Source organism: Pseudoliparis swirei, chromosome 8 (genome assembly GCF_029220125.1).
Source record: "Pseudoliparis swirei isolate HS2019 ecotype Mariana Trench chromosome 8, NWPU_hadal_v1, whole genome shotgun sequence".
Classification (NCBI taxonomy): domain Eukaryota; kingdom Metazoa; phylum Chordata; class Actinopteri; order Perciformes; family Liparidae; genus Pseudoliparis; species Pseudoliparis swirei.
In genome coordinates, this window is record NC_079395.1 from 15,212,967 (window position 1) to 15,285,055 (window position 72,089).

Sequence of the window (72,089 nt, forward strand, 5' to 3'; positions counted from 1 at the left end):
CACACAAGGCACAGACATCTCTGTCATCTTCCTTCGTGACGAAGGAGCTTCAAACCTGTAATTTAAGAAATACTCTGCGGCAGGAATGCAATAAATCTGGTGACAGCCAAGAGAGCAGAGAGGGAAAGAAGAGCAGGAGAAGTGTCAGGCGCGAGTCCGTTTCCTCCTCTGCTGTGTTTGGGCGTGGGTGTCGCCGTTAACTGATACAGGCTCCAGCTGGGTGGTCCGGGGCCTGCACATACACCAATTTTGTGTACAAATAAACTTAACCCCCACGCCATTGTGGTCACCCCTCCCACGGCCCCCCGCCCCTCCATCTTTGGTCTTCACAGCTGCAGTGTACACGCATACGCCCATTCAAACGCGGACCAGTCTCCACCCTCTCAAAGCGGCTAAATTGAGTAATCGAGTCCTGCCGGGTAATAACGAGTGTGGCCAATCCGTCATAAAGATCTCCCTCCGGCTGACGGTCGAGAGGTTAAACATGTTCTCAAAGAGATGAAACCTATTAGGAAAATGCCAAACAGATGAACGCAATAATTTGTCATTTTGGGCTACACAACATTTTTTTTAGCGAATAGAAATGAACAAATAAAAGAAGAGACTTGCCGACTTATGGGGGTTAAACTCTTAATTTATTTGGACACAATGTAGAAAAAGCCTGAGAAGAGAAGTTAGAACTGTCACGCCGCCTCCAGGCTTCTGGCGGTCAGTCGGCTGATGGATTAGTTGTCCGCTATGTTTTGCTGCTCTCCGATTGGTTAATGAGACGAGGACGCCGCTCCATCCCCGTATGAGTTAGATCTCCATCAGCTGGTCCGTTCCAACGATGACCTCGTTAGTCCTCTCCGCTGAAGGAGAGAGAGAGAGAAATGTATAACACAGATAGATAGAGCTTCATAAATCACCACGAAAAAAAGACGGACATTAAATAAAGAGTGTTAAGTGACAGCTAGTAAAGGGAACGAGCATGTTGTCTTTATCTTCGCCGACAGAATATTAAATTATTCATGGTTGCTACAACTCTGTGTTTTATATTTATTTTCATTGATGCTCTGATTTCCCCACTGTGGGACGAATAAAGGAATATCATATCATAACTCAATGCCTGTAATATTACTTTTTTTTTAATGCCAGTTAGAATTACATTTAAGTCCAACTTTAAAATAACAACTGAAAAAATGCACAATTCACTTTGGGTGAGCGACAATTTTGCCCAAATGTTTATCGTAACAAAACACTTCCCCACGTCATCACTGCCGAGCAGGGCGACAGAAATCAGAGAGGGATTTGGTCAATTATAAATTTTAAAAATGTTTCATTACAGGATGCAGAAAACCTTTATCACAGATGTACAGGCACTGATGTGTACCCCAATGGGATGAAGACATTTCCGCATATTTATTTTGATACCTTCCTGAAATGAATGGAAACCAAAGTCTGCCTGGCGTACGTATGCCGTGTGTAGACGACCGCTGGCCCTCAGATGTTTTGGTCTTACTCTTAATCAACAAGAGTTATTTGTTGATGAGTTTGCCAGCATTTTCTCTCAAATCCCTCTCAACCCAGAGCCAGTTGAGAAGAGGCGAGCAGCCGCTGCTCCTCCCTCCACCTCCGAGCTCCGGATCCAAAGCAAACGGTGGCACAGACTAATGTTCCGTCCACACAGACGGTTTTAGTGTGAAGGAATCCGCCGCTCTGCAGTGAGGAGGGGAGGACAAATGGAGCATGGGAAGGGAGGAAGGGTCCCTCTCCTTGGGTCTGTTCACTCCTCAGTCGCTCGTTCTGTGTCGTCAACACCCATTCGACCCAAATGTAAATATGTCAGGTAAATAGTCCAAAGTGTCCAGAACGCACCGTCACAGGAGAACACCGTGTCCTCCTCCAGAGACAAAGGGAGGAAGAGGAGAGGCAGTGCACGGTGGTAATGTAGGCACGTGTGTTATTTATCAAAGCACCCACAGGAAAGGTGTGTATCTTCTACAATATCAACACCTGACGGACCTTCACCTCTGTGTGTGTGTGTGTGTGTGTGTGCGTGAGGCTAACTAGCAGGGTGGTCCTTGGCTGCCAACAGCTCCAGCAGGAGAGTGGGTGTGTAATGTCTTTGGCAGCCTGCGGTCAGCAGGCTAGATTAGTAGCTAGAGACACGCCTGTGCTTTCATACAATACGAAAGCAAACAGGTTTATCATTAGAGCGTGGCATTATATGGATGAAACTAATCTCATCTAAGCCCGATCCATAAAGCGATAGATGTTTGGGGATTCTACCGAAAAACTGTAGAGGATTACAGTGGCCTGTATATAAACCGTTGAGTATTCGTGTATTCAACATTAAACTGACCATAAAGGGTGGGGCATGATCCAAGACTAAGATAAAGGTTGAGTTTAGACGTGATCTTATTTCCTTCGTACTCTGCTCAGGGTGAAAGAGATTTTGATATTCACCACGTGGGTCCTTGCATGTGCCAGAAAGTTAATGTGCCAAATGTCTATAATTATGAACAACTCGGTGTTTCAAGAACCTCTGTGGGTTTTATCCCCTCTGCGGGCCTTGGAGACGGGGCCGTTCGTCTCTCGCTCATTCTGAGCTCCTATTTTGGTTTCCTGTATTCAACTGGAGAATAACAAACTGCTGTACATACTGTAAAGCCCTCTGAGGGAAAACTTGAGGTTTTGGACTATATAAATAAATGTGACTATATACAGAAGATCCCTTTAACCCTCCTGTTACATTTCGGGTCAATTTGACCCCATTCAATGTTTAACGTCGGTGTTCTTTGGGGTCAATTTGACCCCAGGCTGTTTTTCACTGTGTCAAACATATAAGAAATATCAACTTTTTTATATATTTAAAGGGCTATTTAGGTAGTCAACAAACAAACATAAAGTACCTCACACTTAAACTTGGGAAACAATATTAATTCTAATAATTTTCTGGAGGTTTTAATTGCTGGGGTCAAATTGACCCTGAGGGTAAAATATGTTAGTAAATGTGAAGGTAACAGGAGGGTTAAACACAAACAAAAAATCTATTGAAGAGACAACAATGCATTTTAGGAAAAATAATATCGAAAGAGAGAAACGCGACAATAGCAATGTGAGACTGTCCATCGGAGACACGGAGGCTGGAGACCACGCAGTGAATGCAAAACAATGACACAACCAGGGGTCCGAGTTACCCGTGTTCAAGAACATGAAGTCAGCAGCTCACGGCTGCCGGTGGGAAAACAAGTCGGGGAGAAAAGATCTGTTTTGATGCTTCAAAAAGTCTCCACATTTTTTCTTCTTTTTTAGGCGAGTTTAGCTCATATTCACACTGTTGTTACTTAGAGCACCCTGTTGTTCACTCAATTAGGCTGCTTAGTCTGGGACCAGCTCGCCCTCTATGTGTGTGTGTGTGTGCCTGGAGGCTGCCGTTGAATTCCGGGTGGTCCTGTTCTGGCCCTGCTCTCTAACCTCTCCATCAATGTGACACACACACACACACATTTCCACACACGCACACACACGGTTGTTGAGCTAGACATCGCGTGTTGACTATTGCTGTGAGAAAAAATCTGAATGTGATGAGACGGACATTATTTTGCGTGTGTTTATGAGTGACCCTCACCCTCCGGTTCGATCCGCTGTCCGCTTCCCACCAGGCAGTATTTGAGGTCCGCTCCTCGGCCGATGACCGCATGACTGCAGATCACGCAGTCCTGGATGTTACACCTGGAAACCACACATTAGTTTAACGTTTAAAAAAAAGAAAGAACGAAATGTACACTTTTATTTATGAGGAAATTCTCCTTGACATGACCAATAAACGACTGTGAATTGGTGCAGGCAGACGACCAGCTACCTGGATCCTATTGACCCAGAGCAGCGTCTGGCAGTCTGTCAGAGGTAAACTGTTGTACAACCGAAGCTACCGTCAGCTATTTAATGGAGTTTGGAATTGAAGTTTCCTCTGGTAAACGGAAACGCAGTGAGTATGTGTGGGCTGCTCTGCTCTGATCAAGGATGACAGGAGTAATACAGTTTGCTCTCTTGGTTTGGATGTTGAACACCATAGTTTATGTTTTGAATATGTCCGTTCCACTTGGTCGACGCCTTTGGATGTCGTGCGAAATATCAGAAGGATGGTAAGAAGACAACATAACTCATCGGTGCTCATAACTCCCTTCTGCATGTGTGCTGTGAGGTCACAAGAGGATGTTGCTTTATTTTATAAGGCACACCTAAAAAAACTACTAAAAACAATACAGTCAAAGACAAAAGACGTGCTATAATGCCATCCTTATGAATTGTTTCATGTTTGTTTAAACTTTATGGTCCAAAGTAAAACAATATCTTAACAGATTAATCAATAATGAATGAAACATTCCCAGCCACTCAACACCATCTCAAACCCTCGAATTACTGCATACGGGCCTGTGGCGATGAGCTGGAGGCTCATTTCTGGTCACGTCGAGTCGTTTTTGAGTCATATTTTTCTCGGACAGGTCCGATGGTGTTGTACCAGGACTCTCCGAGTCGGCTGCGTGCTCTCTGGGCTGCAGGAGACCCAAACACGTTGGTGGTTCACGTTCTGTTTCTTCCACGTGCCTCATGTCCACAAACAGGCACACAGTCAAAAACATTCATACTGGTGGCTGCCCAGTGCGGCCACAGCGCTCCACTGTTGGCTGTTAAGTCCCCCCCCCCCACATCAGTGGAGCGAGAGCCATCCTGGAGGTGACAGGAGGAACATTCAGTCAGGGATCCTCACACCTGCTCCTAAGACTCAAACGCATGAAATGAGCACGAGTATCAAAGAACAAAATCAGCCCATGCTGTGTGCACATGTCTCTGTGTGTGTGTGTGTCAAGACATCGTTGGCTCTGTGCTACAGTCCCACCTGAGCCGGCGGCGCCAACGCACCGTGCTCACATTCAGCCAAACCATCACCATCAAACTCTTGGAGGGGAGACACAGACAGTCCTGTGTGTCCCGTGTCAGCTCACCGTGGAGGGCGTGTTGGTGGAAGTGCGTGGGTTAGAGAATGTGTGCCTCAGTGGCTCGGGGAGCCCGGTGGAGAACACATGTTGGTCTTGCCCAGGCGGTGACGCACACACACTTGGCCCTCTGCACCTCACACACAGACAGGTTTGTGTTGGCCTATTCTATTCAGGTGGTTAGGCCTGGAAGGAGAGGGAGAAAGGAGTGTGTGGATGTGTGTGTGTGTGTGTGTGCGAGTGACTACCTAGGAGATGGTGGTGCTGGTGGTAGCTGGTGATGGGAGATTACAAGATTCAGAGTTTTGTAACATTAGAGAGAGAGGGAGTGAGAGAGACCACCAAAGAAGCTTCAGAGCTGAAACACCACTAATTACTAACACCGGGGCTCCTCCTTGCCATGACCCCCCCCCCCCCATCCTCCTTCTCACTCACACACACACAAACACACGCCAACCCCCCTGTAAAGTTGACCCCTCACTATCCCCCTTCCCAAACATGCAGCGCTTTGTCAACAAGTTCTGGTCAGCTCCAAACAAAGAGAGCAGAAATGCGAGGGGTTTCTGCGACATGACCGGGGTCTGCTAATCCCCTCACACTGGCTCTTTCTTTCTTTCTCCTTCCTTCTAATGTCCTTAAAAAAATAAAAAAAATAAGAAAAAAGAAAAAGAAAAGAAAGAATCGCAGTTTCTTTCTTGCGCGCTAGCTTGCTTTCCCCTCGCTTCTTTCTTCCCTTCCCTCTCGTTCTTTCATGCCTTTGTGTGTGCACCTACATGGGCATGATGAGGGTCCCCAAGCTGGCTGGCTGGGGTCCCATGAATGGCTTAAGAAGAGACGGAGAGGGACAGAAAGAAAGAGAGAGCAAGAGAGATGGCGTGGAGGCCTCGATTGAGAGAAAAGAGAGGGAGGAGTAAGACATTGAGATATTAAAAAAAGGGGCTCGTGAATGAGTGCATTAAAATCCAGACCTGAGGTTAAGAGGAGTCTCTTTCCACTAGTTTCTGAGAGGATGAGCGGATCAATCTGCTAATGTTACAGCGGCTCCTGTGATCTCTGGAGGCAACAAAGCGGAACACTTTGACCACTTTAACGACTGAATCGTGTTGTGTAATAAAGTGACCGATCGTGATTCACCACTATGCTGACTGGGGCGAATTAGAATTGTGACTATGTCTTCAGCAAATGCTTGATGCCCTTTAGATCTCTTCAACCCGGTGTTGACCTCTTGCTGTGCAACCAAACTTCATTCAATGTTAAGAACGGAGTCCAGCTGACAGAAAGGTGCAGCCATGAACACATGCTGCCGGTAAAACCATATCGTCAACCTTAACCCTCCTGTTACCTTTAGGGTCAATTTGACCCCATTCAATGTTTAACGTCGGTGTTCTTTGGGGTCAATTTGACCCCAGGCTGTTTTTCACTGTGTCAAACATATAAGAAATATCAACTTTTTTATATATTTAAAGGGCTATTTAGGTAGTCAACAAACAAACATAAAGTACCTCACACTTAAACTTGGGAAACAATATTAATTCTAATAATTTTCTGGAGGTTTTAATTGCTGGGGTCAAATGGACCCTGAGGGTAAAATATGTGAGTAAATGTGAAGGTAACAGGAGGGTTAAAGCTAAAGAATACAGGACAAAGGGGGAAACTCAACTGTATGTTAAGGGTCTAACCTAATAAATAACATAACAGATTATCAAAATAGAAATAGACTTTTGGCATTAGATTCCCCGGTATTGATGAAACTGACCAATGAACAATCATTTCAATTCTTCTTACTTCCTGAGGCAATCGTCAAACAGCTCAGACTTCTGCGGTACACCTCGTCAAACCCCCACAATGTTCCACAAATTCCATAACCAGTGGGAACTTTGGTATAAGGCAAGTAAATTAGCGGTTAAATGAAATATATGAATGCCGTGTGTTTCAGTTCAACGGCTTCGTGTTTGTTTGGAAGCGGCCTCCGGCTGGTTGCACACCAATAGATGCATTGTTAACTCAACGCTCCCCGATTGACCCCGGGGGGCACGGAAAACAAAACCCGTGACACGTCAACGGATACACACACATCCACAAGCATCTGCCCAACACACACCCACGCCTGCACATCGCAGCACCTCGAAATCCCAACGGAAAGGTGCTCAGTGGATGAAGACGTGTGGAAGCCAAACAGATAAAAGGAAACGGTGACGTACTTTTAGGGATTGTGCAGGGACATTTCCTCCGTGGCGTTATCAGATCACTCATCTCATTTTGCTAAATTCCACGGCTTTGCCCTCTTTGTCACACAGTAACCCAACACCTCCCAAAAGCAGACGTGACAATTCAAACTTAAAGTCATAAACATGCCTTGAAGGTGGAATTATTTTCCCGGCTAAATTAACGTGTTTGCGAAGGCACTTCAGAGTACAAGTTATCAACGCGTGTGTGTGTGTGTGGACACAGATGTGTGTGTTCTCACCCCTCCTCGATGGTAACCCCGTGCATGATGATGGAGTTGGTGACTTTGACCTTCTCTTTCACGGTGGTGGAGTTCCCGATGGTGGACCTCTTGATGGAAGTCTTGTCTGCTATCTGGCACAGCGCTCCGATGATGCTGTCGGATCCCATCTGCTCGCCGAGCACAAACGGGAACATCACTCCGACATCGATACCTTCACGGGCCTCTCAAGAGCAGTTAGTGAGCGGTGTTATAGGGCAATTAGTAAAACTGCTAATTGAGAGGGGATTGTAAGACAACAGAAAAATGAATACAATGTGACTTTTGAATGGGACTTCCACTTCATCACACTAACCTGACATCTCTCAGAAATGACAGCAGATGGGTGGACGGCTGGCTCCTCAAATAACATTGGGGCCTAGTTGGGAGGAGACGGAAGAGAGGGAGACATGAGATTTAAATAATACAAAGATGACGCGCTAACTTTAATGATCCATCTGGAGGAATTGGGTCACAGCGCCAAGTACACAGCATTCAAACAAGCAGGCAATTCTGCATTAGAAGTGGCTAAATTAAGCAGAATTACAAAAATGAAAACATCTACAAGGATGAGAGGAATAAGAGATTCGGAGGAGACGATACTATTGATCAGCGCAGTTATTTTCTCAATTAATCAAAGGTTGATGTCTGAAAAATGCTTTTACATGTTTTTCCCCAAAGGTTTTTTGACCAAAAACTTCAAGATAATCAATTTATTGTTAAAAAAATAATGAAAAACAGCTAACTGTAGCATCAAAATAGTTAATCGACAAATTGTTGCCGTCATAATATTCCAATTAAAGCCATGTATACATGTACATATCAAGGCAAATAAAGCTGATTTTAACACGCATGTAGTTTGTCCGGAACATGCACAACTTCAAGTGCGTTGAACAACGTTGTCCGACTCACCAGCCGGTTGGCTTCTATGTAGGCAGCCAGCGTGTTGACGCGGTAGCAGAAGCCCTGGTCGATGATGTGGACGTAGCAGCGGAGCTTTCCCCCGTGGTACGCCTCGCTCATGTCACCGCGGTGGTCGTTCCAACAGGAGCGCTCCTGGGCCAGCTGGAGGAGAGGCTCGTCTCGTGAGGAGATGAGGAGCTCTGGGCAACAAAAGGAGGCAAGTGGAGCAGCAGTTAGGGCTTCAAGTGATCACACACACACACACTGTTAGCTCGCTCTGGATGAGGCAGAGTTGTCCTATTCATAACGGTCGATGAGTTCGATGTCTTTAATTATTTAGAGCAAAAGCCAAACATACACTACTTTTCAAAAGTTTGGGGTCACGAAGAAATGTCCTTATTTGTCAAAGTAAAGCACTATTTTATCCAATGAAGATAACATTAAATTAATCAGAAATACACTCTATACATTGTTAATGTGGTAAATGACTATTCTAGGTGGAAATGTCTGGTTTTTAATGAAATATCTACATAGGTGTGTGGAGGCCTGTCTCCAGTGTTCTTATGGTACATTGTGTTATCGCCTTAGAAGACTAACGGAGGGTTAGAAAACCCTTGAAAACTCTTTTTAAGTTAGCACAGCTGAAAACAGTTATGCTGGTTAGAGAAGCAATAAAACTGGCCTTCCTTTGAGCTTGACGTTTGAAGAACAAAATTAATATTTCAAATACAAATCATTATTTCTAACCTTGTCAATGTCTTGACTATATTTTCTATTCATTTTGAAAATCACTTGATAAATAAAAGTGTGAGTTTTCATGTTAAACACGTAATTGTCTGGATGGGTGACCCCAAACTTTTGAACGGTAGTGTAGATATTCTCCATGGCTCATGAATGAGACCCAGAGTAGGTGACATTATCGTGGCTGTTAACTGGTGCTTTCCCTCTGATTGTTAAGATGCGTCTGTGCAAACACTGACCGTGGTTGCTGGAGCCGTCTATAGTTTTCTGGTTCTGATCCTCTGCGTCGTCTTTGATTTTGGGACTGTTGGTTGTTTTTGAAAACTGCTTCCGCACCAAATACGGCACCAGCTCACCCCGGATCGAAGAGATGGACCTACAATACAAGAAGACATAAAGGACATTTAAACATCATGTTGAGCGTCCTAGAGAGTCATCAGTGTCACACACATCATAACATGAGTGCATGAGCTCAGGTCAATGTGCCATCATTAAATAACGGCTTCCTCGTCATCAACTGGGGAAGAAAACGTCACTTCTAGGAACTGTGAGTGAAACTAAGTGCATCCTTCTGGTGCTATGCCTCTAAACATAGAAAAGACACTGAGAAGGTTTACACATCACCGGACCAATATCTGATGATTTGTGCGTATTCACATCCTCTTGCTGCCTTTTGATTGTGTCAGATTAATCTAGATTATCTTTAAAGAGTGAGTGTGTAATCATAAAGGATGTTTAGTAATCGCAAACAGGAAGTCGAATGAAGGCTTTTTTTCTTCTTCCTGTAATTAAGTAGATTTCTAGTAAATTCAATAGACGCTAATTAAATAATATTGTTTTTGTTACTTAATGTACACCTAATAAAAAGCAGGTCATGAAAATTAGAGCCTCAGTTTCAAATGATGACTTCAAGTCTCCCTCTGTGTAAACCAGGAGGAAACTTCCCCATCTTAATTTCCTTTTCCTCCTCTCTGCACGGTGACGGTGCTACGCTCAGTCTTCCTCTCTACCCCCCCCCCCCACCCCTTCACTCGCCCGCTCTGACTTTCTTTTAAAAAGGGAGATTAGAATTTCCATCTGAATGACAGGAGAAAAACAACAGTTACTCTGTCCATTCCTCTCCTTGAGCGAGAGACAGCATGGAGGAGAGGAGAGCGAGAGAGAGAGAGACTGTCCAAGAAAAGAGATGAAGAAATAAACGAGTCATGGAACAAGAGAGCTGATATGTGGTGGCTATGGCGACCACCTCTCACCTTAACCACAGATATTCAGCAGGGGTGAAGAGTGTGAAATGTGTGTCTGAAATTATTCAAATATGAAAACTGAGCAATGACCGATTTCCACAATCCAACCTTCAGCAAAGCGCCCACTATTCAAATGAGACCGTTTCCAAAAACATATTCAGCACACACATGTTGGCAAGGCCTCATCACCCCCCCGCTTTGAGAAGATTGGCGCCACGCTGCATCTTAGCGCGCAACCGGGTCTGGGACGCGTCTGGACCGAGTCCCGTCGGTATCAAACACTCTTTTTTTTGTGCCACCGCAGATCTCCTCTTCAAGTGTGCACAGTTTGCCAAGAACGTGATAATATGAATGTCCGGGGGGAGAGGAGAGGGCAGGTTTGTTTTTTAATAATCCACCACCTATCGGGTTGTCGCACAATATTTTGCGAAACAAAAATGCATCAATAAAGACAGTAGGCGTTGCAAAATAACAGTAATAGAGTCTCTTTTCAAAGTTGCTGCATTGGTGTGCTTGAACGGAGCGATTCCAAACTTACCAGGAACCCCGACTTACCACCGTTGTGACATTACCAATACCTCAAGTCCAAAACAATTGAATACAAACTCATATAATTTAGCTCTTTTGATTTCTCCTCCTCATCTATCCATGCTCATATTGCCGGTGGAGACACACAGGGCTCCCTGTGACACTGCGTTGCCTCAGAGGCTAAAGGCCTAACAGCCTGCCTCAGTGGCACATAGTAAAACAAATTAACACCTCGCTAGAATACCCTGCTAACGGGTCCCTTCAAAGCCCGGCACACCGTGTAACCACGTTTAACACTCACAACTCATTTAAGCAGCGATGTGTGTTCCTACCAGGACTGCTCACACTGCACATACACACGGGTCACTTTCTAAGTATTTTTAAAACTATGGTTGGAGAGGAAATGATCTGGTTATTTTCATTCCTATATTCAGTCAGAAGCAAGTGAGGAACTCACTTGTTGTCGGCGAGAAAGTCCACCACGGCTTTCTTCAGACAGTAGAGGTGAGCGTCCTCAAGGCCCGTTTTGATGTGCATCCTGGGATGTCTGCAGGTGAAGGAGTCGAGAGAGGGCAATTACATACAATTTGACTTTTTAGAAATTCATCAGGTTACGTTGCTTGCAAAAACTCACAAAATAAAGTCGTAAGAGAGAAGCACGGCCCCAAAAAGCAAAAACATTTCACAACTGAACACGGGCTGCACACAACTCCATGGCAATTGGTGGAGTAGATGATCATTAAAAATAGATAATTAAAACCACAAATGTTTCATTTCAATATGGACGTGGTCATGAACTCAATCGTGAGCTCACATTGGGACACAATTGAGGATGAAATGCCAATGTCAGTTATTTATTACGTTTCATCTTTAGTATGTTTATTATTTTCTAATGAATGGGGTTTTAAGATAAGATGCATTCAGGTGTACACTACCGTTCAAAAGTTTGGGGTCACTTAGAAATGACTTTATTTTTCAAAGAAAAGCACTGTTTTTTCAATAAAGATAACATTAATCAAAAATACACACTATACATTGTTAATGTGGTAAATGACTATTCTAGGTGGAAGTGTCTGGTTTCTAATGAAATATCTCCATCGGTGTATAGAGGCCCATTTCCATCAACTATCACTCCAGTGTTCTAATGGTACATTGTGTTTGCTAATCGCCTTAGAAGACTAATGTCTGATTAGAAAACCCGTGCAATTATGTTAGCACAGCTGAAAACAGTTATGCTGGTGATATAAGCTATACAACTGGCCTTCCTTTGAGCTTGAAGTTTGTAGAACAAAATTAATACTTCAAATATTAATCATTATTTCTAACCTTGTCAATGTCTTGACTATATTTTATATTCATTTGATAAATAAAAGTGTGATTTTTCATGGAAGACACAAAATTGTCTGGGTGATCCCAAACGTTTGAACGGTAGTGTATGTTCGGCCGGGCCTTTATCATGTTTGCGTATGTAAAGTGTTGATGAGGACGGTTGGAGCAGTTGGTGAACGCGGCCCACACGCACGAGTCTCCACCAGCAGATGCATTTATGGAGTCCCACCGTACTGTATGCACCAATGTCATGACAGCCATTATAACCACGTCTGCTCCTTTGAGGACCCTTTGCTTTGACTCCTTCCGTCACCTGCTGTTTTTATGTTTTATGTTTGCTTCTCATTTACCAAAAAGCCCTTTGAGTCCCCCCCCGCTTTGCACAAAGGACAGGAACATTTGACGTAAACCAGACACGGCAAAGGCCAACATAAAAGTCAGAGGACAGTGACATCTGTCTATTGTCCGCCGTCAGCTACCGTGGACGTCGGCCCACAGAGCTGCTGCCGTGAGACAGGTTTATGTTGACCAGGGGCCACACACACACACACACACACACACACACACACACACACATCGTCAGCCAATCATGCATTCACTCATACACACATGTATTTATTTACACACGGACACACGGTTTGACCATGTGACATTTACGAAGCGAGAGCCAAAGAAAACCATGTCATCCTCCGGGTTTCAATAAACAAATCCATGCTCGCCCCTTCCTCCCCGTTGACTACTTATCCTCCTCTTCCTCTGCCCTTTCAATCACTACATAGTAAAAACTGCGGGGTGCATTGTTCCTAAAAGGATCGGAGCAGTGCTTTTACATGTTTTAGTCCATTTGCTGCAAATCACATATATACCTTCCATTACTCCCAAGCACTTTTCAAAGCATGCTGCAGTGATTTAGATTATTAAAGTTGTAAAGGCAGATTGATTTGAAAAGTCTGTGGCTCGTTACCACACAACAATAACGGAGCGTTGACAAAACTCAAAGCAGACGACGGTTCACTGTTTATGTGTTCAGATCTACGCTTCAAGACTGAAATCAATTGAAACTAAATCCGAGATGCTATGTTATGTTACAGGCGATCTGGGTGGTCGCCAAAACCAACAATTCTAAAAATAACAATATTTTCTTATTTGGGGTTTATTACGATGATGGTGGGGAGAATCTGAAGTGTTTTCATTCTACTTTTGCTTTAATTCATCAACCATCTGTACATACATGTTGGTTCTACTAATATTCCTCTTATTGCTGGTATCTGTATCCTTCTCTTGATTTAGCCAGAGCCACCAGCACTAGTCTGCCAAACCATCACCAATACCAGTCGTGCCAGTATGGGATCGGCTGAAAACACCTGTGTGGGTGTTCAGAGACTTTATAAACTCATATTTACATTTGCATACAAATGTCTAATTATGAATAAATGTCAAATAAAATGTCTGCCGTGATACAGGTTAGGATAATGAAAATAGCATGGGGATAAATGAAAAGTGAATGATGCAACCTCGCTCCCTCTCCTGCGCTCGTTTCCTTCCCCTCTTGCAACAAAAACTCTGATCTACAATTTCCACCGTAGTCCTTTCAACTCTCCCTCTCTTAACCAGGCTCGCAGTATTACGACAGTGACTCGGGAGGATTGCCCCGTCACACATATTTCATAACCAAATGATGAAAGCCATGAATCAAACTCTGTGACAGCCTGTTTGGCAATTTGATTAAAAAGCATAAAAGCACGTGTACCTGCACAGACACGCTCTGTGGGTGTTAGTCAAATGTACTTATCAATGCAACATCTCCCAGGTGCGTGACTGCGTGTGTGTATCGTGGGCTTAAAATGGAATTCAGAGGAACACCCAGCATGTGAAATCACCGTTTGGCACCCGTGAGTGCAAGTCAAGAGCAAGAAGCAGGGAGCGCGAGAGTAGGAACAGGTGCCTTTAAGAGTGGAGGGCGGCATGGTGAACAACAGGTATCGGGGATGTGCAGCACTGCAGGCTTTTCTTTTTATCGCAAAACATGTTGAACGGCAGAGAGTCGTTATCAAGTGTTAGTTCTGACCACTGCCATTCAGTATATTCACACAGCCACTGGATGAAGTCTTCTGGACATCAGCAGGAGCACCATTGTTTGATTTGACGCGATGCCACAGCCTGCTCATAGGATTTAAAAACACTCCATTATAGCACAGTGAAAATTGCTGCGTCACGTGCATGAGGACGATGAGGGAGCATCAATGTATAGCTGCTGCAGCCGAAGTAGGAAACAGTTTCTAACTCAGAGATGATTAGACATGACCTCAGTCACTCAAATGACCTTATTACAACAGATGTGCCTTAACCCTCCTGTTACCTTAGGGTCAATTTGACCCCATTCAATGTTTAATGTCGGTGTTCTTTGGGGTCAATTTGACCCCAGGCTGTTTTTCACTGTGTCAAACATATAAGAAATATCAACTTTTTTATATATTTAAAGGGCTATTTAGGTAGTCAACAAACAAACATAAAGTACCTCACACTTAAACTTGGGAAACAATATTAAGTCTAATAATTTTCTGGATGTTTTAATTGCTGGGGTCAAATTGACCCCGAGGGTAAAATATGTTAGTAAATGTGAAGGTAACAGGAGGGTTAAACACGCGAGTGTCATTCAAGGACGGAAAAACAGCAACGCTGGCCCGACTACGCAAATGTATGGACAATATGATAATTCAATCTAACCTTTGTTTGATATTCAATTCTTATTCCACTGAAAAAATTTATTAATCACCAGGAAAAAAAACAGGAAATAAATCTTTTTTTTTTGTATTAGTCTAAACCAACAGAAATGGAACACAACTTAAAGTCCGTCACTTGTTCTAATACATCAATATTTAACGATGAACTTACCCAAGTTATGAAATGAAAGATTGTTTCTCTTTAACCCCAAAATAAAGACTCTCCTCGTCTTCAATCTCAAGGGTCTGTAAGTAATTGCAAGTTGTGTTTTTAAAGCAGGAAAGTATTCACACCGACTATTCGGGAACTGATCACAACACCGAGCACCGGCCACATACCACTTCATTAGTTTACGTGCTTTGCAGAATCCAACAAACATCTTGTATTTCCCAGAGAAGGGTAAACATCTTGCTTTTACAGCAACATCATGTGATCTCTGGTTGCTGTGAGTGCTGTAGACCCCGGTGTCAAGTGGAGGAGGTATTTAGTGTCTCTGCAGGCAAGGATGACTCAACACTAGGATTAAAGTACCAATAATGTCCTCGGTGGGAGAGAGGAGTCACATCTCTCTCGCGCTCAAAACACATGCAGCATGATGTCTCATTTAGTTAAACCGATGACGACGACGCAGCAGAATGACTGTTAATTCTCTCATTAGTCAGGCTTTCACTGCAGCGCCAGCGGGACGTATTCAAGGAACGATTACCTCAAACTAAATGGGTGCGATTCCCCGAATACAACACATGTCTTAAAGATGCTTCCTCAATTGAGCTGGCTTACGTATCTGAACCGGTGTTTTAAGCCCAAAGCGCACATGGACCTGCAGGAGTGGTGCAGTTACTCTTGATGACTGACCAGCACATTTGGTTTATGAGATCCTATTTAGTGTATGAAATGCCACAAAGTCAGGGCTTGAAATTGCAATTTTATTGAACAAGCAATGAGAAACTAAAGATATTGAATCCCATTTGAGACGACGTTAGCATGCGTCGGCCTCTCTCGATTAATAGATGGCAAACACTCGATCGATTCATGAATGTTGACGGAAGGCTCAAGGAAAATGAAAATGAAAACCAGACTAACACATGTGTAAGCGTTTGGATTTTAGATTTTAGGCCTGCCAAATGATTCAGAGGTTCTGACGTTTGACAACCAATAAATAAATACAAAGTACAGTAAAAAAAATTAAAATACATATATATATAGCAAGTAAATAAATATCCATGAAACAAATAAAGTTGATGCACAACAGAACTCACATGAGTGTATACTTAAAGATAATAATGACGAACTTTCCCTTCATGGCTTCCAGTCTGTATTGACATTGGAAGCTTTTAGTACCAGGTACATTAACGTGAAGGGATGCATAATCATAATGTATGCTGTAAAACAGTTTGTTCCAAAAAATGTGTTATTGCATTATTGTAACCATGCCCTTCTGTTGAACTGCAATGGAAGTTATTACAGTTCTGGAAGGTACAGCATGTGGGCTTAGAGCTAATTGGGTGGGTTTGAGCCCGTCTGTCTGGTGCCGTCATTGCAAACAGATGCACACAAACTCCACGTCCAATATCTTAAAAAGGTCAATGTACTTAAAAGATGCTTCTTAAAAATCTGACGTAGCCTTTTCTAGCTTCCCCCGCTTGGTTGCTCTTCAAATTATTTAAACTTCATAACGAAACACATCACAAGCAACCACGTTAGCGTGACGGTAAAGACGTATTGGTAAAGTATGGAAGTGTTTTATACTGACTGTAATTTAATGATATTACCCAAACATGAAAGTTAATGGTTTTGCTTGAATCTCTTTTATGATTCCAACTATTTTGATTTGGAATCGGACAATTATGGTGCAGTCAACCGTTCCTCCAGGCCTGCATCCAGGAGACCTGACAGGTGGAGCTGTAATGCACGAGTTGAAGCTCTGCTGGAGTCCGTTCACACCGCTTAAGCGATTTTCAGGTCAAACTATCTCACATGTGCAGAAGGGTTTGAGCCAACACTCCTCGACCATGTGGAAACCGTAAAGAAGGAGAGGAGAGAGGAAGAAATGCACAGGCCTGAGGACAAACAAGGATGAAAGAATGGATACACAAGGGAATGATGCACAGAATAAGGGAGGGGTGGTTGAACGGATGACGTGAAGAGGGAAAAAGATGTTTGTCTGTACTCGAAGAAAAACAAAGCAAGATCTGATGTTTTTTCCCATGTGAACATTGTATTGGTGGCCACTGTGAACGCGTGTCAGCACAAACATCTAAAACTACCACAGCCTGTTTATAGGATTATTAAATGTATTTAAAACTTGACTTTTGAATGAGGATGAAAGAGTGAAGGGAAGCACAGCACGGATATCAGAAACAAGGAACTGGAACTGGAAGAAAACAATGTCATTGCAGATGTAACGCTGCGTACAAGAGGACCAAGTCGGGATCAAACTGGTGACACAGCTGTTCTACCTATGAGAGATAGTGTGCATTGTGTACAATACAAATGATAAAAGAAAGTCACCTGTGGTGCGTGTATGACGTGTCGTGACGAAATGACCTTGGACTGGATGGTACTGATGTGCAAAACAGTCAGCTCTTGTAAAACTACCCAGTGGTGTTATAAAAATCCACAAATCTGGAATTTATTCTGCCATGTATTACGTTCTGCAATGAACACCGTGTGGAGAGGCTCGTCGTGTTTGGGTGTGTGACGTGTGTATGTTGATCAGAGGATATTTCAAAGTTCTCAATCCTTCAGAAGAAGCCATAAATGTTTAGCTGTGTGCTCGTGTTTCCATAACACAGATGACAAGTGTGTTTTCTCTCCATCAACGTCCACCTCGAGGTCGCACGACGTGTTTCTGTGCGATTCATATAAAGTTTTTTTTTATGTGTGAAAAATATATCTGTGTGTGTGCGTGAAGATTTCTCTGTGCAAGGAAGCATGCGAGCAGCTGCTCCGGCGCCCCTCTTATTGGACACAATTTACAGTGGCTTTGGCTCCATGAAGTATTTACGAGCTCCCAAAACACCCGCTCTCACACAGACATGCATTTTAGGACTCAGAAACGAAAACCTACCTAAAGTACTCTTCCTGTAACAAAAATCCCACACACCCGCCACAGAGCCTACAGCCTGAAACACACTGACTGATTAGGAACCAGAACATCTGCTCTCTCTAAACCTAAATACGGAACAGATTTACCCCAAACACACTGATCGTTTAAGGTTCAGCTCGCCTAATAAGCAAAACTATTTTCTTACCAGCGATATTTAGCAATGACTAGAACACAAAGTTGCAATAGAGATATCCACAGGCTTTGTTGTGAACAGTTTTCACTCATTTCGACTGGAGAAACTGTGGATTATGCAAAGTATTTTCTACATGTGATTTGTCATTGCTGTGCTCTATTGTAGTTGGTTTCTTAAAGATGAATACCTCAAAACCTGGACAGTTAAACCAAACCGATGTGCATGAGACGTGTTACTTACTTCCTCATGATAGACTTCCTAATTGATAACCCATCCTCCAGATCCGCCTCATTGGCCATGAACAGCAGCCTCTTCCCCGACTGATCCACTCCCACAAAGTCTCTCTGTTCAGCTGGGAAGAAATACACAATATTTCACGTTAAATATGAAATACTTAAATATTTGGTGAGTAGGCAATTGCATATCAACTACGAGCATTAAGCGCTTCGCTGAAATTAAATCTTTTAACCCTCCTGTTACCTTTAGGGTCAATTTGACCCCATTCAATGTTTAATGTCGGTGTTCTTTGGGGTCAATTTGACCCCAGGCTGTTTTTCTCTGTGTCAAACATATAAGAAATATCAACTTTTTTATATATTTAAAGGGCTATTTAGGTAGTCAACAAACAAACATAAAGTACCTGACACTTAAACTTGGGAAACAATATTAATTCTAATAATTTTCTGGAGGTTTTAATTGCTGGGGTCAAATTGACCCCGAGGGTAAAATATGTTAGTAAATGTTAAGGTAACAGGAGGGTTGAAGTGACTATCAAGACCAATCCCACGTCGCATCAGAATCCTGTGTACAGTCGCAGTGTCATCCCCCTGAGATGACTTGTTCTTGTTACCTGTCTTCTTATTGCCCTTCTGGCCTGGGACTGTCTCTGTGAATTCATGGCTTTTGCTCATCAGCATGGCCAGCGTTGCATTGTGGGCTCTGAACAGATCAACCACCTCGTGAAGCGCCACATCTGTGATCAGGTCACAGCTCACCACCAGGACGTCCGTCTGGAGAGGGAGGTGGGGAAGACAAAGAGCGGGACGTGAGACTGACATCCAGACAAGTCTGTTTACTGACAAAATGACCAGAATATACCGGGACGTCTCCGGCTTTCAAATAGACGTTTCTGGCTCGTCCTCTATTTCGGAAACAAAATCGTCCCACCTGTTGTGAATTTGCAGACATTTCCAATGTCTCCCCGTAAAAAACACAGAAATGTATAAGATATAGTTTGAAGGGCGAGTCATGTTTACAAAGTGAGGTTTCCTCACTCACGAAGGTCGCCCCAGCGCGCAAGTAGACTACACATAAATATATGTGGCGACAACGCTCCACATAAACACCTCAGGACATGACAGCCTGATCTGTGTTATTTTCAATATTTCCAACAGAAATTGGCTCACCGAGCAGCGTTTCGAGACGCAGGAGAATGAAGCAATAACTGCTTTCGGTCAACAGTGAGCTCCTTCCTGTCAGCACTGCTCGTCTGTTAGCATTGCTTTAAGAATGCATCTGGTCCTCATCATTGGATTAAAGTATTTTGTTTTAAAGTGTGCTCCTTGATACAAAAAGATTTAATACGACATGTTGCCTATTGTGATATGTCCAGTGACATCACAGCGATGAATGCAAACAGATAATTTGAAATAAAAACTCGTGACATTAAATGATCAATGAAGTTCTCAACAGCAGAAGACCGTCCGACATGATAGTTGGCTTTGAGACCGCGGGGACGATGTAAAGAAACGCTTTAGCAGCTGCTAAACAAGACAACAGACTACTTTGATAGAACATGAAGTATATTAAAGTACATTAGTGGTAGAACCAGGCGGTATGACCTGAAACCTTTGGCGATATTTTTGCACTACTTTCCGTTCATTGGGTTGAACAGAGCTGGACAGATGACGTACCTGAGGCGGTTACTTTCCAGCCTGTGAGCGATCATATCTCTGAAAGAATTAGTGGGGTCGAATAAATCAATGCCCCGTTTGAATTTGCAAATGTCCAAAAGTGTTTGAATTAGTTAGTTTTCTGTTCCCCTGACAGATTGAGAGAGAAAGAATAAAATGTAAGATGTTCAACCTCCAGAAATGACTTCCATCGTGAACTAAAACTCAAACAATGCAATCACGGTCTGAAACTGTACATCAATAACCAGCTTGGTAATTCCATAGACATATCACTTACTGCCACCAACGACAGGGAGCACAAAACACACATCAATCCCATAACTGGCCTCCGTGGACGTTACGTGTGTGTGTGTGTGTGTGTGTTTACATGTGGGTGCGCCCACATTTGTGTGTCTGTGTGCGGTATCCATCTGTCGGTCCTGCGATGAAGGCTGTCAGCATAAGAACTAATCCCACCATTAGCACCAGCCGCCGTAATGACAGAGACATCTTTACTGTGTCTGTGACAGAGGGAAGACGGGAAACAAGCGTGAGAGATGGGGGGGGGGGGGGGTTAAATAAGAAAGATAAACTCATGAGCAAAAAGAAAATCAACGACCCTCGTCAGAAATGAAGAAAGAGTAAGAGGGGAACATCGGACATATAATCAGGCAAAGATGGATGGAGGAAAGAGTGAAGAGAAAAGAGATGAGAGGCGGCACTGCAGTCAAAACGTAATGTACTGCATTCACTGTGTAATGTACATCTTAAAACTATTCAGAAAACACAACCAACATCTAAAGAGAATGAGGAAACCAATCAAACGACAGCGGTACGCTCGTTTCCCCTTCTGCTACTTTAACTTCTTAAGAGCGCTTTGACACTTCAGCCCGCTTCAACTTTGCTTCTACCATCCGATTTGAAACACTTGAAAATCATGGAGCGTTCCGGAAACTCCAAAAGATGTTCAAAGAGCCGAGTTGAGCTCTCGGTGTGTGCGGAGAGGAGTGGCATCAGTGGGGTCAGGGGTCGTGGAGTTGACCGCGAGGTAACTCCCAGCATAACCTGGTGACAGGAAGCTGCCACGGCAAAGCTGGAGGGGTCTGCAGGAGATCTACTGACACTGAAACTCAGGAGACCTTTCAACTCCCCTCTCCCTCTAACACACACACACACACACACAAATGCACCATCGGCATACACAGGCACGTACACACACTCAGGCGACAGCAGAGTGGAGTCAGCTGGGGAGACAGAGACACTTTGGCCTTTCAACAGCCAGGATCTCTGGACAGGTCAGGACCACACACACTGATGCACAAACACACACACGCACACACACGAGGATACACACATGTCCCAGCGGTCCAACACTAAGGCTTACACAATCTCAACCTACTTTAAGAAAACATGGAAACATTTTGTTTTTTGAGCTTGCCTGACGAAGGCCTTTTTTTTTATTACCATCATTAAATATTATGTCCACTAAGGATGTTTAAGTTTGGAAGACCTTCCTGATAATACATTTTAAAATGTTTTTAAGAATTATTAGGAAATGTTTGCCGGCTTAACAAAAAAAGTTAATAACACCAAGAGCTGCAGCTTTATACAGATGTCTTCTCTTGTTTTGGGTTGGCTGATGTGAGAGAGTTCACTCTCCCCGTGTATAAACTGGCAAACTGCTCCGTATTTAATTAAAAATAATCAAATGAAATGAACTGCTCATGTATTTTGATTGTTAATAAAACTGTTTCTGATTCTGATTCTGATTTTAAGGGAGTCTGAAAATGTTTGTCGAACTCTCCGATGGTGTCGCGTGCGGAGGCGTCTCTGCTGTATTTACTCGTGGATGCGTCACGAGAACAGAACGCTATGTTCCAAGATGGCTGCCATAAAAGTCGCACAACCGTCTAATTTTTTTCGGCCCACAGCAAATATTAAAGCAGTGAATTTCCACCGCCACCACCCACTTTGTGTAGAGCAGGCCGCTTTTAACATGAACCGTGCCCAAGTTTAACACAACTTCATGTGGACTAGAGTATGTCAAGTTTAAACTCATGGGTGTCACGCGAAGGAGGAAAAGGGTGGATGTTGTTTGGAGGTGGAGAGCGAAGTATGTTTGCAGTGTCCACCTCAAATGAAAAGCCTCAGCTCAATCTCTCACTCGGATCTCTCTCCTCACCTTTTGTTTTGCATCTTACACGCTGACGAACACATGTAGACCGAAGGTGAACCTTTGAATCTGCAGCACCGGCCTGCGTACGCTCGGGTGATGGAGTCTGAATGATAACACGTAAAAGTTAAAGAGGCTTTAAGCAGACAAAGCAAAAAAAATACTCCTTTCACCGGTGGGCTTATTGCGCAAGAACCAAGTAATAATCGGGCACATCCCTCAACCTTTGTGGAACTTAGCAGTTTGAAGAGTGAACAAAATAAAATATGCTGCTTGTAATCTCTCTTTTCAATAATCAAGAGGAATGACCTCCTCTGCTCACCGATTCCTTTAAGCATTTAGTTTGAGAGGTTACACCAAATCCCCTCATGGGAGGGTGTTTGTGTATAGAGATGAGTGAGTGTGTGCTTGTGTGTGTGTGTGTCTTTACTGTACTCATGCATCAGTTTGAGTGATCTGTGCTGGGATTTGGCAAGCCATGGGTACAGTTCCTCACTCAGCACCCTCCAGTGTGCGAGTGTGTGTAACTCAATGCCTCTAATCGAGCCGACTGCTCAAAGGATTAGGGTCTCGACTGTTCTCAATGGGAGCATGCTGGAGCTGGTCTTGTTAAAGTGTGTGTGTGTGTGTGTGTGTATACACACGATGTATGCATCTATCAAAAAACTCTTGCGCAAAGGTAATAAAAAGTCTCTGTACAGACCTATTCAAATGCCACAGGAGACATTAAACTCACTTGTCACAACAAATTCAGCATTTTAAGGATTTGATATATCCGTTTTCCAAAAGCAAAGCCGCCTGATTTCATTGAGAACGATGTGGCAGAACACTTACATCGTCAAGGCTACGCTTCGTGTGCCACGCTGGAAATAGAGAAGGTATCAGGAAACACATTTCAGAGGTTGGGAATTCTTGGGAATTTTATTAGACTTTATTTATTTTCATTTTTAGGATGGCACTGCAGAGCTTTCAACTTAACATTTAAAGATAACGTGTTTCCCCATATGCTATCGTCTGCTTTCTTTAAAAAAAAATTCAGACAGACATGGACCATGATTGAGATAGTTTACCTTCATGGTCTACTGCACACTGCAGTGCATGCACGAAGCAAGAGACTGAAAATATTAAGGGATATTAAGGGAAATAAAAAATGCCATATTGAATAGACCATGTCAAGCTCATTCCTAATGAGATTATCAAAATAGATATTTTTTAAAGCATCCCAAAGGTTATCTTTCATGAGCATTGGGCAGGTCGAATTCATGTTTCATTCTACATAGCATCGCAGTTGTGGATAGTTTGTATCTCTCTTTTTACTGTTGTGTCTCACACAAAACTATTGTCGGGGGTATTTGTAAACGGTTTCACAATCGTAGTGGATGAAAGATGAGTGTGATTCTTGGGTAGATCAATGTTTCCCTCCACCTTTCAAAGCAGTAATTATAATATAACGTACAGCCTTCTCTAAACTCAACGTTGCTTCGCCGACACTAAGGAATCATTGATGGCCCAACATTAAACAAACATGTCTCCATGGTCTCGGGGTGTCAGTCGAAGAGGGACGACATTTACCCGACCATACCCAAACACAAATGTTGCACAGATGTGCCTGACTACAGGATGAGAATAAATGGTGCGCTGGGTGAGCTGGCAGCACACCTTAACCTCATCTGCTTGGAGAGGATTGGATGAAGGGAAGGATTCTCAGGCAGGATACAGAAGGGGGTCTGGAAATTGGGGTTGGTGGGGGGGGGGGTCATGGCTGCCACGTCGGCATGTGTAAATGCATGTGCCTGTGCATGTTTATGTGTATTTAAAAAAAGGTGAAATGAGGCACTTCAGGAGCCTTGACCACTCGGGGGAGGGAAAGGCACGATTGAGTGCTCACCCAGCAGTACACACAACGCCCACCTTCACCTCCCCCCTCCCAATTACTTTCTAAATTCTTTGAAGAGGGTGGACATTACAGAAGAAAACTGGTTACCATAACAATGGTATTGTTGAGTTTATAATCAGGTGTTGGCTCTCCCCTTCCAACACATAATAGAGCAGTCGTCACTTGTTCATTATTAACAACTTAACCTGTTATCTATCTCAAATTTAGATAGTAATGAGTAAACATTCAATAATTAACAATGCTGGAACACTTCAATCTTTTGGAGATTATTACCTTCGCATTGAAAATGCGGAAGGTAATGTTTTGATCGCCGTGTATTTGTGTGCGTGCGCGCGTGTTATTCGCATAAGTCAAAAAGTATTAAACCGAATCGCATGAAATTTGATGGGATGATTGGTTATTATCCGGGGACCATTTGATTAGATTTTTGGGATCGATCGGGTCAAAGGTCAATGTCAAGGTCATGTAAAGGTCAAAATCTTATTTTTACCATATAGCGCGGTCAATTTATATCCAATTGGCATGCAACTAATGCCAAAATGTTCATAATTCAATGCCCAATCTTGTGATATGCGAAGGTATGCGCTCTACCGAGTGCCCGTTCTGGTTTTCAGTGATTCACAAGTCTGTTTTTTGTTATTAAACACAAGGTCAGAGGGAATTCATCAAGATGAGTGAGGGAAACTTAAAGTGTGTCTCCTTTATTCTGGACATACGTTAATCAAGAAAAAATAGAAGAAAAACATTTAAATCTAAGAGGTGGAGGTGCGTGTGTGTAAATGTATTGTTTTTGAATAAAAACACGTCTCAGAGATGCTACACGGGCATGCTCTGCTATAAAGCAGTTTATGGTCTACACACACACACCTTGATCTTCTGCTGGATGTGTCGGAGGGCGTCTGCGGTGCCCATGTCTCCGTCTTCCTGGATGGAAACCACATCCAGTTTCATCTTCACGTCCTTAATTTTTTGGTCTGCGCTCATCATCTTATGGACCTCTTTGGTGGTGATCACGATCACTTCTGGAAACAGAGTTCACAGAAAATACGTCTGAGACCGAAGGCGATCGCTGCAACGATGTCACGAGAACTCTGCAGTGCTCCGTGATTTGATTTTCAGTCAAGTGCTTCTTTCTTGTTCATAAGCTTTGCATCATTGCTTCTAACATTATATTTTTCCTCACTGCAATGCATAACATCGTCGGGAAGCAAGAAAACACATCACATTGCCAACTAAAGTCTTATTTAAAACAAAAACAAATCTTCACGATAGTTATGTGACATTTCTTAAAAACTTCCCGTAACCTCTATTTTCAAGGGGATAAAAATAATTGGATAAATAATGCATCTCAATGAATGCGAGAGGCCATCTGGAGCTACAGTATGAGGTGATCGTACATGTTATTTCTTGCCCTTACAGAACTGATCATGTTTACCTTAAAATCAGCACAAAGATACAAACAAGAGGTTCCACGTAATATGTCTATCTGCCTATAATATATCCTAAACTTTAACTCGGGCTAAGACCACTGCTCCCTGTATTTATAAAGTTGGTGATAACATTAACAGACCACTTTATGAATTTGGAACATTGCAGAGTCTGTCTGCTTTAATTTGCTTTGTCTGCAGAAAATGTTTTCTACCGGGCATTTGTTCCCTCTAGCTGTGTCAGCCTAGTAAAAACCAAATTGCAGGGCTTTGGCTAGCTGGCTGTACACAGTAAACTGCTGACCACACAGGATGATTATGTATAGAAAGCTAGTTTAATTTAGGGCAGTGAGGACCTACAGGCGTTTATAACAAATAGCCCTGTTTACTGGCAAGAACAGCAGACGGCAACACGTCCCTTTATAAGCCCAGAGCTTCTGGACCCAGTGCATGCTGCAGCACTAGAGGAACACACCGGGACTGTAAATCGAGACAGGAAATGCACACCTGACACTGGCTGATGATGTGATGACAAGCGGGTGAAATTATGACTGGAAAAAGCAGCACAGTTGTAAACGTGTTTAATGCAGTGGAAGGAGCAAAGTCGCTGGGGGCCAAGAGGACTCACATTTTTTGTCGGTACCAAACAGAAAAGCCACCGTTGACCATAAATGGAATAAAGAACTACACATTTGGTTTTGCATTTTAAACGTCACAGCTTCAAAGAAGGTATACGGCGTTCTTTATCTTGCAGGCTCTTTTTCATTTGTTTATTTAGTCACGGTCCAAACGTTGTAGGATCTCTCTCATAAGGACATCCAGCACAATAGATTAGTTATAGTCTGTGGCTCTACAGTTTGTAGTTCATTGGCTGCTTTGACTTTAATAGCTACAATGAATGCCAAATGCATTGTTCATGTATCTTTCAATCATAGTTTGAATTAATTTCTTGGTAATTAAAATGAAATATTTAAATGTGTATAATCTTCTCAGTCAAATCGGTCTGTGTTATATCACAGGGAAATGATTAAGTGGAATAATATACGGTTCTTTCAGTATTTCAGATTTTTTTAAAGGGTTTTAAACCAGTAATTTTACCAAACCAATACTTGAGTTTAGAACAGAACAAAAGTAGAACGCCATTAAAATCAACGTGGCAGGATGATAAGAACAGCGGCCATTTGTATAGAGAAAATGCCATATAATAAACAACTTAATAGTAAGGTCATGCCGGTAAATATCAGACTGAGGCTTTATAACGTTTTTACGGAAGTCTGATATTTCCCGGCATGACCTCACTCTGCGTTCGTAAGTAGTTATGACACCGAAAGCTAGCATAGTTTAGTTTCTATTTTCTCGGTGTGAATTCTTGTAACATTTCTGAAATTAATTAATAAATTCAACATACTTTCTAAATTGTTTTAATAGCATAACACAAAGAAGATGCCTGCACATCTCTCCCTCTCTCTATTCTCTAAACATGACTAACTTCAGTAAACAGCTGGACGAAGTTTTGAAATTATGGATTTCGTGAGTTTTTTGTTCGTCAATTTTTTAAAACACATTTGTGGGGAATTGATGACAGAGAATAAGTTTTATTCTTAAATACTGATTAATGAAGAAGAAATGTGGGTCCAGCAGAAAGGGCACTTTTCTCATCCGGGGAAAAAGGGCAGGTGCTTGAGCACCACGAGGGCTCTATCTGTGCACGTGCCTGGTGGCAGGACTGGCTTCATGTCGGCTTCCTTACATTTCAGATGGAAACCCACCAAGAATGCCAATGCTCTCCTGTAACTCTTTCTGACCCACACAGCCTGAATGGAGGGCCGACGGCTCACATGAGGCCAAAGCATCCGATCAACTTTATGTGGCGCTCCGACGACACAATGAATCTTTGACCTTGTAAATAATGTGAAGGATAAAATACAAATGCTGCTCACAATCCATGATGGAGACAAAAAGTAAGACAGAGCAAAACACTTAAAACTATTGACAGAGGGCAGCTCAATAAAGATGTGCGCACACACACACACACACACACACACACCATCATTTCTAATTGAGTATTTTTTGCAGTTTTTATTTGAAGTATTTTGAGCGTTCACCTTCAAAGCCCACCCTCTCCAGCAGGTTCAGCGGGTACCACATGAGGGGCTTGTTGCCGACGGGCAGCATTGGTTTTGGGATGTTGTATGTCAGATCCGGCATGCGAGAACCCCCACCGGCCGCCATCAACACCGCCTGGAGCTCCATGATGTTCACTGGGGAAAGCTAAAAGTGAGAGAAGCAGATAGGTTAGCAGCGTCTCATGCATACAAACTGAGAATCTACCACAACTCAGATCAATATGTGTCAATGTGTATTCATATAGAGGCTTGGATGTTCCTCAGTGGCCTTGTGAAACTTTTGATGAGGCAGCTCTGAGGCTCAGTATCTTTCCAAAGCCAACCACTTACTCCTCCTATTGGTAATTAATTGAATACATAATTGTTGGTGACTTAGCACTAACGCTTATATACTAATGCACACTGAAGATTTCTCTAAATTCACATGGACAATGAAAAAAAACTAAATGCATATCTAAAAGTATGCAATTGCTTTTTATTTCTCCAAGTGTAGTTTTGATCGCCGTGTATTTATATATTTATTTATTTGTATGCGTGTTCCTCGCATAACTCAAAAAGTATTAAACCGAATCGCATGAAATTTGGTGGGATGATTGGTTATTATCCGGGGACCATTTGATTAGATTTTGGGATCGATCGGGTCAAAGGTCAAGGTCATGAAAAGGTACCAAAAAAGTGTCTGCGGCGAAGGTATGCGCTCTACCGAGTGCCCGTTCTAGTTTCAACATGCATTCATCGTACCACATATCTATTCAGCACCATCACAAACTGTTTACTGAGAGTTGCGCAAGTGTAGCTACTTCTCGCAATACATGTCACATAAATCACGAGTGACAGTCATTTCGCATTTATTTTCACCCTTACGTCAACAACAACAACTGCTCGTTTCATAGTCACGGCACACTTCCGACTGACTGCAGAGAAAGGGGCATCAACACAGCGGTGTCATGCTCGCGCTCAGGGGATGAACTTCGAGTCTAAATGCTGTTACCTGTCAGTGTTGCCTGATGATCTGCAGCCGCTTGAAGCGCCAGCAGCGGGTCAGACTCGCGTGTCGGTTGCTCGCTGTCACTGTTGTTAGCACTCGGCTAACGAGGAGCACCGAGCGACCACCGGTGCCGCCGCAGCACCGACAGCTCACGAGCAGCGGGACTCGTCCGGTGAACAGCAAACACCCGCTCGGGTGAGCGTCGGCGGCAGAAGTTTAATTCAACTACTTGACACAGCTCACGTAGAGGAAAACAAAAAACAACGCGCTAGCGTCTAGCATCGAATGATGACACCTGGTGTGCTTCCCGTGAAATGCGTCCGTGTAGGAAACTACTTCCTCGGTCAAGTGGTTCCTACAGATAAATGATCTATTTTCTTTTTATATGCCATACTGCATATTCTAAAATAGTGAAAATGTGTCTTTGACTTGAAAATGATGGTGGAAGAAGGAGCATCTCAAAATACAGTTTAAAAGTAGCATTAGTATGTAGTAGTGAAGAACATTGACTGAAAGTAAAACAGTACTCATTAGGTGTCATATTATTGGATCATTTTGAATGTAGTCTCAATCGGAAAAGTAGTCATTATAATACATATATATATTACTTTTCTATTACTATTTTTCTATCTATCTATCTACACACTGGACTAGGAATTACAACTAAAGTAAATATATTATACATTTACACTTTAATATATATAGTGAACACTTTCATATATATATATGAATGTAGTCTCAATCGGAAAAGTAGTCATTATAATACATATATATATGTATTATAATGACTACTAATAGAAAAGTAATAAAGTAATAGAAAAGTAATAACAAAATTAATAAAAAGTAAAGAAATTATAAAAAGTAAAAAAACGGTAAAAAAGTAATAAAAAAGTAGAAAGTAATGAACAAGTAAAAAAGTAATAACAAGTAATAGAAAAATAATAAAAGTAATACAAGTACAAAAGTAATAACAAATTAAAAAGTAATGAAAGTAATAAAGTAATAAATAAGTACAAATTATAAAAAAGTAATAAAACAGTACAACAGTAATAAATATGTAAAAAGTAATAAAGTAATCAAAAAGTGTAAAAGTAATCAAAAGTAAAAAAGTAATAAAAAGTAATGAAAAGTAAAAAAGGAATACAAAAGTTTTAAAAAGTAATAGACGTACGAAAGTAAAAAAGTAATGAAATGTAAAATAGTAATAAAAAGGTAAACAAGTAATAAAAGTATAAAAGTAATGAAAAGTACAAAAGTAATAAAGAAGTACAAAAGTAATAAAAAGTATAATAAAATATAAAAAAGTAATGAAAAAGTACAAAAGTAATAAACCTGTGGTAAATTTTTCTCTGCATTTGACCCATCCTTATTGAGGAGCAGTGGGCTGCAGTGAAGACCAGAGAGCAACTGGGGGTCAGTGTCTTGCTCAAGGACACTTCAACATGCAACTAATGGGGAGAACGGGGATCGAACCGGGTACCTTGTGGTTACGGGACTCTCCCCACTGAGCTACAGCCGACTATTGTGTGCACAACATTTAGTGGTGAGAAGTATGCTGAAGCCGTTGTAAAGCTACAAGAGGAATGAGATCACAGGTTTGCAGACAACAAGACACACAGAGACACTTTGCACATGTTTGCTGACCTTCTCCTTCGATATGCGAAATGCTCCTCTGGGCTTCAAACGGAGCTTATGTTCTGAAGAACCCATTCAACCGTTAATTTTCTGAAGGACCGTTAATTTTCGGAAGACTCCGTTTAACCGTTTATGTTCTGAAGAACCCGTTCAATCGTTTAAGTTATGAAGAACCCGTTCAATCGTTTATGTTCTGAAGAACCGCTCATGTTCTGAATTGTTATTAATAAAGATTTAGAAGATTGGATCGCTTTTTTTTGTAATACTTGATGCGGCCCGGCCTCACCCAGACTCTATCTACAGCGGCCCCAAGTAAATTGAGTTTAAGACCCCTGATATAGTACAACTAATTCGATGGATACACACACACACACACACACACACACACACACACACACACACACACACAAAGTGGTGTGAGCCGATTAGCAGCCAGAAGCCACCCAGCTCCTCCAGACTTCAAGCTTGAAAACTCCCAATTCACAGAGCTGAGACGTAACAGCAAATTGAGCCCGGGGAATGTGGCTTTGGTTTTGTTTGCTCTGGCCAGGAGATGAGCTTGACTGCTCGCTGCTGCTTGCGCAAAAACCAGAAGAGCGAGAGAAAGGAGGGAAGAAGGAGACAAAAAAACAAGAGAGAAGGAGACAAACAAGCATGTCAGTCTGTTGTTGCCTGAATGCCAGGACAATGGAATTCATGGAATAGTGGAAGGAGGAAGCCTGGAGGGTTGAACTGTTGGAGGAAGAAGAGAGAGAAAGGGGAAAAGAGTTAGAAAGACAGGTTCCTGGAAAGGGGGGTCTTTAAGTAATGAGGAGAAAAGAGTCAGAGGTGAGGAGCGCTGAGGAGAAGGAAAACAGCTGGGAGAGGAGTGATGGAAGGAGAGAGAAAAGAAAGAAGGGGAAAGAAGCAGACAAGGAGATAAAAAACTGTACAGAGAGAGACGGAGAGGGGCTTTATATCACAAACAGTGGAACGGCTTCATGCTCACACTCCCCTCACACGTTGGCCTTTGTTGTGTGTCCAGCTGATGATGTTACCCTGAAAGAGTTAAGTCATACATTGATTAGAGACATGCTGAGCTTGAGTTCTTTCAGGAGGGAAGGCATGCGTACAGCTCGATATGGGGGTGCAGTAAAGTCAGCCGCCATTAGCATAAAGATAATGATACTTCCTCTTTTCAGCAGCAAGTCATAGGCTGCTGTGTGTGTATACAACATGCAGTAAGAACATATTACGGCAACAATACATTCAAACAATCCATTTAAATTTCTTAAGTTTAGACTTTAAAAAAGAATGGTCAGAAAAAGCAGCAGAGGTCAAGATGTCCTGGATCAAGCTCATAAAACATTGCATCGTCTATTTTCCACAATGTGACCAATAGCGTGTGTTCCATTAGACCCTCCTTTCAAAACACACACCTTCAGTTTGTAATTCAGGCTTTCTCTTAAGAAGCCAACACTCGGATAACTTCTTTATTTCCTCAGATTTGAAGCTCTTTTATGGCAATAGAAGACATATCCAAATGTTTTTTGTAGGCTATTAAATTGAGATGTATGTGTTAAATCAGTAGATTCACAATTACATGTTCTGCTTGTTGTTTTCACAATCTGTGATTTGTTTGGGTTAGTTTAATTGATATTTTTTTTAATTAATCTTGATTGACTTATTTATTCTTATACCTTATTATTATACCTTATGATGCTGAGATAACATAATCTCCCAGTGGAACTTTAAAATGTTACCTTTTAGTCACTTTGTCATAATCAAATACAAAAAAATGTATCTGACAAATACTGGAATTTTAAATGAACTTTCTATTAAATTTCAATGCAACATGTATTACTTTCCAATATGCTCAATCTACAAAAGGTCCTCTATGTTTCCCTGTGTTCTCCTCTTTACCCACCCAGTTTACAAGGTGTTGTCAGTGTGCAGGTGGATCCCCCTCTCTTCATAAAAAGGGGGATCTGGCAAAAAAAAGCGAAGCTCCAATAAAAGTCAACCTAAAAACCACTAACACTCTGAAAGATTACTGCTTGTCTGGTTTACCACAGAGCGCTGATGTGTGCGAGACATTCCACATAACTTAACTGGACAACTGGGCCGCACTTTACCGGTGTAAAAGAAAGACGAGGCCACGCCAGCAAATGCTGCCACGGTATCACCCTTTAAAGTCCTATCCTGCCCACGCCATGTTCATGAAAGAAAATAATTGATTGTTATCAAGGGTCCCCCCCCCCCCCTGTTTTCTGTGGGAAATTAGAAAAAAAAAGAAAAGAAGAAGCTGAGAATGAGGGTGAGAGCCTTCACAGGCAATTGAAAATCCACTGATCCCTTGTGTTTTGCATATCGTCAAAGGCCGGCTAATTTCTCAAATAAAGACATCCGTCTCAGCAGTGAGTGGGGGGGGCGAATGAAAAAGACACAAACACAGAATGCCACAGCTCTGAGATGGAAACAGATGGAGATAGGCATGAGAGCAGAGTCAGAGACAACTCGTCACACAGTGACTTGAAATGGAGCCCTAAGATTTCCTCCACCCTCCTTGGCCCCGGTGCTGCATCTTGTAAATCATTCTCAATTCACTGAAACAAGCCAGTTGGATTAGCTTGGTTTAGATCATAAACATTTGCAGCGCAGACCACCCAGGAAGAGAGCACAGCCAAAGCAAGAGTGTGTGTGTGTGTGTGTGTGTGTGGAAAGCCTCCCTTCGAGTTTAGAGGTGGGCACTGCTGCACACACACACTCAAATGTGGTCTCACTCATTCGCACTGCACACACACACACACACGCACACGCACACATACACACACACACTTGTACTGTGGTTTGTGTTTGCGCCACTTCCAGGACCAGTGCACTGTGGGGCCCTCACCGCTGCCGTGGAAACCAAAACAGGTCCGTTCACCCAACGTCAGAGATTACCACACACCAGATAAAGATGTCTCACTGCACCGCTGCTTCACAATGCTGCAGATATTTCTTTTGTTCTGGTACACGTACACGCTTTTAATTACAGTCAATGTATTTTCCTTCATTGGCTTTTTGTTTTAGTGTTTTTTTCATCAAAATCCGTCACTTCTCGAAACCAGCTACACAAAGAAGCATCTTTTCCAAGGGCTTTCACAAATAAATGCTTTTCCATTTTGTTCTAAAAGTTCAACCGTCTGCGTCACCAGACATTGAAATTCATTATTTTTCAGCCGAACACAGAGTAATTCTTCTCTTGATTCTCCCCTCGTGCTCCTAGGGATCTGAGAGCCAAGCTGGTGTCAGAACCAGGAAATATCTGGGTTGGGTTTTGAAGAGTCAGAGAGGGAAAAGCTGGGCAACTCCCTGCCGCAAGGCGCTGGCACTTTTCTCTGTGAGCTGCTTGTCTGTGTGTGTTGTCTTCTCATTTATTCTCCGCTCTGCTTACTGGCTTTAGTTGCCTGTTTCCTCTGTTTCCTCAAGCATTCATCTTTATGTTACCGTTTTTTATTCTCAAGAAAGAGTTGGGGTCACCTTGTGTTTTCGAGGACAGCACATTTGTATATTCCAATATTCCAATATATTTTTTAATGAGTCAGTAATGGCTTTTGTGCAACAGAGTCACGCTTGTGGTGTTGAAAAAAGTATATTTGAGAACCCATTTCTTGCTAAATGGTTTGTGATCCTATAATCAGGCGTGTCCTTCTCTATAGTCAATGTCTGGTTGTATATGTGGGTATTTAATGCAGATTTAAGTGATGTTGCTTTAACGATATATTTCCCAATGTGAAAGGTTTGCGAAGGGAAAGACAAATATATGGAATAAGGAACTATGTATATGATATAAAATGGAAGAAGAAAAGAAAAGAAAAGATATAAGTAAGAGAAAGAGAAAGGAATCCCATCGTGGTTTGACCACACATTTCCAACTGCAACTACCCTGTCTTCAGTGTGTGTGGGTCTGTGTGTGTGTGTGTGTGTGTGTGTACACGCTTGCCCTGTGTGGTTGAGGGACCTCCCAGTCAGTGGACAGTCCGTAAGACAGAACGTGACCACAGACAGACACATGCAGACTGTCATGGGTAGTCCGGGTTGTCGCAGCGAGAGAGGACCCAAATGCCGACATTACTGCACAACTACAGACCAGAACAGAGGTGATTGGACAACGACAGAAGGAAACAATCAGGACCAGGGCAGACAATCACAGGGGATGGAACACGACTGGAACTGGAACTCCGGGGACTGGAACGGAATTCAAAACTAAACACAAACTCCAGATCATGACACAGACACAGACAGACCAAGAGACGGGCTTTGTATACGTCGATAGTTCAACATCGTGAATGTTACACTACACATGTCTTTGCTTTGGGAAATTAATTCTCCAGGCGAATACAAAAAATTAAAAAAATTAAATAAAGCACATCCTGGATATGAAATTACGGGCAGTAATGACCTGGGACATTATCAAGCATGCTATCCTTCACAATCTGAAGTGACACGTGCCGTTCATATTATTCTGTGGTCATGAAAGTTTTTCTTTAGTGGATTTATCAGATAAATATACCAAACACAGGAAGTGGCAGTCGTGTGTTTAGTTTAGATCAAATGATAAATAAACAAAACAACAATTCACTTGATCAAAAGGAAGTTTTTTGCAAAACCATCGTAAACTTGAATAAGAAATGAGGCCATTGTCGTAAAGCTTAAGCATTTGAAAATTATAGAAAACTCCAAATGCATGATTGTTTGGAAATTCTCTCTCCTTTTCAAATAGTGTATGGGTAAGCGATGACTCAGCATTAACTTCCCAAACACCCCCAACATATTTGGCCATGTTTGATCTCTTTCTATCTGGTGGCCTACGTGTAGTTACATTTTCCTATGTATATTTATATTTGTACACACACACACACACACACACATACATCCACGCATGCACATACACTTGTGGAAAAAAACAACTTCTTTTCAACCGAAATAAATGTTTATGGCATTCCAAACATTTTGTGTGTGAGACAGTATGTGTGGTCCTGTCTGCACCTAGCACGAGGTTTGAGGTTCAGGTGTGTGTCCGCTGCCGTGTGAGCTGCGCTGTGCGTGTGCATGTCAGTGATGTGTCTGTGTGTGAGTGAGAGACAGAAAGAGGGGAACACCCAGGATTCCATAGTGTTTTGAAAAATGAAGGAGGAGATAGAGAAATGATTTTAAATAAGTTGTTTGGGAACACTGTGCAGATACAGATGCTGAGGCCGGGTTACCCAGGAGGTCGTTTGGTGGAGTGATAGAACTTTTAAAGATGGCACCAAAAGATAAGAGAAACACAAATGTATAGACAGGTGACTACAACAAAGAAATACATATTTTCTCTTATTATATGCTCTCAAAAATCTGAACTCAGTGGTTGAAGAGCTCCTCTTCCCTGTATGTGACAAACGGTACAAAAAATGTAAGTAGTGCCATGTTTTAAAAAGGACTAATTGTAGTCATATAGACAAGAATATTAAAGGAACACTGACATTTAATTGACTGATGATGGACATGGTTTAGCCATTAATTACTCTCACAAGTTTTCTCACGTGTAATATTTGCTCTTTGGGGAAGTGTGAAAAAATTACCTAAAGGCTTGCATAATAACCTTTTGAATATTTTGGGAAATATGTGCCTCGTCCCAAAACCGGTGGGCCGACCGCAGCTGAAGCCTGATATGTTTTACCAATGGGAGTCCAAAGATGACATGTCAAATATGTAGAGGATTGGATCAAAGGTCTGTGACTCGCTGGCCATGAAAAGCACAACTCATTTTTACCATCTGCCATGAGTGATGACTTTTGGACGAATATACAGACATCGGAGAACTTAAGCTTGGTCGTAAAAGAACACACGACTGATCATACGCCTACACAGCCACTGGCCAGTGTTCATTTTCTGTGATACGTATTTGGAATTATTGGAATCAGTCAAATATAAGCTTGACAATTTATTCTTAACCCTAAAAATGTATTTTAAAAAGCCCCAGCTTGAGCTCCACTTCCTCGCTCGTTACACACACTTTGACCTCATGGAGTGTGTTCACGAGCAGGTGGAGGTTGCTTGTTGTCATGCAACTGCACACGTTTAGAGCTGAATATCTGAACGTGTCACTCGACGATGCACTGCCCATCAACTATCATCCAACATGCTGAAATTAACTGAAGAAACACATTAGACTCATGCTATGACAACCACAATAAGCCCTCGCCAATAACTGTCAAGACACTCAGTAACAAAAAGCACACAATGTCTTTCCAGCATTTTACTAATTTCTGTGATATTTCTGTTGTGTCTCGTCAATTGTGTTAAGTTTTAGGTTTAAGTCCTGTTTTCCATGTCTGCTTTTATTTTGTAGTAACTGTCCTCTCTCATTTCAGAAACTTTATTTCCTGCACTGGTGTTTCCTCGTTAGTGTGATTGTCTGCTCCACCCCTGATTGTGTCCACCTGTTCCCCGTTTCCTCATGTATTTAAGCCTGTGTCTACCTGTGTCTTGTGTCAGATCGTCTTGTCTCTTGTCTCGTCATGATCGTTCTTTATAGTGTAGTTTTTTGTCCTAGTTTGCTTTTCCAACATAGTTGTGATTTTGTTTTGTACTTTGTTCAAAGTCATTTTCCAGCAGAGCTGTGATTTTCTGTTTTTCTTATAAACCCTTTTTGATACCCCTGAACTTCGGAGTCGTGCTCTTGGGTCCTGCTTCTTGAGTCGTGACAATTTCCCATAATGGCTGTAACGCCAGGCTCTATAAAATACATGGGAAAAGAATTCAGGGACCGACAAGCAAACAGCACAACGCACACACACACACACACACACGCGGCATATTCACACACACATGACCGCACACACAATTGTCGAGGGCACTCAAATGACGATTCAAATAATACCACTAGGCTGGTGGTCATTATTACTGTTGGTATCATTTTCAATTTGCTCAATGTCTGACCCAGGGTTTGTTGTTTTATAATATGAGTTACATTATATTTGGGTTTTAACTCTATTTATTTTGGCTGCTGCGTGAGTGTTTGAGTTGTTCTTCAGCACCGCTCACTGTCAGGCCCAATACGTACGGAGACTGTCCGCTCTTATAACTCATATTTATTTGTGGCTAAAAGATGTGAGTTTCTGAACCCTTTCTGGTCTTTTTAAACCACAGTAACTGAACAACAATCTTGGTCAGTCTGTTGTCTGGTCAGTTAATTAACCACTTTGGTTCAGACTGGAATATCTGACCAACTATTGGGTGGTTTGCCGTGAGATTTTGTGCAGACATTCATGGTCCCCGGACAATAAAACCATGTGGCGATGGTAATCCACTGACTTTTCCTGGCATGTCATCATTTCATTGTTTCATTTTCTCCATGTCTTTGAGGTTTTGACCATGTTTTTGCTGAAGGTTGGAGAACAAGTCTTTATATATGTATCATAAGCCCACAACTATCTCATATCCAGATAACACACATGGAGGCATAACGATATGTGTGGGCCATGAAGACAGCGAGAGACTGAGGGAGGAAAGAATAACATCAAAGTGACTTATTGGTTGTTATGAAGTATATTTTGAGTAGGAGGCCGAGTATCATATCAGGGGTTTCTCTATCAAAAAGAAGACGCGTGCATAATTATCCATGCACGCACACACACACGGATGTATGCGTCTGCTCCAGATGTTGAGAGTATTTTGTTTCAGTGAAGGTAGTGCAGAGGAGAGGAGATCAATCACAGCCCCTGGACAGCAGTGAAGACACTTTTAGAGGCCTTCGTAAACCCAAGGCGTTCACTTTGTTCCCCGATGGCAATATTCACAGATGCTGTTCTGCATGACACTCATGGAGTAGGACAGGAGGAGTCGTACACAGAGCCAAACGTTTGCGATGCTACCAAACACATTTCATTTTATTTCCTGGAAGAGATGAAATGGAAATGTTGCACCACAAGTTGGGAGTGAGAACTTGGTGCAGAAAAGATGCTCCTTCCTTGTCTGGAAGTCAAAGTATTAGAAGAGGTGCTGTACAACATGTTCCACCTTTGCAAGAGCACAACTGCGCTACTGTTTTAAAATTCCATCGCCGAGAACAATGGTTCCCAACCTGTTTGCCTCTCAAAATAAATGTCTCCCCGTGACCCCGAAAAACAGGATTTCTTCCTCAGATTCATCTTGTGAACGCCTTGGGGCTCCAAGCATCCTGTTAAAATGAAAAGATATTAGGTTGGAGCGTATCCGTTCAATATTAGGTTTGGCTCTTACTATATCTACGTGATAATACTTTATTGTGACATTAAGTATTTATACCTGGCTCTCAACCCTACATTTCCCACACATGCATGCAGGTTTCCAAACACGCAGTACTGCAACATAACCAGCTGGAAATTCAGTATTTGTCACAATCTACTGTAGATGATTAATTTGTACATTACTGTGGGACAATATTGATTGTAGGGCGACTGGAGAGAGGGAGAATAACATAATTACTTACAACAACAACTGTGGAGTTATGAGGAAGCTGAGGTCATACATGGTAATTACTCCATATTTGCCTAACAAAACTAGACTATGACACAAATGAATATTATCCCTGTAAAATCACACTGGGTGTTGTAATTCATGGCCACAAAGTTTAAAATGGTATCGCTGTGACATGAGCAAAAGAAATGTGTTATTTTTCTTCTCTTCTACCCAACATCCGAGATCTAAAACATTACTGCCTCTGCTGGATATTATATGAGATACTTGTGGAATGGCCTCAGACCTTCATTCATGTGGGGGATCCAAAGTCATCATTGTGGTTATGTGAATAAAAGCCATTTCCTGGCCTTGACAACTCATATAGTTGTTCCTCCTCTCATCTGGATGTGAAGCCTTTTTGAACAGAGGAGGTGTCATCAATCATATATTGAAATGTGGTCTCTCTCTCTCTCTCTCTCTCTCTCTCTCTCTCTCTCTCTCTCTCTCATAGTGACGCACAAATGTATGTGGTCTCAAGGGTAAAATGAAACAAAAAGATTGAAAGATAAAAAATGGACATTTCCATATGTTTTAAAAGGAATACATCATACTTTAAAATATCAATGCTAATGTACATGTTAAAAACTTACTTGGTAGAAAGTCTGATTAAAGTGTATAATAATGAAGGAAGGGTCATCTTAAAAACTCAATACATCAATTATCAAATAAAATACTTTCTGCCCACATTGGGCTTGAATGGATTGGAGGCTGAGCCCTCTTTCTCAATCCACCCACCTTTTGTTCAGCAGGCCTTTTAATGCTAAAATAAATCATGGCAAAGTCCTGAGGACAAACTGTTATAGATGTGGACATACAGCTATGCTGTTGGCCTCTGAAGATATTCTGCTTGTGCAAGAGAAAGTGAACGAGCACCATCTGCTGGTCTGATGGATGTATTGTCGTCAATTCGGTGGAGCATGGAGAGATGTGTGTTCTCTGTTGTCAATACCCATGTGGGTATAAGTTATGCTAAGTGCTAGAATAAGCTAGAAGAACATAAGTCTTGGAAATATTATTTTTTTATCAAGGCATTTTAGCCACCTTGCAAGCACCACTGTACACATTGTTTTAATGTTGCATGAGGACATTTCAAAGAGCGTTCCCCTGAGTTGAAGCATTGACGTATTCCAAAAGAAGATGACCACTATGCTGGCTGCAGTGTCTCCTTTGCATTCCCAGCATGCATTGTGCATCGTGTGACGAGCTGATAGAATTCAGAGTCTGGTGCAACAACATCTTTCTGTCGCAGGTGTCATTATGCACAGCACCCGATTTTAACATAACTCCTTAGCTCCAATTGGACTGCCCAAAAATTTAATGCATCAGACAAAAATCCCTCCTTATGTCCCATTTAGTCTTGCTTGTGAGTGTTTGAGCTGGGCTTGCAGCGTGGAAACTTGCAGCTCAATTATTAAAAGTGTGTGCTGTCTGCTCCGAGGGGGAGATATTCTCTGGACATGATGTGACTGATCTTGTTGCTTTCAACCCATTCACACTCCCGCCCTGCTTCACTGGTGGATGTCACAGTGTCACCCACAGGGATGAGGGCGAGGGAGGTGGACGATAGACATTCCTACACTGGTTGCTATTTACAAGGTCTGCATTTACACACACACACACACACGATACCCCCCCCCCCAAACACACACGCACAGCAAGTCACAGCATCCTCACGTATAGATCTGTGGCAAAGCCAAAGCGATGCAACCGCTACTCCATTGTCGAACCCCTTAACTCCCTCCCTCTCCCACTCTTTCCCTCACTCCCCAATCTCTACACCAATCCCTGCTAGCTGGCCCCGCTCTTTTCTCCTGGTTGTCACGGAGACGGCTAACAAAGCCATCACTTTTACCAATTTCCTCAGAGACAGGTGCTGGCACAATGACCGCTTCCTCGTCGGCTGAAAGGGGAAGGGGCAAGAGGGGTCCATGGGAACTCCAGGCAGACACTCTGAGGGCTGTCCAAGTGTCCTCCTCCCCAGGCCTCGCCGAGAAAAGAAGGCTAATTTGTTGTCCCTGTTTTCCCAGGGAGGGGGGATGCAGGACGAAGGAGGAGGGGGGAGAGAGACTCGGGGTGGAAGGAGGGCGAGCGAGGCAGAGAGAGAGAGTGTGTGTGTGTGTGTGTGTGTGTATACAAAGGGGTGTCCACCAGTTTTCAAAACAGACCGCCTAATATCAGTCTCCTCTCGCTTACTCCTGCCAATGGGTGGCAGGGTCCTCCTTTTTCTCCTTGTTCCTTCATCTCCTCTTGCGTCTCCTATTCTCTTGCTACAACTCTTTTGGCCCGGAAACAATGGCGAGTCATGGCATCATGACTGCAAGATGTTTCAATTTAGCTTTCAGAAAGCATTCACTTCCCTCTTTGTAAGTGCCTTGTGTGTGTGTGTGTGTGTGTGTGTGTGTGTGTGTGTGTGTGTGTGTGTGTGTGTGTGCGTGTCTGGATTGGAATGTTTAGTGACAAATAAGATGAGCAGTGAAAAGAATGCTTTTTCCTCCATTTACTTCCAATTAGGGCAAGAATGTTGTTTCTGTACGACCAAGCGCAATTTACTGTTAAAACTAACCGGCTACATTTCAGTGAGTTACTGTAACACACACTTGTTGCCTGATTGATGGTGTGAGTGTGGCAATTATAACATCTAATATCTCGTAGCGTAAATAAAATATGATGATTTTATTTTGAAGAATATTTTCATATTGCTACTACTTGAAGTCATTGTTTGCTGGTTTCTTATCAGAGTCAGGCTCATACATATATCAATGTATATATATACAAAAAATATACCAACAAATATATACAAGTATTACATAATTAAAATGTTGACATAAAACGGAATTGATTAACTGACTGAATTATACATCTGAAACATGATATTCAATGCCGGGTAGAACTTTCCAATGAAAAAAAGATAAACATATATATATATATATATGTATGTATAGAGAGAGAGAGAGAGAGAGGTATAAGACAGGGCCTCTATAAGATGGAGCCCCGTGAAGAAAGGCACAGAGACTTTGGGTCTCAGCTGAGTCCGCCCTCAGTTTTATTGAGCCCCAGGGCTCCAGGAGTGTGCCAAGTGATTTGGCCTAAGGAATTGACACCTCACCTCAAAGTACAGCGCGTCATTGGGATGAGCTTCTTGGTTCAGTTTTGGTGACACGGCTGGTGTTAGCTATTGTTAAAGAGTCGGCAGTGGAAATGACCCTGGATGACATCACCAGGACTGTGTCGCAGAAGCACCGGAACACATTGGGTTTTCTCCAAGTGATTCTGTTTAATGCGATATGAATCCTATTATTATAAATAACTAAGGAAAAAATTTGCTTTAGACTCCGCATTGACTTGAGATCTCACCTCTTTGTGTGAGGGTCAATGTATACCTTATTTCTTCTCTCTTTTCTTTTGCCAAACACAATATATTGTAAACTCTATCGAGATTATTTGAAACTTTAGTCATATTTTACATAATATTCGTCTGCTGTTCAGAAATGTTTCATATTTTTCTTTGTAAGTAAAGTGTTCATTGTGTCATTATTTGGATCATCAAGAGTTCTTATTTATTTTCTTAAAATGTTCTTGAATTCCATCCAGACAGAAGCAGAACACAGAAGCAGAACACAGAAGCATGCAGAACACACAGCTACATGGTCACACAGGTAACTCTTCATCAGCAGTCCAATATGCCTCCTCCTCATCAGACGAGCAGTCCTCGGCGGTGAGGTACTCCTCGGCGTCCCCCGCCCCGATCTCCAGACGGTTGCTGTGTGGAGCCTCTGCCAAATGGAGAGCAGCGGGGTCCCCGGCCTCCACACCGCCCACAGCAGCGGGAAAACGACGGCCAGACATATCTGGAGTGAAGACCAAAGAGCTGAGAGACATTAGATCTGGTCAGCTCGGCATTTCTCTATTTACTCATTCATGTTCCGTTGCTTCATTTGTTCGATTCCTTTCTGTTGTTCGCTTACATACCTTTAAATGTCGGGGCGCAACTCAACCCTTCAGTTTAAATTCTATTTCCTGGTTCTTGAAACTCGAAACCTGCAGAAATAAACAAACATTTTCTGGATTGTTCTATTTCACAAGATATCTTGAACCAAATAGGAGCATTAAGACAAAGCAACACCCCTACTCACACCCGGTAAAACAACTAGTTCACTGTCAGTTGCTCATTAACTGTTAGCTGCTAGCTAACTGTTAGCTGCTAGCTAACTGTTAGTTGCTAGTTATTTGCTAGCTAACTGTTAGTTACTTTGTTAGTTGCTCGTTAACTGTTAGTTGCTAGTTAACTGCTAGTTGCTAGTTAACTATCAGTTGCTCATTAACTGTTAGCTGCTAGCTAACTGTTAGTTGCTCATTATTTGCTAGCTTACTGTTAGTTACTTTGTTAGTTGCTCGTTAACTGTTAGTTGCTAGTTAACTGCTAGTTGCTAGTTACCTGTTAGTTGCTAGTGAACTGCTAGTTGCTAGTTAACTATCAGTTGCTAGTTAACTGTTAGTTGCTAGTTACCTGTTAGTTGCTAGTTAACTGTCATTTGCTACAACTGCCAGTTGCTAGTTAACTGCCAGTTGCTAGTTAACTGTCAGTTGCTAGTTAACTATTAATTGATAGAAAACTGAAAGTTATCGCTAAAATTAGGGATATGAAATTAAACAAACTGACTCACTACACAGCTGTTGTTGTTGTTGTTGTTGTTGTTGTTGTGATCCATCATTTGGAGCTTTCTTCCATGGGGGACTCAAATTTAATCAATCCATCAAACTCTTTTTCAGCACCTTTTGAACCAATTTAATGCATTTCAAAGTGCTTTTCAGGCAATTGACAGGACTTAATTACGTTATTACAATAAAATGTAACAAAATAATTTATAATAATGAACAATAAAATGTTGATGACATAAAACTGACTAAATATATAATAGAATAATAATAATAATAGAATAAGTAATAAACCCACAAGGATTATAAAACCCTCGATGAAAGTGAGATTAAATTGATTGGTTCATAGGTCACATTAAATAAAACATAGAATTATTTAAATGTGACCTATAAACCTATTGATTTAGTCAGTCTGATAACAACTAGTAACAAAGAGACTCCTACATTAGCCGCACACATTGCTCACATATGAAATATGTCATGGAGACAAGTCATGATGATGTACATGTGCCAAATACCACAATAAAGTACAGTCCCATCAGTGGCGGGCCGTCAGGGCCAGCAAGGCCTTCTCTGCTGGCCTAAACATCATCAGAATATATATTTTTTTCTAAATATATTTTCCCACAAATATGTATTCAATTATTCCCCAGAGTAAGACAGGGCTCTCAAGTGTCACGCATTGAGCGTGAGACTCACGCATTTCGGTCTTAACTCACCCACTCCCGCCACACATCGTATTTCTCACGCTGAAAAAAACTCTCGGCTCTGTAATGTTTTAATGCAGGGGTGCTTAATACGTCGATCGCGGTCGCCGCAGAGTTCCGACGCCGGTCTGCGCGCATCGGGACGGAGCAAAGAAAAAGCCAGCGGTGTCATTTTCTCCATTAATATCACATGCATTTCGTTATGAAAAGGCCGCTGTGGAATACAATGTCGTGCATGTCATACATGGCGCACACCACTAGAGGTCACTGACGTCTACTTCAACGGTAGTGTGAAAAGAAGTACTTCATACTAGATGAGGGTGAGTACTGGTTGTGGTAGTATGTGGAACAAACACAAATAACACGATAACAGTATAAACAAACTTCTCCCACTGTAATAAAAGTGCACAGAACACAGTTGAGTTGCATATTTTAAAGTGTTTTGGGGGCTTTTGGTTATTTCTGGGTACAATGATTTAGAACTGTAACATAATTCAATACTTTTCATATCCAAACATCCTAATGATTGATAAGTGATCAGCAACCTTCGTAATTTAATGACCAAAGTTGTCGAGCGTTACTTTTCAAAACTTTCTCTAACTTGGACTGTTGGCATTGGCAGTGGTCGAAGAAGTACTAACAACTTTATTTCTTCAGTAAGACTATTAATTAGTTATAGTAAAACTATGATTACCGCAATAACGCAAAGTAAAAGTCTTTCAATCTTTTGTTTTGATGTTGAAGTGAAGAGTGAAAGAGTATCAGCTGAACAAATTAGAATAATAATAGTTTTTTCCCCCTGTACGTGAGTAGCTGTTCCTGATCCAGATTGTATCACACTGATGAGAGTAGACACAAAAAGACACTTTCTTTTAAAAATGCTATATCTTAATTTGCATGTGAATATGACATATTATATATTTATTCTAGCGCCAGTCAACAATGGTGTCGTCGTGACTTTATGGTTGCACTAACGTCGATCCCTCTCTGTTCTGGAGTTAGATTTGTAATATACGGTCGGTATGCATTGTTGTCTGCCACAGTGTCTTATATTCAAATACCACTCAGGGCACTAAAGTACTACACCCTGCAAACTCTGGCTTTACCGCCTTGGTTTTAAAAAGTCTCACTCCTGAAGTCTTTCTTCTTCTTCTTTAAGACGTTCTGTATATTGAAGGCTTTTCTTGGTTTGTTTTTTCAAATTGAATTGAGTTTTAGATGATATGCAGGTTTCCTTATGTGATACCTCCTTTAATTCTAAATAATAAAGTAAGAATGATTCGGGTGCGTGAAGTGTAAGCCCTGGTTGCCATAACACACATCAGCTGACCTGTAGGAAGTGTTTCAGCTGTCAGGGAAATCCTCATGCGCTCTGATCTATGTTTAGCGTTCGTGACCGAACTTCCCCGAGACGTGAGGAGTGAAGTACCGGACACCGGGGTGAAGCTGGGCCAGGAAGATGAGTTAAACCACGCTAATATGTTTCACGACACACACAACCCAGACCCGTCCTATGACACAATTCAAATTTCAGATTGATAGAAACAAAATATAAAACTTGTGTCAGAGAAAGGTGAAAGGTTAGTTAGTTAGTTTATTTTGATCAGCAAAATATAAAAAAATCAAAATTCAACAAAAGAATAAAGTGGCTGACCGAAAGGGTCAAGGCTGAAGCTATCAAGCTTATAAGTGTCCTGACCTATAATTTCACGAAAAAACTTATTTCAGAGAACCATATACGTATACCTATATCTATACATAAACATATATACATATACACATGTACATACATATACATATACATACACATACATATATATTCACACACACATATATACATATACACACATACATAAATACACACACATAAATACACACACATACATATTTACATAAAACAATAAACAAAACCGAGGTGATCACATAGAAACAAAAATGGGTACTTGTGGCACAATTATTGAAACCATGAGGCGCATTGTCTTTGTACTTTATGAAACACCAGTACGTCACAGCACATCAGTGTGCGTTTTGCGTAAAGAGATATTTATTTGTAGTTTTTGTGGAATATTGTGATATATATTTGTGATATAGTTGTGACTTACGTGTTTGCTTTTGAAAGAGATGTCGGATTTGTGTATGTACAGTATGTGTGTATTTTTATGTGTGTCAATTTTTGATGAGTGCCCTAGTTTAGTTTGCATTTGCAAAAAAGGTTGGCAGAAGTCGTCGGATTGAAAAGTCCCTGTCACCGCTCCAGGATTTATGTGACTCATTTTGCATCCTGTTGCCAGGAGGTCGGTTTGTTGGGCGGCGTTGTGTCATTTCATCATACTGCAAATACTCATGTGTCAAATCTGTTGAGCCGTCATTTCTCTTCATAAGATCATCTGGAGGGTTATAATGCCATTATAACACAATGCCGTATTCCAACTCGTCTCAACCGCTAGGCCATGGAGGTACTGCCAAACAGTTGGATTAAATAAAATGATGAAGTCATTTACAATGGGAGTTTTTTTTTAATCTCTAAATGATTTCACGAAACATCAGGTGGAGAGAAATGTCTTTTTTCCATTATTAGCAAGCTAACGACCTCATATGCATGGACAGAAAATGCATCGTTTTTAAACAAAAAAGTGACCATGGAAAGCTCCAAAGCGCGTGGTGGGGAAGTAAAGGAGTGGGTCTTAAGTTACAAGAGGTTGAGAAGCCCTGACTCATTCTGCCTCGGCCTCACAAGTGTTTCAATCACCAAACACGACTTCTCATTTATTCATGAAACATACATAAAGGTAAAACATTCACACTAAAACCACAGTAACCATGTTACAGTAAAGTTGCAATTCATTATTCAGAGTATTCACTTAAACGGGATCTCGAGAAACGTTCTTCATCTTTCATTTATATGTGACCTCGAACGAGTCCTGAGATAAACTGTGAGCCAAAGTCAGTTCAGTGATCACATTCCTGTAGCCTGGAGGTCTCATGGAGAGAGAAGTGTGCAGCGAACGCCAGTTTGTTATGTATTCATTCAACTTTGTTTATGCTACGGAAATGTATTTTTTTGTTATGAATACCTAAGACTTCTGAATGAAAATAATAGTATTTCAGCAAAACAACAATAACGACATTTCCCGCATCACAGAGGAAGCGATGAGGCCCGCGGCAGACGCTCGACATGGTAAAGTTTAATGAATAACATGATCGTCACCATCAGAGTCAGACGGATTCATATCACATGAATGTTAAGGTGCCACATTTTGAGTTCAGGGTTCAACATTCAGGGTTGTTATATAACTAAATGGTGTTGTCATGCAGGCAGACTCACCAGCATCATATAAAGCTCTACATACTTGTTCTGCACCTGCACACTATGTGCTGAATGTGAGGCGACACACCTAACTGGAATATCACAAAGCTCCCACCGTCGATCCACATCCCTGGTGTGAACTCAAGAGCAAAAAGAAAACCTGTTCCTGAGTCGACGTGACTCCAGAGAATTCCGGTCCAGCAGTTGTTCTCTTGCAAATATTCATTAAATGACGACTAATGGGACACTTAATATCCGAGCTCTGTATACTATTTGAGTTTTCTGGCCATGACTTTACTATTTACAAGCTCCAAATGCTGCAGAGCAGAAGACACTGACACACGCTTTGTTTTTTCAAAGGAACTCCTCGAGGCTTTCCCCCCCTTGTATTGATCTTTTGGATGATGTATGAAGGTCTTGATAATAAAAACGTGTTGTTTTTATCCTTTAGGGGGAAGCATTGTGCAAGCTATACCCGGTGTGCCCAGGGCCTTCTGGGAGTGCAGCTGTGCTGCTTGTCCCCATGCGATCCATCTCCTCTCTGTCTCCCTCCAGCCTCTATTGATCTGTCAATGTATCTGTTCATCAGGTGGTCCGATGTGAGGTCAATACAGCGTTGCATTGGTGACCATCAATACTCCTGTGTATAAAACCTGACACTTCAGGCCGGTTTACATCCTCTGCTCCTCTGCAGCTCTTGTTCCACAAATGCTGTATTCGCTCCAGTGATCCAGAACCTGAGAGGGCCAGACGGTGACAGCTGTGACCATCGACTGTAAGATGTTGTTGATCGGCCTTATTCAGCTGGAGATCAACCGGCACTGAAACATGTATATATATATATATATATATATCATTACATCACCAGTTGAGAGCAGCACGCTCTCTTCATGTGTTTTAATGAGGCTCTAATGAATGTTGCGAGTGCAACTGGCCTATATACACAGTGCGCCTCGCATGCTTAATCACTCTCAGGATATTAATATTCAACAGTTCCTTGTTTTCAATAGATGACGAGACCAATTAATGAATGCAGATACGAAGCCTCTTCATCATACAATAGTAAAAATAATATTAGATATATGATATGATATTCTACATGATAGCAATCTTCACTCTACTGGTATTGTATGGAATTTAGCATATAATACCCAAGTCATGATACACAAATTGATGGAGAGGGTTAACAGTACAAATGCAAAGTGCAGATTTACTGCTCATAATGTTTATGATTGTGAGAAAAGAAGATTAACACAGTAATATCAGGGTTGGGTCAACCACATGTTTTCTCCCTGTTTATCTTAGTGAGCTTCGCGTTATAGTGTCTGCAAGATTCACGAATCCTCTGCCTCACGTTTTTCACGTATCTATATGTCTCAAATATTGTCAAAGCATCAACTTATTATTATGTCGAAAACTGGATTTTGTTGTCTTGGCAGATTGAAATGACAGACTGAAATTAGGAATGGCAGCAGTTCTATTTATGGTAAATTGGCAGCTTAGTAAATCCAGATGTGTTTATGCCTGCAGCTAAATCTAGACTTACTGTGGCTTGTGGTGATGCAATCAGTGAAGCGTTATTGTTTCTAACCCTTTTAATGTGGACTTTTGTATGTCAAATGTGCCTTATCATCCCTGTTTTTAATCTATTTATATCTTGCTTCAACGTCCTCCTTTTAGTTATGCATTGTTCTATTCTGGTAAGATGCGCAGCAGGCAAGGGATCCACACAGAGGCAACACACACTCGCAGTCTGTCTCAATGCTTGCAGAGACTAAGTGCTGCACAGGGTTCAGTAAAGACAGTGAACGGGGGAGAAAGGAAGGCTTTCTATTTCTGAGGAGTGCTCTTAGATCTAAGTACAGTTTACTTGTACATTCGGCTTACATTTAAAACATATACAAGGTCAGTCGTAGCTTCTCTAACGTGTCGTGTGCACATGACATCAGAGAGGATGGAGTGCCACGTGATTTATAAGTGACTGCGGATCCATTTTTATGTCGGAGGGGAATAAATAAGAGGATGTGGGTACAGTAGGGGAACAGATGGAGTGAGTATCAGGTGACTACAAAGAGTGGTTGTGCCTATAAAAAGACAATACAGTCTCATAACAACTGGGATCAAATAAATCTTTGAATATCTTCCATCAGCTGCAGAAAAACGATTAGAGATGCACCGACTACAATTCTTTGGCAACTCAAGTTTTTTGCCAATGTCTCTTTCTAAGAACATGACAGCATAACAGGGGACAGACTTTTTCCAACACGGTCCCAAAAAATGATGTCGACCGACACAAAGTCAGTGTGTAAATGTAATCCCGACACTTTGCTGTTGTCATCTATAGTGGTTATTGGCATAATCGTTGACAATTCAAATGCTACGGAAATAAATTTTTACATTGTTATGTAAACATTTGCTTTGATTAAAACCAATTTGAGTGAGGTTGATGTTAACTTGCTCTCCGCTTGCCGATTACAGCAGACTTTCTTGTCCACAATGTAGCACGATCATGGATCGGCGACTAGAAACCATCAATGCCGATCCCCCGATCACATATTTTTATATTTTGGCCCCTAATAAAGAGAGCATGTATTTTTCATTCCACTTGCTCGAACACACAGCTTACATTCCCTGGAAAGCAGGACAACGTTTATGCCGAGCCCTGAACAGCCATGTTCGTTGTTTAAGTATATTTTATAATCATGTTAGTGGTCATTAGAGCTTGCATACCATTGCAGGTCAATTTAGCTTAGCGTCGTGTTGTCTGCAGGTCGCTGTGACCACTCAGCCATATGTATGGGGAGGAATTACAATGTAATAATTGTCTGACTAAGTTAGGTTTCTTTTAGGGGTTGTTTCTAGTTTGGCTTAAATTGGACTTGCAGTTACAGAGTTGCAGAGTTGCAGATTTTGATCGTTCGGTAGATCGTACCAGCAAACAGGAAGTCAGTGCTCTGCTGTTTGGAAATTTCAGAGAATTTTACAGCTTAATGGTTTCAAGCTACTAATTTAACTGATCCATTTTTGGGATTTAATTTAACTGGTTAGTAATTAGTTTCCATTTCTTCATATTTGTAATTGGCTATAAATTCCAATGTTGAAGATATTAGATTGGTCGATTTTTCTCTTTTATACAACACAGCACTACATCTTTCTGTAGTATCCTTTGCTCCACAGTGAACATAGTGGTTCTTCTATCCAAGGTTAGATGTCTTCACATGCATACACTCTGTATCTCACTCTCTGTAACGCACACACAGATTGATTGATTGCTCAGCTGGCTGCGCTCCAACACACTCTCTTTTCTATCATCCCATGACTGCAGCAGTGTGATAGGGAGAGAGACTGTGTTTATGTGTAGATGCATTGAGAACAGTTTAATCTGTTGGAGTGCTTAACAAAAGCCACAGATGTGGTCCAACTACATAATAGTTGTTGCTTGTTATTCACTTATTGTGAGATTACAACATCTCTTCATCTGGTGCTGTAACATTGCTACCAAATGTTCTGTTGGCTAATATGTGTAGATTTCGGAGAAATGTTGAGTATTTATTTTCTCTAATTTGTGATTATATAATGCAGCATACTCTTTTGGTTCCATGCCTGTATCAGTTCTATTAAAGGCCTTTGTGCAGGGCTCTGGGGAGAGATCAGGCTGCCGTAGTGCCAGGATTGTGTTAAAATAAATACTGCCTTTATAATGCAGTCTGTTTTCTGTCTTTGGTTACATCCACTCTGTTCATATTTTTGAACATTTCCATTTCCCAATTGAGTTCAATGTTGCATGTTTAAATCCATGCATCTTTTGTATAATATATCTCAGGGCTGTGAGATGTGACAGGTGCTGCCCAGAAGGAGGGTCTGAAAAGTGTAGCCGATGTGGAAGTGCCTTAAACTGGCATCTTTTCTAATGGCCAGGAGGCGACTCCCAAAATAAGTCTGATAATTTGTATAGACGTCTATGAGAAAATGAACCTACTTCTCCCTTTTTTATTACCTTTTGCTACCCATTGTTCCCTAGTCTGGGAATTGTACCTTTTCCCTGTGTTTGCAGTTTATAAAAGTGATCCGGACATTTCAGTACTGGAAATCTTTAAAAAAAGGGACGGGTTCAGCTCAGATGCTCTTTGTCTGACTTTTTGCATACGCTTGAATAATAGCAGCGGATATACAAAGAACGTTTTCAAATTGAAAGCATTTGTTTATTGTCTTTTATCAAGATATTTAAATAATTGCAGAAATGTGACCCTCACCCATATAGCCGGCTACTGTGATATTCTTTTTGGACGCCTCAGTGAAACAAATCAGATTTACTGTGCAAGTGCTGTCCCCCGATGATATAATGCTATATGAAGCTGTGACATCTCCTCCTTGTGCAGAACTCCACTTCTTATATACAGTGTATGGTGACACCCTAAATTCACTTGTTATGAATGACGAATGGCCATGAGAAGCAACACATTCCGGCTATGCTGGATATTTAAATCTTTACATTGACTACCGACCGTAGAGTTAATTTTATGCACTAAACGTTGACTTACAGTAAACAGAAAGTAATACTCACAGCGATAGCACATTGTTTGAACCAATGAGCTACAAAGAATCATTTCCCTTCTTAGTTTATTTTTTTAACAATCTTCCATCGCTTCCTGATCTCCATCAGTGGAGGACTGGCCTCCCTGTGGGCCGCTGGTAAGAATCACAGAAGTGTGATCCCGAAGCTCATAGGATGTATTTGACATAGTTATTATGCTTTGAATCATATTTAGATTTCAATGATTTTTCAATAAATAAATTCCTTTTGTTTCCATTGTGTAAGTTGCATGGTCAAATATCTGGGGTGTATATGCAATCCCAGACCTCCATAATGAAGATCTGACGATTAGAAAATACTGCATTGTGATGATCTGAAAACACAGTGAATCGGACATTCTTATATGTGGCTGTTATGTAAGACATGACTGTGCCTGTTGTGCTCTGCTGATAGGTGATTCAAGGTGAAACAACTAAAGCATCTCCCTCAATTCTGTAATGAAAGAAAGAGTTGTCTCTTTAGCACACAATCACACAGCAGCTCCAACGCTACAAGCTCGCTATCTCAAAATCACATGTGCACAAACACATGCTGATACAAGTGTCCACATATACAGACACTGGTGTGCATAAAAACATATAATAAGAATACAATAGCAGAATACAATGGCCATGTGCTCTTTGCAACATCTTACACTGTGGCTTGAAAGTAAAGCTGCTCTTTCTTGATTATAAATGCAGCCCTTATGTAATTCCGTAGTTCTTCAGTTCATCTGTGAGTGTAATTATAGCAATTGCCTGAAATAAACTTGATTTGTAGGCTGTGCATGACTCTTGTTTTGGATGAATTATTTGTGATTACTGCCAGATGAAAAGCATTTATCTTCAAGGTTCACCTTTTAAGAGTTTATAACAAAATATCTTTATATTTATTTTTATCCAGTGCCATTTGAAAATATTTTTAGAAATGCAACTCACTGCAGAGCTTGCCGGATAGACTGGGATGGCAATCTTAGTTCCTCTGTAGTCTAATCTATTGAGATTAATACCAAGGGAGAGCTACAGATGTAGCATTGCACCTCTAGAACAGTGTTGGACCTGCAATGGACAGTTTATCGATTTCATTCAGCTGTAAAGTATCTCCTTCAGACAACTGTTATTTAAGTGTTTGTTTTGTAACAAGATTACATTCAAACACACCATGATAATGTAGTAATTTACTTGGGCCGTAGTCATTTGCACTGTGAACGCAGCATAATGTAGCTCAATGCAACCTCCGTTAGCTCGTTAGCTTGTTAGCTTGTTAGCTCTATTACAAGCGGGGCGGTGCTGGTGAGAGACTGCGTTCTACCTGCACAGGAGCTGGTCTCTCTGAGCAGCACACATGGGAATTAAATACAATATAATACAATAGTCTGCGTGTCTGATTATGTTAGTGGTTCCACATGTTGATTTTCTGTTAGCTCTGTTATTTAGCCAACCAGGACTGTGTTGCCAACCAGTTGCTAACAGCTAACCGCTAACATTAAGTCGCTCTCCTCCTGCAGATTTCAATGGATTTGTTGTTCACATACTTTTTTATGTCAAAGAAACTGTTTGGAATAAATTAAAAATTAATTGTAATTATTTGCTCATCTCAACTATATCAACCAGACTTATATTTTACAACTAAATTGAATCCGACAAAGACAAAGCTTTACTATGAAAACCAACTTGACTCAAAGTGTGATGCCTCTTCAACGAAATGATTGTGTGTAAAGAATCAAAGAATCAAATCAACAACAAAAACCTCTCTGCACGCAACATCTCTTAAAATCCAATTTTCTAACAAACACACACACACAAACACACCTCAAAGCTCACAGGGATGTTTAGAGCTCAGCGCTGGGCGGTTGCTCTTTCTGTTTCCCTTCTAATCTCTTTCTGTCTCTTATGGCCTCTGATCTTTGGCATTTTCAACATTCCAGCCATCTGCTGGTCTCTCATTTGCCTGGCAACACCCCAGCAGCACTAAACTAAACAGACTGCTTGCAACCTCAGCTTTTATTTCTCTGTCTGTCGGACTCCTCAGTCAGAAAGAAATATAAAGAAAGAAAGAAAGAAGGGAATAACATTCTTGTTCAAACCTCACTCTGAATAGCTTTAACAAAGTCAGTTTTGTCAACACAATTCATTCTGAGCTGTAGGAACAACAGATAGTGATGAACAACCGTGCGGTGGGCACACATGTCACACCGGAGATTTATTTAGCCTGTTTTGAACCAAAGGCGCACCGTGTCACGGCCGCAGACCGAATTGTTTTCTCAAACAGAGAATCAATCTGAAAGTGAGAGTCAGTGGGAGATGTTTTGAAGCCGGAGGGAGGCAGCAAAATAGTTTTTAATGGGTCACCATGAGAAAATGTATGCCACAAAAAAGGAGTGATGAGCAATTACATGTTGCAGTGACGTCAGACATTTTCCATGGAGAAAGTGTATGTTAGTTTCCTCTCTGGTTAGTTAAAGGTGAAATGCAATGCTGTGGTGAGGTGACAGGATGTTAGAAGGTCATACGGTTCAATCACTTTCGCAATCTCTCCCCCACGTTTTCTCTTTTAATTTCACTTTTTTTTTTTCAGGTTAGAAGAGTTAGAAAAGAGAGAATAGTTTCTAAGTTGATTGAGAAGAGTTAATAAAGAGATACATGAACACAAAGAAGAAAGTATTCACTTCAATGTTCTGGTTCTCTCTTAGCACTTCTTACATTCTAGCCACAGCAGGCAGCAGTTTCCAGAGAAACCCCTCTGATAAATCACTTTCTCTGCACCAAACAGCAGACAGAAAACAAGTTGGCATCAAGCTAGTGAACATAGGGGGGTATTTAGCTCAAGATATTCCCCTCAGAAGTTATTGGAGACCAACACTGAGCTGAAAGGACTGCTGAAGGTGAATATAGTTGTGCCATGAACACTTTATGAGGTGAAGTGGTTTATGAGTGTTGTGGTCCAGCGTGTTGAACTGCTCCCAAGTATTCAGGAAATCTAGAAATACATCTTTATGTCAAGTTTGGAATTTTCTGTAAAACACTTCTGTGAAACCTGTACTGTATAATCACATCTCCCTCATATTACAGCCTATAAAGTCAGTGTTCACATACAGATATGTGAAAAATGACAAAAACACCATTCAGTAACTTGACATTGTTTCAGTAAACATCCATTTACAGACAGGAGTAAAGGACAACTTATCTGATGGACCTGAATGACAACAGTATTGACTGTTATATGGTAATGATCACTAGAAAGGCTGTCAAAGGTCAGTCTTCAGGGGAGTTTTTACAGGGCAATATTTGAGTGACGGATTCCAGACCATAGACACCTTGACACACAAACACACACAAACACACGCACGCACCCAGACCTTGCACCGTTGTTAAATCCGACCACAGGAGCGTCACAGGCGAGTGACTTCCTATGTGCTGTTTACAGCAGATTGCACCAGGCAGATCAGTGTGTTCATGTGTTTGCATGTTTATTCTGGATGTGTTTTTTGCATATTAGACAGAGTTCTTGCATTATGACATGAGTTTACTTTATGAAAGAGAAAGTTAGAAGAATAGAAAATGATTGACAGAAAAATAAATGTGATTATGCGAGTATGCAAGATTCAGATTAAAAGCGAGGCAGAGATAAAGACAAATTGGATGAGGGTGAGGAAGAGAGGGGGGGGGGGGGAGAAAGGGCTGGGGTTTCCTTGCATCTCCTTTCTGCAGTCCAATCAAGGTAATGATGCAGGCTCAGGAGATGATGCTACACACACATGACTACATAACCACTCTCTCTTTCACACACACACACACACACACACACACACACACACACACACACACACACACACACACACACACACACACATACACCAAACCATCACCCAGCATTTCTCAAACCGCCCACAGCTAATCGATTGCATCACTCTCTCACCCTACCTCACCTTCCCTCCCAGCAAGTTCTCTCACATCTGTCTCTGTCTCATTCTGTCTCTTTTCTTTTTTTCTCTCTCTCTCCCTTTTTCTCCCAATCCACTGTCTCTTTCATTTCTCCGTTCTCTTTCCTTCCATTAGTGTATTCATTTATCTTTTATCAGCTCGGCCCGCTGTAAAATCACTTCCGGTGTGAAGGTGTGTTGGTGTGTGTGTGTGTGTGTGCGCCTCAGCCCCTTTTTGTTCTGAGATAAAAGATATTCATTACAGATGAATCATCCGGTATTATTTGTCGCAATGTGTGTGCCAACATGCTGTATTTGCAGACCCGTACACCTCAACCATCCTTGACCCTAAAGGCACCAGGGAAATGAGCTCCTCCTTTGTTAATGGGCTCACAATTGGCCGCTCTCTAAACCCTTCCCGTACACAGTGAGTGTCCAATCACAGCTTAGTCACCGCAACATGCCACATCAGGCCTGTTATGTTTTGGATTTGGCAAAACATCAGCCCCATTTGCATGGCACTCTAGTAACGGTGATATACTCTGCAGTCAGAGAGTTTGGAAAGTTGTGTTGTTGTGTCTAAAACCCAAAACACAAAAGTAAAAGGTGGAAAAAAACATGTCCACATTCTAAAATGGTTTTCATTTTTGTCAGGTTATTTTGCCAAATGCATTGGTTATTCCTAAAACACATTTCTCTTATAATGTTCAGTGAAAATAAGAATGAGAATCTAACGTCTACTTGCTTGTTCAATTTAGCTTAGTAGCCATTTCATTACGATGTTATCAGGACAAATGAGAGATCAGAATCCCATCATACTTTCATGACACACTCGGAATAACATGCTTTACAAGTAAAAAAGCCTGAGATATTCAGTTTGAGCCTCTGATGTTAGCATAATATCATAAATGTAGAAATTTAGTTGCGACAGACTTTCAACCAAATCACAGTGTCATTGATTATTTTTTATTTGTTTGACATCCCGGACGAGCAGAGAATAATTATAACAATTGCATATATAACTAGAATGGGCACTCGGTAGAGCGCATACCTTCGCATATCACAAGATTGGGCATTGAATTATGAACATTTTGGCATTAGTTGCATGCCAATTGGACAAAATGTATCGTGCTATGGTAAAAAAAGAGTTTGACCTTTCCATGACCTTGACCTTGACCTTTGACCCGATTGATCCCAAAATCTAATCAAATGGTCCCCGGATAATAACCAATCATCCCACCAAATTTCATGCGATTCAAGAACATTTTGACCTGTTCATGACCTTTGACCTTGACCTTTGACCCGATCGATCCCAAAATCTAGTCAACTGGTCCCGGATAATAAACAATCATCCCACCAAATTTCATGCGATTCGGTTCAATACTTTTTGAGTTCTGCGAAAGATTTTGACCTGTTCATGACCTTTGACCTTTGACCCGATCGATCCCAAAATCTAATCAACTGGTCCCCGGATAATAAACAATCATCCCACCAAATTTCATGCGATTCGGTTCAATGCTTTTGAGTTCTGCGAAGATTTTGACCTGTTCATGACCTTTGACCTTTGACCTTTGACCCGATCGATCCCAAAATCTAATCAACTGGTCCCCGGATAATAAACAATCATCCCACCAAATTTCATGCGATTCGGTTCAATACTTTTTGAGATTTGCGAATAACACGCATACAAATAAATAAATAAATAAATAAATACACGGCGATCAAAACATAACCTTCCGGCATTTTCAATGCGAAGGTAATAATTGGTCTTTGCTATGTGCTATTGAGATTGTTTGTACCACATGGAACAAACAGAATGTGCATCTCTGTGTGTAGTCAACATATGCCATCTAACCACACACAGGGTGCCCTGCTGCTGTTTTGGGCGTGTCGGTGTTGATTGTTTTCCACGCCCCGGCCTCCTAGTCTGGCTCACAACATTTACTGTTTCCCAGCTGAGTAAATGAGAAGAACACACCACCACTTCTATAGATGGATAGATGGATAGATGGATGGATGGATGGATAGATGGATAGATGGATAGATAGATAGAGTTATTTTATTAATCCTGAAAGGGTAAACTCTCCAGGGAGGTTTGTATCGATGAGCAGCAGCAAGCTAAATCCCCCTGTGGAGTCTAGACACTGGAGGTGGCTGATGAGGCTGATGAGGCTGACAGAATGATGACTTTGATGAAGCTGATGAATTTGCAAAGACCAGGCAGAGATGGGGAGGTGGAGGTGGACGTAACGGCAACATGGACGAACTAAAGGTAGAGCGACAATCACATATAAAGACACGACGGTGATGTGATAGGGAAACGATGTAACTGTGTCGCTCTGCTATTGGATAGAAGAGAGCAGCTGATCAGGACAGAGGATATTATGATTGACAGCCGCGACCATCGACAGCCAGGAAAGTATGAGCGAGCATATGAGGACTAAACGGAGGATGTATGAGGAATAAACTACAGGCCGAGGAAAATGACTAGTCTGTAATAATAATCAGGTGTTATGGGCATAGAGCAGAACTTATCATAACAGATGGTTGTATCATATACAAACTATATTTTCTGGGATATACTTATAGAAACTTGTAAATTGAATCAACATTACAGAACTGGACGATGCAGCATTTGTTCAGCTTTCTTTGATTTGAAGAGGGTTAGACCTGGAGTAAAAGATGTGAACTGAAATGACAAAAAGATAACTTTATATGCATCTTGGCCAAAACCTATTGCATTTATGCTAAAATAACAATAGCCAGTGTACGGCCCTAATCTCGTGTCTTCATTTCCAACAGTGTATTCCAGCAGGTCTAGAAACAGCAGATTCTGTATTTGCGTATGACTCTCGGTGAGTACACAGAGAATGGCTTTGTTTTCTCCTTAAATCTCTTTATGTAACATTAATGCATCGGTCTAAATCACTCACCTATTCTCTCTCTCTGACACTCCAACTAGTGTGTACCTGTCAGAATGTCTTTGGGCTGCTGACAACTCTTCTCTACTTGGAGTGCATTCAAAGTGTAATTGATGTCATAACAAGATTTGAAGTTCACAAATCAGCCACATTAACATGACATTGTTGTACACATTGCAATTCCAGAGGAATGTTTTGACATTTGCGCTGGAGAATAGAATGAAAGAAAAGGGGATTTCCAATTAATGTGCTCTCTTAAAAAGAAACAGAGATTTAGATGGAGAAAGGGAATTTAGGAATTGAAGAAACTAAACTTCCCCAGAGATTTTGTTTTTCTAAAGATTAATCAATGATGCCCCTGAAACCTGGAAGAGCCTGTCTGGAAAGACATAAATACAGACCCTGTAATCCCATGTGAGACAAACAACCTGTTAATTAAATTATTTTGCAAATTCGCAAAGTTGGCATCTTCATCATCTCATTATTATTATAACTCTGTTATAGCTGGTTCAATGTGGGCCAACAGGGGGAGTAGTGTCAAATTAATAACTGGAGTTCAGTGTCACGAGTCCAGCCTGTAGTTACTCTGGCAGTCTGTAGTAGAGCTACAGCCCTAACATTTACATTTTCTGTATTTCATTCCAAATATTTTATATATATATATATATATATATATATACATTTGGCATTGTTTATATTACCTAGTATTAAGCTGAATGTCATGCAACTTACAAGCTCTGTACATAGCTGCTCCTACATAATATATTTAGACTTATTATCATAATGAATTATTGATTTACTCTCAAGTAAAAAAACAGAAACGGTGAGGCTTTTAACTGATGCATGCGATTAGTGTGATCAAAGACGAGCGTCACACAACAAACGATCGGGGCTCCTCGCAGAAAGAAATAAGAGTTTAAATAAACCCGTGTATGCAGCTCTGTGAGAGACACAAAAAGCTAAGAGAGTGACGAATAGGCCAAGCCCTGAATATGCACCAGCACTGTTCTTAACAAATGAACGAGCCGTATGGGTGATACGTGACGCTCATACACACACGGGAACTCTCACCTCTCCGCAAGAGAGGCGACACATGCACACGCTAAACACACCAGACATGGACACGAGGGGCGTCTGCATTTAAAGCAGCTGTATTCCTCAAAAGTGTGCCGGAGAGCGGGCGAGAGAACAACGCGAGAGATTAACAGTGTGAAAGAAAGCCTCCCTCCCTCTTTCCCTCCCTCCCTCTCTCTCTCACACACACACACACACACACACACACACAGCCCTGGGCCGTGACCTTTGAAGGAAGGCGACAGATGGGTCTTTCTCTTTGGCCAGGTTCCTGCTGACAGCTGTCCAGGATATAGGGAGTTTGGGTGGTGGTAGTGTGTGTGTGTGTGTGTGTGTGTGTGTATATATGTGTGTGTGTGTTGGGGGTGCAGGGAGATGGTCATAGGTTAAACATTCCCTAGAAGAAAGAATTGAAGCATATTTATATGGAGGTGCACAAAGCGCACACGTGCAGCAGGCGACAGCCTAATCTCACATTCATGCAGACACATCCATATTCATCAACGCTTCTGTCTGCCGCTCTCTGTTAGTCGGTCCGTCTGCCTGCCTCTGACCCATCCCCGTTTCTCTCTCTCCCTCTAATCAGGCTATTGTTTTGACCCGATTAGTCCGGCCCCCCCCCCATCAGCATCAATTTAATTCAATTCAGTTTAGTTTGTATCACAAATTACAAATTGGCCTCAGAGGGCTTTACAGTCACACACACTTGTTACTCCAAATCCAAAGTGCGGTGTGTCTTGTACACGCAGGTCAGCTCTGTAATTCTTGCCCAACCGTGTGCCGGGGTTTCCCTCCTCGCCAGTCTGGACATGTCTGTGCATGTTTGAAAGAGAAAGGGAGGGAGGAAGGGAGAGAGAGATCAAATTGGCAGGAATGTAAGCCTTTTTTGGCATCAGACTGAACCAAACTTTATTTATTACAGTTAAGTTGCTTTCAGATCCTTCTGTGCTTCGCTGTCAGCACCATCAACACTTTCTTCTGTGGATTAACACATTTTATAAATAAGAAACCATCGTGTGGTCAGGTTTGATACAGGCAGCGACTACATACGAACAAGAAAGAAAATGGACTTAGTTGATGAAGCAACATGTCATAGCACTCTGTGCTACACCTTTGTAAATGATTGATTCCTACTTCGGACAGTACGTTGGAGCCTATTGCTTTTTGGAGTGGAGTTGGATCATAAGAGATTCTGTCCTGGAATGATATAAATACTTGGAATGATATACATACTTTTTTCTTGAAAAGAAAAGATTTGACTCTGCAGCGATTCGGAGCTCAAAGTTGGTGTAGCATGTATATTCTTTTTGATTTGGAGCTTTGGTCTTTTATTTGATTGGCCAAACACTTTTTTGAACCAGGCTTTCTGTAAATTCTTTACACAGGGGTCGATGGGCAATGACTCACTTTTGAAGCCAGCCTCAAGTGGCTGTTTGATGAACTGCAGTTGTTGGTACTTTCATTTCTCAGCCCTGGATGTTGCTGCTTGATATAAATCTTAGGTCACATCATGAAGAAACTGTGCCAAAGAGTAGAGAAAACAATAAAGGTGCAAGCAAAGAAATGTGATACGATCTTACGCCATTTTAAAGAAGTTATTTGTGTAGTCCATAGCGTCTGACACTATAAACCACACAAACAAAATATATTTTGAAATCACCAGTGCTTCTGGTGACACAGATGCTCAACATACAGCCGTATGCTTTCAACACTGCTTCTCAGGTATTGATATAAAACACACCTAAATCAATCATGTGTCTTTTTTTGTAAAGCCTGTGTCATCTTTTTGGATGTTGTCTCTTCTAAATACAGCTCAGCGAACACCACCTACAATTTCCGTGTAATCCGGATGCACCAAACAACCAAATGTGTTGATGTGAACTTTCCATCTCATGTTGCTCGACAAGCTATACTTTAAAACAGGAAAGAGCACACGCATGACTCTTTCTTTCTTTTCTTTAGATTTTTTTGAACACTTTAAATATAATTTACAACAAAGGGGGACAATGTCAACTTTAGTTAAAGTCATCTGATAATGTTATGAGTATTGAGACAAAACACATGTGGTTCCTCATTGCATCTGTGTTCACAGACTATATTTAAAGCATGCTCCAAATTAAAATGCCAAAGACAAATAGCTTTCTAAATGTCTAGTTATTAATATTTGTACGCAAACCATTGATCATATGACATGAAAGCTTGGGCCTGGGCGGACGTTTTTAATATCTTTTATTCCACAGCGTCTCGGGTGGAGACCAGAACGGAGTTAAAATATGTGAATATCATCAGTTTGCCAGGAACACTTGAATGTGTGTGCTGCTCTGTGTCTGCTGGGTGTGCACGGTTCAAGTTTCAAGTTTCAAGTTTCAAGTTTCAAGTTTTTATTGTCACATCCCCTTTTATACAAGTATAATCGGTTCAAACACCCGACAGCAGTAGCAGACTAAAAAAAGAATAAGAATGAGAATAAACTATACAATATCCACACAAAAAAGAAGAAAGTATTAACAATATATATATAAAACAATGTAATAGAATATACATCATGGCAATATATATATATAAAACAATGTAATAAAATATACACTTTTTTTGAGACTATATATATATATATGTATATACAATATATATATATATAAACAATGTAATAAAATATACACCATGGCCATAGAAATTCACAGAATATGTTCTGGTGTATAGTGTTAATGAGGGTCTCAGTCCTTGTTCAGCAGCCTGATGGCCTGACTGAAGAAGCTGTCCCTCAGTCTGTTTGTGCGGCACTTGATACTGCGGTATCGCCTGCCTGACGGTAGAAGGGTGAACAGTTTGTGGCGGGTGGTTATTGTCTTCATCATCCGTTGGCCCTGGCCACGCACCGCTTGGTGTATATGTCCAGGATGGAGGAAGCTCACCTCCAACGATGTACTGTGCCGACCGCACCACCTCTGTAGTGCCCTACGCCCAGGGCGGTGCAGTTCCGTACAGACGGTGATGCAACCTGTCAGAACACTCGATGGTACTGGTGTAGAATGTTCTGAGGATGCGGGGCCATGTTGAATTTCCTCAGTCGCCTAAGGAAATACAGGCGTTGTTGGGCCCTTTTCACCACGTGAGTGGTGTGCGTGGTCCATGTGAGGTCCTCGGAGATGTGCACGCCGAGGAACTTGAAGCTGCTGACCTCTCTACTGCAACCCGTCTATGGAGATGGGGTGTGCTCTCTCCGCTTCCTGTAGTCCACGATCAGCTCCTTGGTCTTCTTGACGTTGAGGACGAGGCTGTTCTCCTGGCACCACTGTACCAGTGATCCAACCTCCTCCCTATAGGCTGTCTCGTCGCCGTCGGTGATCAGCCCCAACCCTGTTGTGTCGCCAGCAAACTTGATGATGACGTTGGAGCTGTGCATGGCCGTGCAGTCGTGGGTGTACAGGAGTAGAGAGAGGGCTCAACACGCATCCCTGAGGGGCTCCCGTGTTGAGGGTCAGCGGCTCTGAGGTGGTACTGCCCATCCTCACCACCTGGGCGGCCCGACAGGAAGTCCAGTATCCAGCTGCACATGGTAGAGTGCAGGCCTAGACCTCTGAGCTTGGTGTCGAGCTTGGCGGGAACAATAGTGTTGAACGCTGAGCTGTAGTCCACAACCAGCATTCGCACACAACAGTTCCTCCTCCAGGTGGGAAAGGCGGTGTGAAGTGCCATGGCAAATGGGGAGAAGGTGGATCTGTTTTGACGATATGCAAATTGCCATGGGTCCAGGGTGGCAGGCAACATGGAACAAATGAAGTCCTTGACCATCCTCTCAAGCATTTACTGACAATCGAGGTGAGGGCTACGGGTCTCCAGTCATTCAGGCAGGTTACCTTGGGGTGTTTGGGGACAGGCACAATGGTGGACATCTTGAAGCTCTCAGGAACAACAGCCTGGGACAGGGAGAGGTTGAAGATGTCTGCGAGACTCCTGCCAACTGGTCTGCACATGCTCTGAGGGCGCGCCCGGGATGTGGTCGGGACCTGCCGCCTTCGGATGTCCACCCGCTTGAAGGCTCTCGTCAGCCTCTGAGATGATCAGCAGGCTGGTCTCCTCGGCGGCGCTGCCTTCGCGGGCTGCCGTCACGCCGAACCGAGCAAAGAATGTATTTAGCTCGCCTGGGAGGGAGGTAGAGGAGTTCTCTTCACCGCTGGTTTTCCTCTGAAGTCCGTGATTGTCTGTAGCCCTTCCACACACCTCTCACGCCATGGCTCTTGAGCTTTTCCTCCACCTTGTTCCTGAACTCCCGCTTGGCAGAGCCGATGGTCTTACGGAGGTGGCGGGCTCTTTTGTATTCCGCCATATTCCCGAGTCAAAGCGGTGTTACGCGGCGTGAGTGCAGCGAACATCGCCATTTATCCACGGTTTCTGGTTGGGATAACCGAACCGACTTGGTAGGAACAACGTCATCTATGCATTTCTTGATGAACCCGGTGACTGAGGACGCGTACTCACTGACGTTGTTGTCCGACGCGACCCTGAACATATCCCAGTCAGCACGCTCAATACAGTCCTGTAGCATAGACTCCGATTGGTCCGACCAGCGTTGCACTTCCTTCACAGCGTTTGGTTGCTGCTTAAGCCTCTGCCTGTAGGCGGGAGTAGTTGGATGGGGAGGGCTTTGTATCCATCCCGGAAGGGAGTGTAGCAGTGGTCCCTCGTGTTGCTTTTATGTGTTGGTAGAACCTGGAGAACTTTCTTCAGGTTCGCTTTGTTGAAGTCCCATACAATGAAAGCAGCCTCGGTGTGCCGACTCCTGCTCGCTGATCGCCCGTAGAGTTCCTTCAGCGCTATGTCCGTGTTAGCTTGAGGCGGAATGTACACAGCAGTTACGGTGACTGCTGTAAACTCCCGTAGCCAGAATGGTCGACACATGAGCATTAGGTACTCCAGGTCCGGGGAACAGAACGACTTGAGAGTATGTACATGACTTTGGTTGCACCAAGATCTGTTTATCATGAGACATACCCCCTCCACGATCTTTACCAGAGAGAGTCTTTGTTCTGTCCGCGGTGGACGGAAAATCCTGCCGGCTCGATGGCTGAGTCGGTAACCTCCTCCGACATCCATGTCTCCGTAAGGCAGATGATGCAGTTGTCCTTAGTTTCCGGTGGAATTGAATACGAGCCTGTAGCTCGCATAGCTTATTGTCCAAAGACTGTACATTTGCCAGTAAAATGGTGGGTAGTGGGGTCGATTGGCTCGACGTCTCAGCCTAACCAGCACGCCAGCTCGCTTCCCCTCCGTGAGATCGCGCCTAAAATGGACGGAGATAGTTCCGCTACTGTTCCTGGCGGGACGTCCGAGTAAGAGTTGAAAAACTCTGGTAGGCGGCGAGCAACTGCCGATCCAATCTCCAGAAGTGTGCATCTGTCGTACGTTAACTGGCTGCTAACGTTTTGTGCAAAAATAGTCGCAATAAGAAGAATAAATAACAAAAAACTACTACAAAATCCGGGAGCTCGCAACACAGCCGCCATCACGTACGGTGCCATATCACCGTCTTCAGACCAACATCAGCACTGTGGAACAAACACAGCCCCCGCATGCATTTCAATAAAACCACCATGTTGATGAACTGTGAGTCTCAAGAAGGCTCCAAAAAGCAAGATGTCCAGTTGCAGTAGAAGAAAAAGCAAGACGTCATCATCCCCCAACAAACAGTATTGGCCAATGAAATACATTTTAAACGTACACATTCCAGGTATCGAGTGAGATTGTCAAGACAATGGATAATACAATGTTGTAACGCCCTGTTCCGTTTATCCTGTTTCTCCTCTGTGTCTCCTGTCTCCTGTGTTCTGTGTCTCCTCTGTCTTGATTGTTTCATTCCCTTCACCTGCACTCAGCCACTCCGTTGTCTCCTTGATTGTTTCATTCCCTTCACCTGCCCTCAGCCACTCCTCTGTCTCCTTGATTGTTTCATTCCCTTCACCTGCCCTCAGCCACTCCTCTGTCTCCTTGATTGTTTCATTCCCTTCACCTGCCCTCAGCCACTCCTCTGTCTCCTTGATTGTTTCATTCCCTTCACCTGCCCTCAGCCACTCCTCTGTCTCCTTGATTGTTTAATTCCCTTCACCTGCCCTCAGCCACTCCTCTGTCTCCTTGATTAGTTAATTCCCTTCACCTGCCCTCAGCCACTCCTCTGTCTCCTTGATTAGTTAATTCCCTTCACCTAACCTCAGCCACTCCTGTCTCCCTGATTGTCTCATGCCGTACACCTGTGTTTCCCCCCTATATATTGTGCCAGTCTTTCCCTTGTCTCCTGTCGGTTTGTGTAATTTTTCTCAGTCTCTTAGTGTCTCTGTTTCTATCTCTCAGTCTTTGTTCGCACGGTGATTCCTAGTGTTTTTTTGAAGTTGCTTTCAAGCCAGAGTTTTTATGTTTGACCATTTCTGAAGTAAAGTGTTTTTTGTTTCACTCAAACCTGGAGTCCAGCCTGTCTCTCTGCACCTGAGCCTCACCCCGTGACAAACGTATTGTCTGTGTGAAGTTTATGAACAGTCTTTTGACTGAAGGGACTAAAGTATCTGTAAGCATACACTGCTCAGCAATGAGCAACAGGGGTTTACCTTGAGAGCGCAGGAGATGGTTTCAGTGGTGTTTCATGTTAAGGACTCCATGTGAGGATGCGTTAGTGTATTATCCATGTGCCACTACAGTAGGTGCACGTGTGTTTTGTGGGTGTGAATGAAAGTGTCTGTTTGCACACAGAACTGGTTTGTCATTCAAGAGCACATCCTCATACATGGTTACATTGTAACAAAAGCAAAAGTCAATAACAGAATTGACAAGAGAAGGTCAAACAAGTTTAAAGCTAAAATGATTTCAACACAAGAGGTTGATAATATTAATAATAATGTACAGTTTTATTAATCCCACAGTGGGAAACATCTTCTCTGCTTTTGACCCATCCTTAGTTGTGCCTGGAGAGCAACTGGAGTTCAGTGTCTTGCTCAAGGACACTTCAACATGCAACTATGGGGAGCGAGTGGATCGAACCGGCTACCTTGTGGTTACGGGACGACCATTCTCCCCATGAGCCGCAGCCGACCCCAAATAACAAGTTAATTAACATTAACATGTTGTGTTAATACAGGAACATTGACAAAGGTGAACTTGATTAAACCTCTGACAGCAGAAGGGAGACAACGACAACAGCAATACTACAACGTTCCTGAAAAGCTTACATTTAGTTCAGTCCTGTTTATCATATTTTCTTTGGCAATTCCTTTGTCTGATCGGTTTTACTGATGTCAATCAGACAAGCACTACATATTGATTGGCCTTGATCCTGAGTGAACCCCTTGAGGCTGGTCGCAACCTAAAAATCAATATCAGTCAAGTTTCAAGTTTCAAGTTTTTATTGTCACATCCCCTTTTATACAAGTATAATCGGTTCGTGAAATTCTTATGTGCAAAACACCCGACAGCAGTAGCAGACTAAAAAAAGAATAAGAATGAGAATAAACTATACAATATCCACACAAAAAAAAAGAAGAAAGTATTAACAATATATATATAAAACAATGTAATAGAATATACATCATGGCAATATATATATATAAAACAATGTAATAAAATATACACTTTTTTGAGACTATATATATATATATATGTATATACATACAATATATATATACAATATATATATATATAAACAATGTAATAAAATATACACCATGGCCATAGATATTCACAGAATATGTTCTGGTGTGTAGTGTTAGTCCCAGTGTTAGTCCCAGAGTACCATCAGCGGAGCACACAGAGATAAATGGGATGCGAGTCATGATTAATGTGCCCTTTGAAGATTTGCCTCTGGAATGTTTTTTTATTTAAACAGGTGGTTTCTTATCACAGCGTTGAGCAAAATTCCCTCTTTGGAGTTTGGTCGGATGGACAGGGATTCACATAATCACACAACGTAGAGAGACAATAATCACACGTATCTCTGAGCATCGAAGAGCGGGGCAACAGATGGGAAACTACAGACTGCTCTCTGGCACAGAAGAAAGTGACAATTGATATACCCCCTCCCCCACACACACAAACACGCACCACAACACTGCTTTAGACTGCACAGGCCACCACAATAGGGTATTTCTAGAGTCCATATCCTGCATTTCTGCAGAACACTTTCCATTGGCTTCATTCATAGGAATACACACATGCTCAAACTATTTAATGGACGATACCCAGACGGTTTTCCACATTCTTCAGCTTCTCCAAGGCAGCATTCCAGCCGAGGAACAGGTGGCCTTTTAGTCGGCGTGCAGTTAAAACATCGACCCATCTCTCCCCTCCAAACCTTGAAGGCAGAATAAAAAAGTAGCTTTTTATATTTTCAATAACAGTTGACCAACATAGTTTTATTGGTCCCTTTCAACTCAAATACAAAGCGCTAAAAGTTAGTTAGTAAGTGTCAAGCTACTACTTGGTCAAAGTCTGCCCAAGCTGTTCAAATTCAGAGCAAGAATACTGAGATTGGCTGAACTCTTAGACTGATTTTAAATTAATATCCAATTTGACTAAACCTATCATGGAACAATAGATCATTTATCGGATGTGTTTTATCCTAACATTAAAAAATAGCAATATAAATGAAGCAAAAGCACAATATGTTGCATCAACACATTCCTCTGCCCCCCCACCACCACCACCCCGCCCCTCTCTTCTCCCCACACACACCCTCCCTATCTTGACTTTTCGGGGTTGCATGCTAAGAGGACAGGTGTGAGCCCTCTTGCCTGCACACATGCACCCAGTCCGGATTGGGATTTCAATAACGTCATTCACCGGAGCTGAATAGGAGTCGGTAGGGGCCCCCGCTCTGTCCTGTGCGCCTCTGGTTGACAGACGAGCAGCCGTGTCTTTGTGCTGAGCCGAGGGGCCCCGGATCACTCAACAGAAAGGAGGAGGAGGAGGAGATGGTTGCTGGGTTCAGGGGGGTTCCAGCAGTGGCAATCACCGGAGTCTGTACTCACTTAGCCAAGACAGGAGGAGTGGGAGGAGGAGCAGTGGCGGTTGGGGTTGTGTGGGTCTGAAATAGTGGCAGCCGTCGAGGCTTAAGGTCCCGTGTCAAGTCAGCGGTTGCTGCTTTAGTCAAAGCATATTGAGTATGTATGTGCCTTATTGATTGTTTCTGCTGGGTATCCACTTCACTGCTTGTGCCTGTTCACTGTTTTCAAGTACATCCTGTGGGCACGCTTAAAGTGAGCTGGTTTTGCTGATACATGCAAATATACCTGTCTGTGCGGAGGTGTGGGTAGGGGGCCAGCTCTGCTTGATCCCACCTGCTGAGGTCCATACAAAGCTTTGCCGTGTCAACTTTCCACAATGGCCCAAAGCTGCTGCTCCTGCTGCTGCCTTGCAGTCTGCTCTTTAAAGGATCTTTTTTGTTCTTCTTTCTTCGGCTGCCTCCATAATAAACACTCTAAAAGGATTTCTACACCCAGTCTGCGAGGGGTCATATGAATATTAATGTATGGCACACGCAACTGCTGCAGCTTGAGCTGCTCCGATGCATCCCCCTTTACAAAGCTTAGTCTGGCTTTCCAAATCCTTTACAGCTTGAAGCACAGCCGTCTAACTAGTTAAAAGGTCAGTCTATAGAAATCACCACGGCTCCAGTTGTCGCCACGCTTTTTGTTAAATGAGCTAAGTTGCCACGCTTGTCTACAATACTGAGACATTTTCGGCATATATTGCCAACTCACACAGCAAAACCATGCGTGCTTCTTATGGTGGCCTAATCTTACATGTACTCTCTAATCGAACATCCTCCATGTGACGCTGTGACACACTTTTATATCAACATTATCTTGTATTCCTTCACCCTTCTTTTTCTTTACTCTGTTGCTTACTGTGCATATTATGTTAGATGTGTGCCCTTTAATATGTGTAATGATTTCAGTGTAAGAGCTTAAGTTGCTGCTTTATTAGTTTAACTTCAAGTTTAGCCTATAACTAGCTCAACCTAGTCTAGTCACTCCTCCCGACTGCAAACAGTTTTTTGGATTTCAACCCTTTAACTGCTTAGTTTTCTGTTGATGTGCGTCTACTTTGTAATCCACATTTGTTACATAAACACGTCATCTTCTGCATGTCAGTTCATCCAGATCGAGGGGTCCCTCATCGCCTGCTCTTCCAGAGGTTTATTCATTTTCTTGAAGTGTTTGGGGAGTATTTCATGACCTGAACTGAGGGTTGAGCGCACAGGGTGTCATGTGCAGTCATGTGTTATCTAGATTTGTTAAACCTTCAGTCAAATGTGTGCTTTGAGATTTTGGGCTATCTCCTCTTCTTTCTCTACTTATGGATGAATGTTCATCTCTCCATTGCACATTATTAACTCTGCTTCCTTTCCGGAGTCCTTGTGACTTCACGTCTCATAGGGTTCAGCGGGCCTGGCTGGGTCTGATGCCATGGCCCTCCTGATGCCCCGCCCACTCCTCCTCTCTACCTCCATCTGCCTGATGTATCATGGAGGTCTGGATCGTGGTCCATGACTACTACCAACTATTTATACACTCTGTCATACTCAATGAATGTGTTGTAACTCTGTAATGATTCCTTATGTACACATGACATATATTGCATCTGTCCATCCTGGAGAGGGATCCTCCTCTATTGCTTTCAGTTTTTCCTGATCCGATGTGAGGTTCTGGGACAGGGATGTCTATGTGTACAGACTGTAAAGCACTCTGAGGCTAATTACCTTTGCATTGAAAATGCGGAAGGTTATGTTTTGATCGCCGTGTATTTATTTATTTGTATGCGTGTTATTCGCATAACAAAAAAGTTTTAAACTGAATCGCATGAAATTTGGTGGGATGATTGGTTATTATCCGGGGACCATTTGATTAGATTTTGGGATCGATCGGGTCAAAGGTCAAGGTCATGGATAGGTCAACATATTCTTTTTACCACAGCATGGTCAATTTTTATCCAATTGGCATGCAACTAATGCCAAAATGTTCATAATTCAATGCCCAATCTTGTGATATGCGAAGGTATGCGCTCTACCGAGTGCCCATTCTAGTTTGTAACTTGTGATAATGGGCTATACAAAATAAACTGAATTGAATTGAATGAATAAAACTGACTTCAAGGAACTTGTCTTCTGCCAGGTAATCATTAGCAGTTCTTCATCTGAAAATAATTACAATACCAAAGAGATGAAATGTGAGAGAAAGGCCGAAACTAAGTTTGAGACTTTGCGGAATGTTTGCTGATAGCTGAAGTTTTGACATATCATAGACCAGTGGTTCTGAACCTTATTGAAGGTACTGAACCCTTCAAGCTTCATGGGTGCATTAGCCGAACCCTCTGTAATTGGAAAAATAAAATATAATTTCTTCAAAACATAGCTAACGTAGCTGATTGGCTTTCGGAACTGAGCGCTGGGCAAATTTTTCGCTTCGGTCTATCCATTCCATTCACGTATGTGCATTGACTTTGCAAAGCTTTTGGTGTGAACGCAGCATAACACGGCAAAGAAAAATTGTGAGTTTCACAAAAGGTCGTCAGCCAATTTGTTGGAGACAAAAATGGCCTGACATTTCTAGTATGAACCGAGCTATACTGTGTAGTGTTTCCCCTAGATTTAAAGCTTTAGGGGGCGGGGACCGATGGCCAACCGATACGAAAACCTATAGTTGGTGCTTTTGCCAACCTAAAAATAAGTTGGAAAATTTAACATTTAAAGACGCTCAACAATTAAATGCAGTAAGAGAATTCTTTTCTTTTTAGAATGCAAATAGAGTTATATATGTGTAACATTTAGCTTATTGTTGCTGCAATTAACCTGTTTTGCACTGAATACCTTTTCAAGATAATAACAACTAAGTGCAACCTGTGAAAAACAAAACAAAACGATTGCAGATATGTGTGAGTCATCACGTTTTATTGTTATGTTTGAGCTTTCCACTACAACTCTTTTTAAAACGGGGTTGCAAGCTTGATAGGCCACTCTCAATAATGCTCAATGTTAAATTTTTATTTTGAAAGGCAAGAGCAGGAACGCCAAACTCAGAGACACCTGGCAAATCGCCAAGCATCTCAGCCATCGCGCATGCGCAG

General features: G+C 42.0%; 1 protein-coding gene across 1 annotated transcript; it reads right to left on the reverse strand.

Annotated features, from left to right (window-relative positions):
• Positions 1-613: 613 nt before the first annotated feature.
• Positions 614-28,979, reverse strand: eif2b3 (eukaryotic translation initiation factor 2B, subunit 3 gamma). Its single transcript, XM_056421108.1, has 12 exons — positions 28,685-28,979; positions 27,673-27,838; positions 25,008-25,162; positions 19,029-19,188; positions 18,419-18,530; positions 11,341-11,430; positions 9,351-9,487; positions 8,380-8,570; positions 7,784-7,846; positions 7,450-7,598; positions 3,614-3,717; positions 614-851 (listed from the first exon to the last, which is right to left on the reverse strand). Exons 2-12 carry the CDS (start codon positions 27,818-27,820, stop codon positions 799-801), a joined length of 1,362 nt encoding a protein of 453 aa, XP_056277083.1. The 5' UTR covers positions 27,821-27,838; positions 28,685-28,979; the 3' UTR covers positions 614-798.
• Between the last annotated feature and the right edge of the window lie 43,110 nt (positions 28,980-72,089).

What these genes read in the sequence shown, in the direction of transcription:
- eif2b3 (XM_056421108.1), bottom strand. Translation starts at nt 27,820, where the DNA reads ATGGAGCTCCAGGCGGTGTTGATGGCGGCCGGTGGGGGTTCTCGCATG. An exon ending in GACTTTCTCGCCGACAACAA is followed by an intron (nt 9,488 to 11,340) that starts GTGAGTTCCTCA and finishes CTTGTATTGTAG; the next exon opens with GTCCATCTCTTCGATCCGGG. An exon ending in GGGGTTACCATCGAGGAGGG is followed by an intron (nt 3,718 to 7,449) that starts GTGAGAACACAC and finishes TGTGGTTTCCAG; the next exon opens with GTGTAACATCCAGGACTGCG.